This window comes from Ipomoea nil, unplaced genomic scaffold (assembly GCF_001879475.1).
Source record: "Ipomoea nil cultivar Tokyo-kokei standard unplaced genomic scaffold, Asagao_1.1 scaffold1562, whole genome shotgun sequence".
NCBI classification, from domain to species: Eukaryota; Viridiplantae; Streptophyta; class Magnoliopsida; order Solanales; family Convolvulaceae; genus Ipomoea; species Ipomoea nil.
Genome location: NW_017617990.1, coordinates 608,494 through 679,082, shown reverse-complemented (window position 1 = coordinate 679,082; position 70,589 = coordinate 608,494). Strand labels below are relative to the sequence as shown.

Here is a 70,589-nt window from a genome sequence, read left to right as displayed (position 1 = left end):
GTCTATTGTGCAATGTAACAGTGTCACCATTGAGTTGTGGCACAAACGTTTGGGGCATTTCCCCTTTAATAAAATTCACCTCCTTTGTGATGTTCCTAATTCTCAATCGAAAATGGATCCTTGTGATGTATGCCACTATGCTAAGCAAAAATGCCTCCCATTTCCCTTGAGCAGCGCATCATCAAAAGCTAGTTTTGATCTAATCCACGTTGACATTTGGGGGCCCTTTCTAGTGAAATCTATGGGAGGGGAGAGGTATTTCTTAACCATAGTAGATGATTATTCAAGATACACTTGGATTCATCTCATGATAAACAAGTCTGAAACACGAGAAAAATTGAAGAATTTCCACAAGCAGATACATACTCACCATGGCCTAGCTATTAAAACCCTTCGTAGTGATAACGGCATGGAGTTCAACATGGTAGATTTCTTTGCTGAAAATGGCATCATTCATCAAAAGTCATGTGTCCATACACCACAACAAAACGCGGTGGTTGAACGCAAACACCAACATGTCATGAGTGTGGCAAGAGCTCTCCGATTTCAAGCCAAACTACCACTTGAATTCTGGGGACTATGTGTGATGTATGCTACGTTCATCATCAACCGGCTTCCTTCTTCGGTAACTGATTGGCTTAGTCCCTATCAAAAACTCTATGGAGAGAAACCTACCCTTGGGAACATTAAGGTATTTGGATGCTTATGTTACGCAGCCACATTGCCTAATTCGAGACACAAGATGGCTTCACACAACAGACGGTGTGTTTTTGTTGGTATACCTGCACATGTCAAAGGATATTTGGTGCATGACATGCAGGACAACTCAACATTTATATCTAGGGACGCAATCTTCTATGAAGACTACTTTCCCTTAGCTGAACAGAGTGAGATGGCAGAAATTAAGCAAACATTCAAGCCATCCTTGCCAAATGTGTCCATTGATGATATTGCAGAGTTCAGACCCCCAGATTGCCATGTCAATCATGAGCTTTCTCTTGGGCTTAATATAAACACTCGTGACAACAGCAACTCGAGTCCAGCACACCATTCAGGAAGCAACACGAATGTGGACAGCAGTTCTTATGGCAGCCCCCCAAACATCTACAATGAGCCATCACTACATGAAGCCAATGATGAAGCTAGTGAGGCAGTAGAACCAATAACATCTCCTGATCCTTCAGTTCAGCCAAGGAGATCAAATAGACCACGAAACTTTCCAACAAAATTGCATGACTACTACTGTGATGCAACAGTGGCTACCAAGACATCACCCCACTCCATGTCCAAGGTAATATCCTATGATAATCTCTCATCTTCGCATAAGATATTCTCCATGGAAATCTCATATGTTAAAGAGCCAAGAACTTATGGTCAAGCAGTTGTTCATGACTGCTGGAAAAAGGCCATGAATGAGGAGATCGCAGCCCTCCAAAACAACAACACATGGGAGCTAACAGAATTGCCACAAGGAAAGACACCGATTGGATGTAAATGGATATTCAAGACTAAGCTTAATGTGGATGGCACAATAGAGATACATAAATCCAGATTAGTAGCGAAAGGCTACACCCAACAGTTTGGTGTGGACTACATCGAGACGTTTCCACCAGTGGCTAGGTTGACCACCATCCGCACCTTCATAGCAGTGGCAGTATCTAAGGCTTGGAACATACATCAAATGGATGTTAACAACGCGTTCCTACATGGTGATCTTAATGAAGAAGTATATATGGTTCTACCACCCGGATTTCAAAGCGAAAAGCCAAATCAAGTTTGCAGGTTATTAAGATCTTTATACGGTCTTAAACAAGCTAGCCGCCAATGGAATGAGAAGCTCACTGCTGCACTCATCAAGATTGGCTTTCATCAGTCTAAATCCGAGCCTTCATTGTTCACAAAAGGAGCTCATGATGACTTTGTTGCTCTATTAATATATGTTGATGATATAATTGTTGCCAGTGCCAGCATATCAGCCATCAATTCGGTCAAGCAATTTCTGGACAGCAAATTTAAAATCAAAGATCTAGGACCCCTTGGCTATTTTTTGGGGATTGAAGCATGCAGATCAAGTGATGGACTAAACCTCTGCCAGCGTAAATATGCGCTGGACATTCTGGAAGATGCAGGTTCCTAGATTGTAAGCCGGCAAGCACTCCCATGGCTCAAGGATCAAAACTCTCACATGGTGATGGAATTCCATTAGCTGATCCTAGTTGCTACAGAAGATTGGTTGGTAGAATGCTCTATCTCACAGCCACTCGACCCGATATTGCCTATTCCGTTCAACAATTAAGCCAATATGTCGATTCCCCTACAGAAAATCACTTATTGGCTGCACACCGAGTGCTACGATACATTAAAATCTCCCCAGGGCAAGGATTGTTCTATCCAGCTAACACACAACTCAATTTAAAAGTCTTCTCTGACTCGGACTGGGCAGCATGCAACGAAACAAGAAGGTCCTTTACTGGATATTGTGTATTTCTGGGAGAGGCACTGATTTCATGGAAAGCTAAGAAGTAGGGATGTAAACGAATCAAATAATTTGAATTCGATTCGTGATTCGAATTCGAATCCGAATTCGAATACTTATACTGATTCGAATATTATTCGAATCCGAATACAAATATGAAAATATTCGATTCGAATAATATTCGAATATATTCGAATATATAATTTTATATAATATATAATATTTTATATATTTTATATTAGATTATTAGTACTAAAACTAAAGCAAAACCCTAGCTGTCTAACGCTTATCCCTCCAACTCCAAAAACCGTGGCTACGAGTCCCTACAACTCTCTTCGGCGGAACAACGGAGAAGAACGGAGAACGCCTGCAGTCCTGAACTCCAATCTCCAGATCTGTGAAGGTTCCGCACCAGAGAAGCTCCAACGCCTCCACTCTTGATCTCTGTGACGGTTTCAGCAGCGATGGACGGCAAGGACACGGTTCCAGCAACGTAGGGCAGCAAGGGCGGTGCTTCTCTGTTTCCTCCGGCGTAGGACGACAACTTATGACGACAGCACAACACTCTTCCTTCTGTTTTCTCCGGCAACTTCTCTGGTGCGAGGTGTCCGCGGTGCTTCTTCTCCGGCGCAGTAACCAGTAAGTATAAATGTTAGTTATTTGTTATTTTTTTTATTTGTATACATGTTATTTTTTTCAACCATTTTTTTTGACAAAGAAAGTTAAACTGAACAGCTTGGTTCTGTCTCTCCGAACAACATTGACAGTGAAAGTTATACAGTACATGCACTTGTTTTTTGTTTAATGCTTACTTATCCAATACAGTAATATGAAGTTGTAAAGGAATCTCCTTTCTTACAAATGATTTGGGGGAGTATACAGTATATACACTTGTTTTTTGGGTTCCCAGTGCCACGTAGATTATTCCGTAGTATTAAGAGTAATATCCATATAATTAGGCCTATTCATTTAAATCCATGTTCCATTGGATTATGATGCATTTAGTAATTGTGAATTGAATTTGAAAATTATTTAATTTATATTATTGTAGTACTCAAAAAGTGATTATTGAATTTGTGGGCAGATTTATTTAGGTAGTAGATTATTCTTTGTGACTATGAAATCTTCAAATCTAAATGAGCCATCACAAGGAAATGAGCAAACACAAGCACAAAGAAATGAGCAAGCACAAGGAAATGAGCAAATTCAAGCACAAAGAAATGAGCAAGCACAAGGAAATGAGCAAACACAAGCACAAGGAAATGAGCAAAAGCAAACACAAGGACATGAGGTTAGAGAATATGAGGTGGATGAGGTAATTATCTAAATTTTCATAGTTTTTCTCAATATATGGTCTTAGAATAAGTAATTGAATAGCTATCATTTTTATTGCCCTTGTACTTGTAGTTGGAATTTGTTTCCTTGTCTAAACTTTAGTGAATGCTTCTAAACTTTTTCAGGAAATCAATTATGTTGATTTTAATGAAGTTAATGATGGAGGGGATAATGTACACGACTTGGATGTTAATGTGGGGGTTAATGATGATGGTGTACAAAATGAAAATATAGATGTTGGAGATGAAAAAGGTGATGATGAGAAAGAATGTGAAAAGAATGATGATCAAGACCAATTTCAAAGGAAGAAAAGAAAGAGGGTATCAAAAGTCTACGTTGATTTTAATGAAGTTACTGCAAAGGATGGAAGTATAAAGCTACAATGTATACATTGTAAAACACTCCTTTCTAAGTCAGCGTCTTCTACAACAACTCATCTTTGGAACCATTTGAATAGGTGTACACAAAAGAAGCTTCATTCAAAAAATCAAAAAACCTTGCAATTCCAGAATGCAAAATCCAAGTTTGAGACACCTCTTTTGTCATATGGTAAATATGATCATATGAAGCAAAGAGAAGCTATTGCTCATTGGATTCTGTTGCACGAGCAACCGTTAAATGTTGTGGAAAATTATGGATTTACTTTTATGTTCAAAGCTAATCTTCCACAATTTGAGAAACTCTCTCGTGCCATGGCAAGGAATGATGTTATTACTGTTTATGAAATAGAGAAGAAAAAGTTACAATTACTGTTAAGAACCATCAATAAGATATCATTGACCACTGATATTTGGAAGTCTAAGGTGCAAAAGATTTCATATATGTGTGTCACGGGACACTTTGTTGATTCAAATTGGCAACTTCAAAAGCGTGTACTTAGTTTCATGCATCTTCCTCCTCCACATACTGGTAATGTTGTTCACTTGTTTGTAAATATATCTATATATTAATTAATTAATTATTACTAATTATTTCTTGACTTTAATCATATTATTGTCATATTTCAGGTGTTGATATCATTGATGGGGTTATGAAGTCCACAAAAGATTAGGGGATAGAGCATAAAATCTTCACTATTTCCGTGGACAATGCTTCAAACAATGGTGTTGCAATTAGAATTGCCAAACAAACTTTCTCCAGGAGTCATAAGTTACCTTTGGGTGGTAAGCTATTTCATGTGAGGTGCACTGCTCATATATTGAATCTTGTTGTTCAAGATGGTATTTCTACGATTAAAACCATTGTTGAAGATGTTAGGAATAGTGTGCGATTTATTAATCAGTCCGAGTCTAGGTTGTTGAAGTTCTCTGAAATTGTGCATCATTTGGGAATTTCAGTGAAAAAGTTAATTCTTGATTGTGTTACTCGTTGGAATTCTACATATGAAATGTTAGTTGTAGCCATTAAAGTTAAGGATGCATTTCCAATATTTGCACAAGGAGAGCCTTCATATAAATGTTGTCCTAGCTTGGAAGATTGGACTAGAATACAGGATGTTCTTAGCATCTTAGAGCCGTTTTATGAAGCTACTCACGTGATCTCTAGAACTAACTACCCCACTTTTAATGTTTTTCTTGGTGTTGTTTGGAGGGTCAAGCATGTCTTAAATGAAAATGAGTTTCATCATGAATAGCTGATTAGAAATATGATTGAAAAGATGAAGACAAAATTTGACAAATATTGGGGTGATTGCAATCTTTTGATGGCTATTGGAGCAATACTTGATCCTAGGTACAAAATGAGGTTGGTTAATTTTGCTTTCAACCAGATATATAATGCAAATGATGCACGTATAAATGTGACGAAGGTCAAGGATGCATTATATGACTTGTTCTATGAATATGTTCAAATTGATAACATGAAAATTCGAAAAGGTAGTTCTTCTGTGACACATGTGGGGAGTTTGTCTGTTGCTTCTACATGCTCTACTTCTAAAGGAAAAGTAGTCATTTCTGGTTTGTCTTTGTATGATAAATATTTGGACAGTGTTGAAGATGAAACTCCAAACAAATCAGAGTTAGACATTTACTTGGAGGAAGGGGTTTATAGGTGTCAAGATGGTGAAGTAACTTCTGGATTTGATGCTTTATCTTGGTGGAAATCTCATGAATTGAAGTTCAATATTTTGTCTAAATTAGCACGTGATGTTTTAGCTATTCCAGTTAGCACCGTGGCATCAAAAGCCACATTTAGTGCAGGTACCCAAGTTTTAGATCCTTATCGTGCTAAACTATCTTCTGATATGGTGCAAGTTTTGATTTGTGGAGCAGATTGGGTTCGTCAACTTCATGGGATCGATAAGCCTATTATGACATATGTAAGTTCTACTTTAATAATTTAGTATATTTTATTGATTGAATGATAATAATATTATCTTTATTTTCATTTTTTGTAGGAGGAAGAAGAACCAATTGATGTCATATTGCGAACATGATGATTTGATAATAGTTGAAGTGTAATTTGTTATTGTAGTACTTAATTTATGGATTTTATTGACCTTTTTTTTTTTTGGATTCAAGTTAAGCTTAATGCAAACTTAAATTTTTATTTTAGTACTTAATTTATGAATTTGATGATTGATTTTTTGTTGTTATTTTCATGTGATTCTTGATTAGTATATTAATATTAAATTTTATGCTATTTAAATATCAATTTTTAATACATTTTATCTTAATTTATTTGAATAATTTGTAAAAAATTAAGTTTGACTTTTCGAATTCGAATATTCGAGTCGAATCGAATATATTCGAATAAACTGGCCGAATCGAATACGAATCAAATTTGAGATTCGAATATTAAACGAATACGAATACGAATATTCGAATATATAGTCGAATTCGAATCGAATAGTGAGATATTTGACTCGATTCGATTCGTTTACACCCCTACTAAGAAGCAGCTAACAGTTTCAAGATCTTCATCTGAGGCCGAATATAGAGCCTTGGCAGCTACAGCTTGTGAAGTACAATGGCTGGCTTACCTCCTGCATGATCTGGGCATCACCCTTCACAAACCAGCCACATTATTTTGTGATAGTAAATCCGCAATTGCTATTGCCTAGAACCACGTTTTTCACGAGTGCACCAAACATATCAACATCGACTGCCATGTTGTTCGAGAAAAATTGAATCAAGGGCTCATCAAGCTACTGCCAATTTCGTCTGCAAACCAGGTGGCAGATGGATTTACTAAACCTCTGGCCATCCCTTTATTCAGGCAGTTTGTATCTAAACTAGGGATACAAGACATGTATGCCCCAGCTTACGGGGGGTATTAGACAACACAAAGTGAAATCAAGAAGGGCTCAATCGTCTATTGCCATCACTATCTGTTATAACGATTTTTGGCGTCTTTTTGGTTGTTGTATATTAGCTGCTCTGTATTGACCTGAGAGTCAGTTACTTCATTCATCTTCTGTATTCACCTTTCCCTCTCAATGCAAAGTTTCTGTTTCATCACATAGCTCAACATCCATCAGAAGTTTGCATGGAGCAGTGACATGTATTGTACATGTGGATTTAATGCATGTTCTTCCAATGCATGTTATGCAATCTGTTTTTTTCTTCACACAAAATCATGGGTTATTAGATTATGCCAAGATGATTAGTGAGATGCGAAAATGATTTATATGCAGTCTGTGTTCATGATTCATTTGGAACGAGAAGATATGTTCTCTCCACGGTGGGGTGTGTGGCTTTAGTGCATCAAAGGCCGAAAGAGATGGATTATCAAAGCAGATACAAGTTACAAGATGACATCGGTACAATACTCTTTTATTTGTCTCGGCCTCGGCATGAATGCAAGTTTTATTTTGTTTACTGGTTAAGTTCCGGTTTATGTCTAGAAGATATGCATGAGATTCTTTTGAGTTTTGCATAGCCTGCTACAAGGATATGTTTATGCATGTGTATTAATATTTTTATTTTGAGATTTTGTCTCAGTTGCATGCATAGTATACAAGATACATATATAATATGTTGGATCTTGAGATGCAAATTTGGTGATATTAATTTATCTGTTGCCTTCTGTATGGTTACAGAGTTGTGGAATTATTTTATAATGTCATGCATCGAGTTATTGATTATTTTAGCACACAGATAATTTTATCCTTGTGAAAGTTTGAAATATTATGTTATATATATTTCTGATTAAGGCAGGAAGCCTTTGAAATATTTGTTATATTTCTGATAAAGGCAGAAAGCCCCGGAAATATTATGTTATATTTCTTATAAAGGCATGCAGAAACTTTTATGCATGAAGTATGCATAATGAAATTCATAAAAATTTATGAATGTATTTAACACACAGTTTCGCATATTGAGAATGTGTTAAAATTGTGAAAGCCAACAAGTTTACTGGTTTGTCTAATATGGTAATTAGCCGTGAAAAGAATTTTAAATTTAAATCATGGATTATGATTTAAGTTGATATGATTCTTCAGTTTAGAAGAAACATGAAAAGTCAAAAGCTTAAAATCAAAATGGTTTAATCTCCAAAGTTGATGTTCTCTGGATGGAGGAAGTTTATTCTCCAAAGTTGATGATGTCTCAAATGGAGGAGGTTGAATTTTTATTTTAAGGAGTCCTCACTGCTAATAAGTTCAACATGATGATTGAAATTCTTGGTTATAGAATTTGCAAAAAATAAATATTTATTGACTAGGAACCTATAAAGGGGGTTCCGGTATAATCAATTGAATATTTTATTCACCAGTTCATTAATAGAATATTAAAATTCTATCTATCATCATGTTCGGGTGGCTAAGTGGATGGGATTAAAAGAAATTTTGATATATTTGAATAAAATCATTAATTATTGTTTAGTATATTTAATAGAAATTTCCATCCGGAAAAGATATTCTAATGCCAGTTGAATGTCTAATCATGAAACATGTTCCTCAATTAGTAGATGAATATTTCTGCTTGGAGGAGGTGTTGTTTTATGGGTTTCTAAGAGCAAAGTTGCCTTTTCAACTAAGGCATCTGAATTTCTTACGTTTGCTTTGACATGCAAGAAGTTGATTGGCTGAGGAATTTAATTATTTAGATTCCAGTTTGGCCAAAACCGATGTCACCAGTTTAGTACATTATGATAGCGCTACTACACTGGCCATATCATATAAACAAGTGTTTATAATGGCAAGTGAAGGCACATGGGCTTGAGACTTAGCTATGTGGGAAATTCTAGGTAATAGTGTTGGAGCACTGGACTTGGTACAGTCCCGGTTTTAACGGATCCGTTTGCAAAAGTCTTTGCAGGGACATGGTTCTAAAGAAATCGAAAAGCCTTATTATTTAATTGCAAGTGAAAGAAAGCTCAACTCACGTCTAAGTTATTACGTTAGACCTTGAGTTCAATGTAGATGAGTACTTCATTTGTGATTGCAAGCATCAAAAGTTTATATTAAAAATTGTATCCCAAGAAAAAGTGATGTTTGGTTCTGCATTGTTGTAGGGATGAGTTTTTATTCTTAAGTCTTAACTGATCTTTTGAAAAAATGCAAGGTGCAGTGCATGATATAAAAGATTAGCCTCTGTGAGCATGAAGTGTGGCCGCTTCAAACAAGTTTGGGCTTTACTTGGTACATGCTCATTAATGGATACGGACACATAGCCATAATAGTGTCAAGTTACAGTGAGTTGTAATGATCGTAAAACTTGTGTGTTATATCTACGTTTCTTCAAAGAGACTGCGTGATTCAAGGTTCGTCCATCACTACAATCCAAATTAATGTAACGCATATAACACTATGTGAAAGTTCAATCTCTAAGACACTTTCATTTATGCATGAGTTTTGGATTTATCTTGGTACAGTATTAATTTTTATTATATAAATGGAGGAGGAATGTTGGAAATTTATATAGTAACCGCAGATTAATGTTTTCAGATGGACTACCATGAAAGCTTAAATGATATTTGGAGTTGTAGAGTTATAAATATTATTTTAGTTTGGTAGAAAGTTAATTGAATACAGCAGGTGAAGAATGAGTTTGCCGGAAGGGCTTTGACGGAGGCTTTGTCTATTTTTCAATATTGGAAATTGTTTCAATTGGAGCTTTGTCCATTTTTCAATATTGGAATATGTTTCAATTGGAGCTTTGTCCATTTTTCAATATCGGAATATGTTTCAGTTGGAGCTTTGTCTATTCACCAATATTGGAAATTGTTTCAGTTGGAGCTTTGTCTATTCACCAATATTGAAAATTGTTTCAGTTGGAGAATGAATATACAGCTCGTGAGCTTTCAAACTTTTCAAACTTATGTGCAAAATTGTGCTAGCAATTATAATATATAAATATATTATTCTTGCACAGTTATTTGCATGCGGTTAGTAACCTTACAAAGGTTCATAATTACGTATATATTCATGTTGAACATGATTTATGTAATTTAATATTTTCTCCTATGATAAATTATATCATTTAAGATATATTTTTGAAAGTTGGAATTTTAAATTACTGGTAACTTCCATGTAACCTCTCCTAACCGTCAAAATATTTTATATAAATGTTTGGAGAGACATATGAAAAACAGAAAAATTAACAGGCAATTTGAGAGGCAATCATCTTGCAGGAAACTGAGATATTTCACAGTCTTACAATTCTACAGGAAATTCTCAAACAAAGCAACTTGAGAATTTCATTCATCTTCTTGTATTCCATAAGATTAAATATCGAACCTTGTTGCTTTTATAGGGAGAGATTTAAAACTTGAATATATCAAATAATCCCGTTTTTGTTCCATATTGTCTTATGCATTTGTGTTGTATCTCAAATGTATTACAGAATACAAGCACTTTTTCCAAGAAACACTTCTACTATCCAACACATGCAATCATTTTTTTTTTAACAATTAGATAGATTTTTTAGGTGTTTAGTAATGATTATTTATTTATAATTAGAAATAAGTAAATAGAGATTTCTAACAATTTAATATATTTTGCATCAAGATGGGTGTATTTAGGAAAACAAGAAATTTCATTCACCCTCACATTTAACACTAATCTAACAATAAATTAAACTAACGAAAGGACCATATTTGGTAAACATTACTAATTAGAGGACTAATTTACATGAAATTAAAAGTTGTGTGACAAAATTGAGAAATAGCATTATATAGTTGAACAATCATCATTTTGGAAAAATTAGAAAGCGAAACATGGAACACTGTAATTAAGTACGAAACTATGGGGTTAATTAGTTTCCTTTTTCCTTTTTCTAAAAAAAATATATGTATGTAATTGTTTTCTGACATAAGCAGGCCAGGTACATTAGTTTGTTTGGCAAGACAAAGAGGTAGGAATGGAGGTGGGGAAAATTTTTAGAATCTATACCAAAATTTCTGAGCTGGAGAGCTTCAAATTAAAACTAAAGGGTGTATGTATTTACATCAAGATGCTATATATCGATGAGGTATGATGCAGTCTGCAGCAGCATAGCATAGCATAGCATGGGTCCTAATTAAGGAACGCGCAAATTTCGGTGATCATCCACCACACTATTGGCACTGCTTACATGCCTAAGAGAAGGCCGGTGGTGTCCACTTGTTGTTCTTTTAGTGCTGCTGCTTCTCAGTTCATTGCTGATTGCACTGGGTGTGAAGCAGTGGCGCACATGAAGCTCATGTGTTCTTGATTCCATGGACCGACTGCCTTCCACATTGATCAACAGAATCACTTCTTTATCTCTCGTGTCTTCAGACCACCAGCTTTGTGGAATTCCATCAACAAATTCTTCCGAGGTATGGTATTCATCATGCCGCACTACGACTTCTATGGATTGTTCAGGTTTGATCATGCCAACTGCTGGTGTAACCTGATCACCAATCCAATCCAATCCAATCATGTAAACCTACGTAAAACTACTATAAAACTATTACAACATCCTATCCATCTTACCTCAAGCCACCGAGGAAAACCCAGGGACCCTCTCGACCGATAATCTAATTGCTTCTCGTCCTCCAATGTAGATTGCCCTTTGCATATTATCTCATAGAAAGCTTTATCTTTTCCACTTCTGTTGCTTATTTTTAGATTGTAAGATTCTTGGTTCTGAAGAACTATCTTGTCAGTGTTATAACTTATATCTGGAACAAAATGCAGTTCCTGCAGTGCTTCCCTGATTTTATCATTGTACTGAAAAATTTTCCCAAACTCTTGTCTCCTTGTGGATCTATTAACGTGGGCAATCTCAACGTTTAACTTGCATCGAACTGGTTTATGATCACTTTCTATCACGTCCATAATAGCCTCATACCTGCATGTCATCAAAATAGTTTGTAATTGTAATGTCACGGATCCGAAGCCTAGAATGAAGCAGTACGTCAAGAAGCGAAGCTTACTGTAAAATGGAAGCAACTACAGGGCACTCTAAACTGCATATCGTTGATGGAGATGCTCGATTATCTCGATAAAGTACTCTGTCACACCAGGCTGGGATTCGTTTCTTCTCACCCGAATCATATCCTTAAAGTTTAAAGACGGAGGAATGTTATTAATGTTATATGCTGAGGAGAAACGTAACTCATGCATTCAGCTCATCGGAATAATATATATATATATAAATAATCAAAACATTGAATTCAAATGATACCTCCAAGCCCTGGCTTCCCCCTTTCAAACTTGTATGTTGGAGGAAATCTGATGATTGCTTCGCGCAGTCCTTGAAAAACTTTACCACCTTTCATTTCTTCTCTCAGTTGATCCTTTTCTCGAAGCCAATCAAAGCATCTTTGTGAGACAAAGTCCCTTGCTTCATCATAAGATATCCCAAAAAGACGATAATTAAAATCACCACAAAGAGCGACCAGATCAGCTTCAGCGAGGTCAGGCTTTCCCTCATCAGGATTAACTGCTGCAGCCTGTTATTTAATTAACAACCACTTCACTTCAGTTGAAAAGTTTTTCAGTAATTAATAAATTGATTGATGAAACTATTGCTAGAAAGAGAATCTCCATACATTTGGACCACGGAGCATTTGAGCAGCAGATGAGACAGGAGCTGTGAAAGGGGATCCACGGCAAGCCACAAGAATAAAGTAACCAAAATAAATATGCTGAGTACACAAGAAAGCAAAACAAGAGTAGATATGGCAGCATACCAACAGCATTGGTGTTAGAAGACCGACTGAAACTCATTGTTCGAAATATATGATCAAAATCAGCATTTCGGCGATTCACTGCTTCCAGATGTGCTGCAAAGTGACAGTTCGCAAAGCACATTATGCGATCAAAAACTCTCAACCTCAAACCTACACCGCCCTGCATGATAATTGCATGATGATAACTAGCTGTGATGATTGTAGCTAAAATTTATATTAACGATAAGGAATCTAGAATAACAGTTGTATTAGTACTTAAAGCAGCACAAACCATAGAAATTAGGATGAAAAAATGGAAATATAAAAGCCAACATTTAGAAAACCAGTAAAATTTATTCCAATGTTCTGCTTTCTCAAGGGCAAAAATTAGTATAGAAATATCTATTGCTTCTATTTATGTGTATAGTATCTAAATCCACATTTCAGTGTTTTGATCCTTCAACCCCTGGTTTCTCCAATAAAATTCAGTACCTAGATTGTTGGACAATTTATACATTTGGTCAATGTCCCCCCCAAAAGAAAAGGAAATACTAATACAGCCTTAACATTCTCCAGAAAGACAATAAGCTCCAACTTCATGGTGTCATCTGTTAATGTCTTGACAAAATTTACCTTATTACCAATTGCACGGCCCAAACCACATGCGACTGCAGCAACATCAAGGTCCCCTACATGTGTCCTTAGTGTCTTTCTTACCCTGAATAAGAACATTAAGCCAACAATAAGATTTTGGAGTTTTACAGAATGCAGATGCGCATAGGAGGGAGTATCATAGGATAGTAATGTAATATCTGAATAAAATGTGGTGTAATACTATTAAAGGAGCTATTGGTGACTCTTACCAGATAGTTATAAGTAAGGCAGCCAATTGCCTTGCGCCAACGCGTTCAAAAGTTGATCCTTCATCCAAAGCCTTTCCTATAGCATCCTGCCACCATTGTCCAAGAGAACTTCCTTCGAGTCCTACCTACAATTGACATGAAGGGATTAGAAAACTTTTCACACACACAGACTAAGAGAACAAAATAAGATAATACTATCCCGTGCCTGCCATGATAGAGTTTCACTGCAATTATATGCATACTCTAGTAATTTTGTCGCATTTCCTAGATTACTATACTGACATTATTGCATCAGTAAGAAGAAAAACATATCCTGCTGTCAGAGAATTTTTAGTCCAGGAAAATTTTTAAGTAAAAAAATGAATTAAAGCAGCATAAGTTCCCTCCACCCTATGTCCCACCCTAATAATAAAAGCACAAGAAGAAAAAAAATCATGGGACCAATTCATCCTTTTCTAAATTGGTGAGTAATAAGATCTTACAGTTTCTTTTGCAGCAGACATGGCAAGGAATCCTGCACCCATTTCCACTTCTTGCAACCCAACAACTACAATCGCAACATCTGACACTGTAGAACCCAGCCATGACATAAGTGCTTCTTGAGATGCCTTTCCTTGACCAACATTCCATGTTCCAATTAAAATTCTGATATGTTCAAGTGTAGTATACGTGTCTTCTTTTTCTGCCAATGCTGGTCGTACAATACTATCAGTGGGTCCTGGGGAGGCAATGCTCCACCCCCGTATCCCACCATGGTTAGCCAAGCTAAAGACATAGCCATTCCCAACTGCCATCTTCATAACAGGGCCATTGTGAGCAATCCAACCTGCAAGCACATTTCCTTCAAGGTCCAGCACCTGGACCATCCCACTAACATAGCCAACCCAGATTCGCGATCCATGAGTGCAAAAGCATAGAGCAGCACAAGGATGATGATGAAAATCTTGCACTCGATTTCCATTTCCATCCCACTGCACAAGTAAGCCACCAGAACTTCCAGCCCAAATCATTCCATCAGAAGCAAGAACCAGTGTTTCGGTTTTCTTAGCATCTTCGTTAAATGCCCCTGCCCCCTTAGTTGCAACTCGACGAACAGCATCTGCTGCTCCCATTAAAGCATTGCGTGACCGCTGCAAAAAGGTTGACTTTTCTTTCTTAGTTTTAGATACAAACTTAACATTCATCTCATCTTCAACTGCTTGGTCTTGCGCTGATGGAATTTCAACTCGGTTCTCAACCTGACCGTCTATATTATATACTTTCACAAGTTCTCTGGTACGAGCATCCCTGAAATTCACCAACTATCAGGATAATCAGGGCTTGCAAGAAATAACACACATCTCTTGGCAATGACAAAAGCAAATGTACAGCCTTTTTACATAAATAAATAAAAAAAATCATTATAGAACTGGAATAACATATACAATCGAAACTGTTTCAGCCATAATGCATTAGTCTCTTTAGAAACGAAAAATTGATAGTCCAAATATCACAGGATCTGAACACAAACAAAGTTCTTTAAATAAAGGCATACCACAATGAGAAGGACAGAGATGTAGCAGCCCAAACTTTAGATCTAGCATGATCAGATAGCATGCACTTAATCTCAGAGGATGGAATATTGCAGACACCATTTACAGTAACTTGGCTCTTAAGATCAATGTTTGACCTCTCCACTAGTAAGGAAGCCATATGTCTTTCTTCTGGAGAAAGAGTGAGTGATTTTTCGATCACTTCCCATGGCCAAACCTTTATGAATCCACCCTCAGAACCAGACCATATATCACCTGGACCAAATATCCATGAAATGAAATGAATAACATTAATTAATTGGATTTACTGTCTGAACAGCAAAACTTCAAAAATTAAAACATACAGTAATAATTTATCATCGACCAACACAATGATTACCGTATGAAGAAATCACCATGGCAAGAACTGCACCACGATGAGCCTGCCAAGAAAGGCCTTCCTTGAAAGGAGCATCATCATAACCCTGGTCCATCTTCCAAGACCTAATCCTGCCATCCTTGTGCCCACTCAATACCGACCTACTGCCCTGATCAACCAGTAAACATAGTGTGGGAGATGTATTCGCAGATTCATAAAATGGTGAAGCGTCCTCGTCCCCTCTCTTAGCTCTTCCCCCAATCCCCAGTCCCGGCTCATACGCATCTGAAAACTTCCACACTCTTACCCCGCATTCCAACCCTGCCCATAGCTGTGTCTCTGTGCAAGTGATCGTTCTCATAAATCTCCCCACCTGAAAGTCAAAATGGCATGCAGTATGTAAAAACAACACAGCATCGATCCTAGCTAGCTAATTTCAAGCCAGATTTGAAATGAAAAAGCTAATAATTGTAGTAAATTAATATTGGCATTTGAATCGGCTGTTTTATATTGTAAATTGTAAATTGTAAATTGTAATTTGTAATTTGAAATTTGAAATAAAAATAAGGGAACATTATATTGTAGGGTAGGTACCTGCGTTTCCCTAAGAGGGTGAGGCCTTAGCTCAAGGCAAGGCGGACGGCCGGGGTGTACGGCGGCACGTGAGGGGACTTTAAAAATACCGGTACCACCAGCCCCGACGAACTCGGGCATCGATTGCTGGTAGGGCAACTCATCGGAATCTTCGGAGGGAATGCTATCGAGACGCTGTCTGAGGGCGTGGAATTCGTAGCGGTCGCTGCCGCCGATGGTGGTGTTGCTGATGGAATAAGGATAAAAGTCATCTTCGGAGGAGGAGTTATCGTAGGCGACGTAGGCGGCGCTGCCAATCTTTTGTGGAATGCGGTCGTCGTCGAGGCTGTGCTTGCGGAACTGGTGGTGCCGCTTGTGGTGCGTGCCGGTGTTGGTCCGCAACTGTTGGCTGTAGGAATAGGCCTTACGGTGCGGCGGCGAATTGGAGAGCCCCGCCAGGGCGCTCCGATCGTCGTCTTCAAGTCTTCCGTCCATCTCTCAAATCGGCGATTTCCTTTCTTTCTCCAATTCCCTGGAAAGCATAGCTATTAGCTTAATTTGTTAATATAATTACGACGTTACGTTATCTTCAAAGTTTTTGCAAAGTGGAAAAAAGTAGGAATCAACTATTGAACGAGTAGAAGAGAGGGAGAAAGCAAGAGAGAGAAAGAAGTGGAAAGCTTCAATGATCGGAAAATGTGTGCGGAGGAGAGATTGGCGGAGTGGGGGTGGTAGGCATGCATGGGTGGCGCCAAGCATGCTGCTATTTACGGACCATTTTATCTTTTATCTTTTATGGGCAAAAGTATCTACTTTTTTTTTTCTATTTTTTTCTATCATTCCAATTACTCAATTAGAATACTAACTGCTAATTGCCAACCACCAATCGTTATGCTGTGCATCCGTATGCATCATGCATGGTGCATATGGATGCCAAAACGCGCGTCTTCCCTTTAAAAAAAAAATCAAGTTCAATTCCCAGCAACAATATTATATTGTTCATTCATTCTCTGAAATTTTAGTTCCTAGATTATGGAATTATAGTTCATTGATTATGGAATTATATTTCATCGATTATGGAATTGTAGTTCATCGATTCTGAAATTTTAGTTTATAGATTATGGAATTTTAGTTCATTCATTCTGGAATTTTTAGCTCATAGATTAGATTATGGAATTATAGTTCATCGATTACGGAATTTTAGTTCATATGTTGTTGCTGGGAATCGAACCTGATTTTTTTTTTAAGGGGAGACGCGCGTTTTATTAAAACGACGTCGTTTTTGCATCCGTATGCACCATGCATGGTGATTGCAACAGCATAATTTGCCGCCAACACATTCTAATCTAATTATCCTTCTAAATAAAAAGTTACAGGTTCGAATCCTATTGAGCAAACGAAAGTAAATACACCTTAGGTGTGCACTCTTTAGATAGTGATTGCAATTTTTATCTATTACAAAAAAAAAAAAAAAAATTATAAAAAAATTGAGAATTTTATGAAAATTGAGAAATTGTGAGTAATTTTTAGAAAAATTTTTAACTCTAAAATGTTTTCATAAGTGGAGATTTGGCCTCAAATTAAATAATCGGACTCTTCTTGATGCCAAGTAGCTCTTTTCTCCTTTAGATGACTTCACATAACCGCATAATAAATTACTTCTCGCGCGGACACACACACACACACACACACACACACATATATATATGTGTGTGTGTGTGTGTGTTTGTGTAAATTTTGGTTCCTGTGAGAACATGTCTTCCCGTCCGGTCAATGCGGCATACACCATTAGGTATGCATAAATGCACCATATAGTGTTCGAGAATACACCAGAATGAAATACCAAAAAATGCACCACACAAAAAAAAAAAAAAAAAAAAAAAAAAAGAAAAAAAGAAAATACACCCCACATAATAGTGTGTTTTCAAACACTGTGTAGTGCATTTATGCATACCTAATGGTGTATGCCGCCCTGACCGCACGGGAAGACCTGTTCTCACATGAACCTGACCATATATATATATATATATATATATATATATATATATATATATATATATATATATATATATATATATATATATATATATAAAAGTTTAACTCTAAAACTTTTTGTAATTATTATTTTAAAAATAACGTTGTTACTTAACGATTTGGTGGCATCATTTGATGTATTCCAATTTTCAGGGTTGTTTTATTCATTTTCATGGCTTATTTAATTGTTTATTTAATAATTTGATTACTTTATGGTGCTAAACTACTAAAGTACTAATTTACTTCCTGTATTCAAAAAAAAAAAAAAGTACTAATTTACTTCATTTTGTGTATTAGTATAATGCTCAACTGCTCATAATTACAACTAAAGAACAAATGATACTATGAATACACTTCCGCAGCAGCATGAGCATGTTTCCACTTGTTGACTAATAATCTGCAGTTAACATTTTTACAATACAGAAAGAGCCTGTTTCTCATCTTTTTACTATATATATGAGAAACCATGCACAAATAGCTACAGGCCTAATATCAACCAGGAAAATTACACCCGTTTCTCATCTTTTTACTTCAAGAATGAATGATATAATTTTTTGTATTCTCTTTCAACTTCAAATACAAAAGAAACATTGCATAAGTTTAAGATAATAATTTAAATGCAATAGGGGCACAATCAAAGAGAAAAGAAAAGATGTTACTGCTCCTTGTGCTTAAGCTTCTTAATTCCTATTGATGGAATAATCATGGAGCCGGAGCGGAGCAACGCGATACAAACCGGGTCGGACCCCGGAGCAGACGAACCACCCCGGGGTCGGCCCAGCAGGGGGTCGGCGTGGGCCGACCCCCCGAGCTCGGCCTCGGCCCCCATGGGCTCGGCCGAGCCCATGCTCGGCCCATTGGCCGAGCTCCGTGCTCGGCCAAGGGCCGGGTCCTCGCGTGGAGCGAGTCCCGCGGCGCGGACCGCGGCTCCTCCCGCGGGCCCGGGGCCCGTAGCGGCCGGGGGTATATAAACACCCCCCGGTGTCCTAATCAGGCATCTCATACTTTTTCCTACAGCATTTATCTTGTTATTACACGTCTCGAACCTCTGTAATAGCATTTTATATCCAATTAATACAATATTTACCGTTTTATTATCCGTTCATCGTATTCAACGTATATTCTGGTTGTATAATCCGGACCCCCGGGTTCATATAATCCATCATTGGTGCTCTTGTTGAGAGCGGCTGTACAAGCTTAAGCGCTCTCCCTATTATCCTTCATTGACAGCAATGACAAGATCCGGGTCGAACACCCACAACTCGCAGGGCTCGCGCAACCCACGCGACCTCGCCCTCGTCAACCGCCCCAACGGGATCGTGGCAAGCCGACAGACCATGTCCGTGGGGGCCGGGGAGGACCTCCGGGATCAGATCAACGGGAGTCGGCAGGGGGCCGTGGGGGACCTTCGGAGTCGTCTCACCAACAATCGCCCTCTCGGCGGGGCAGCGCCACCCGCACCACCTCAGGTCCCGACCTCCCAACAAGATGCCGTCATACTAGAGCAGGCGGCGAACGCGCTCATCCGCGTCGCGGCAGGGCTGCGCCGGGGAGACCCAGCGCCCCCACCTTCGCCCCCTCCGAGGGTGCGTAGTGGCCCCAGCACTCAGGCGCCCCGCAAACCCCCAGCGCCGGCTGAGGAGGAAGTCAATTCACCACGACCTTCTGGGAGGCGCGACGGGGCGGAAGCCACCCGAGGCTGACACGAGCAGCGAGAGAAAAAGCGAACTCGGCCGGCGCGTACCACCTCCGCGCTCGGGCGGTTGGGCCCACGTGTACCGGCGCGAGACCGCCTGGGGCCGGGGCCGGCCACACACGTCAGGCAGGAGGAGTCATCGTGCTCGCGGAGATCCCGGAGCCACGAACCCCGTGTCCCGAGGCAGCAGGAGCCGGCCCCACCCGTGGAACGCTCGGGGGAAACCAGAGGCCAACCCCTGAGCACCCAGCGCGAAGAGATGGAACAGTTGCGTCGATAGATCCGCGAGTTACAGCGTAAGATGGAGGCGCGCGACGAGTCCCCGGAGCCCCGGGACGCCCTGGCCACACCCTTTACGGAGGCCATCATGGCCGAGCCTTTACCCCGAGACTTCCGATTCCCGACCATCAAACCCTACACGGGGGCGACGGACCCGCGGGACCACCTCAACAGGTACAAGGCGGTCATGATGATGACAGGCATAAATGACGCTATCATGTGTCGCGGTTTTTGCACGACTCTGGATGGGCAAGCCCAGGACTGGTTCGGGTCCCTCCCGGGGGACTCCATTCCCACTTTTGCGGTCCTGACCAAGAAGTTCATGTCGCACTTCGCGGGCAGCGTACAACGGCGAAAGCAGTTCGCCGACCTATGTTACCTGAAGCAAGACAAGTCGGAATCTTTGGCGCAGTACCTGAGTAAGTGGAAGAAAGAAGCTATGGGGGTAACAAATTTTGATGAAAGGTCCGCCATCCCGTTTTCACTAACAACCTCAGGTCGAGTCCTTTCCACAGCGACCTTGTTCGGAATGAGCCGAAGACGTACACAGAACTGATGGACCGTGCTGCGCGGTACGCCAATGCGGAGGCAGCAGAGAAGAGGAAGAGGGAGGAGGAGGAAGGTCGTGGACAAGGCGACAGGGCATCTCACCCTCAAGAGGATCGCCGCCCTCCCCGGTCGCGACGTGACCGGGGTCCCCGTCTAGCCCCGCTACGACACCTGACCCCGTTGACACAGCCTGTTAGCGTCATCCTGGACCATGCCGAGGACATGGGCATCGTGTCATTCCCCGAGGAATGCTTAAATGTCTCCCCCAAAGCCGACCCGAAGAAGTATTGCCGCTTCCATCGGCAACGTGGACATGACACCGACGAAAGTATGGTCCTCAAGAGGCAGATTGAGGAACTCATTCAACGGGGATACCTGGGGCAATACGTGAAGAGATCCGGGCAGGACCACGCAAAAGGCCCTGACAACACCCGAAAGAAGAAGGAGGGCGGCGGGCCCTCTACTTCCGCCCCGCGCAAGAGGGAGCTCGACCACCTCACGGAGGACGAGGAGACCGAGCCAGACAGCCCACCGAAGAAGAAGGTCATCCATGTCATCTTCGGCGGCCCGGAGGGAGGAGACACACCCGCCGAGAAGAAGAAGTGGGCGCGGAGCCTGTACGTTGGGGAGGTCGTCATAGCACCCCATGAGAAGAGGACACGCAGGGAGCGCATAACGTTCACTGACGACGACCTCCCGGACGGACCCTTACCCCACCGGGACGCAGTGGTAATCAGCTTGGACCTTAATGACACCATTGTCCACCGGGTACTGGTAGATACGGGGAGCTCCGTGAATGTCATGTATTATGACACCTTCACGCAACTCGGGTTATCCAGGAAGCAGCTTTCCCAGGTTCGGACCCCACTATCCGGCTTTACCGGAGACTCCATTGAAATAGAGGGGTCCGTCACCCTTAAAGCGCAGATCGGCACCCCGCCGCACGTCAAGACATGGGATGTAGAGTTCGTGGTGGTGAAGATTAGCTGCGCCCACAACATCATCCTTGGCAGACCTGCCTTGGAGGACCTCAGGTGCGTCATCTCTATGGAGCGCCTTTGTCTCAAATTCCCTACTCCCACCGGAGTGGGCATCGCGAGGGGGGACCAGAAGATTAGCCGGAGTTGCTACTTGAAGGCCTGCCGTCAAATGACGAGGAAGGATCTCCAGGTACACACAGTAACCGAGAGGGCACTCAGGGAAGAAGAGAAGCGGCCCCGCGCTGAACCCATGGTGGAGACGGAAGAGGTCATCCTGGACCTCAGACGACCTGATAGGATGGTGAAGGTGGGCACAGGCCTCCCGGCCGACCTCCGAGGTCAGATTGTCGAGGTTATCCGCAGCTATAAAGACGTGTTCGCTTGGGGTCCAGAAGACATGCCGGGCCTCAGCCGGGAAGTCATCACACATAAACTGGCGGTGGACCCCAAAGCCAAGCCTGTCCAACAAAGGAAGCGCTACCTCACCGCTAATAGACGGGTGTTCGTGAAGAAGGAGGTCGACACCCTCCTTGAGATCGGGCACATTAGGGAGGTCACGTACCCAGCATGGCTCGCGAACGTAGTCCTCGCACCCAAACCGCCTACGTGGAGGATGTCTGTGGACTACACGGACCTCAACAAGGCATGCCCCATGGACCCCTTTCCACTACCCAACATAGACCAGCTGGTGGACGAAACAACGGGATGCGCGCTCATGAGCTTCCTGGACGCCTTCCGAGGGTACCACCAAATTTTCATGCACGAGGATGACTAAGAAAAGACGGCGTTCACCACCCCCGAAGGGGTCTTTTGCTATCGGGTCATGGCGTTCGGGCTCAAAAATTCGGGAGCCACGTACACGAGGATGGTGGCCAAGGTGTTCAAGAAGGTCCTCGGCCGGAAATTGGGGAGAGGAAAGGGAGAAATTTTTTTCAGCTTTTGGGGGCTTTTGTGTGTGTGAGGAGTGTGGGGAATGCTACTTTATATAGGGGAGGGAGGGGGAAAAAGGGGGGGGGGGGGGGGGGGGGAAGAGGAGACATTTTATGGGAAAAGGGGGGAAATTTTGGGGGAGAGGGAAAGGTGAGGTGTTGGGAATGTGAGGAAGTTTGGAGGAATGGATGGGGTATTTAAAGGGGAAGTGGAAGGGTTGTGGTAGGGTGAGGACTCTTAACTGATGAGGATTTACACAAGCTTGAATTCCAGCCCAGTTAGAAGTCCTATCGCGCTAAGAATTCTACAAAAAGAAGGGGTGAATTTTTGGGACATAATTCAGGGCCCCGTAATTATTTAATTTATTTTTACTCTCTCGCGCTGACGACTCCTCGCAGCCCCGAGAGTGGGGGACTGACGAATAATCACGGAGCCGGAGCGGAGCAACGCGATACAAACCGGGTCGGACCCCGGAGCAGGACGAACCACCCCGGGGTCGGCCCAGCAGGGGTCGGCGTGGGCCGACCCCCCGAGCTCGGCCGAGCCCCATGGGCTCGGCCACGTGGGCTCGGCCGAGCCCCGTGCTCGGCCAAGGGCCGGGTCCTCGCGTGGAGCGAGTCCCGCGGCGCGGACCGCGGCTCCTCCCGCGGGCCCGGGGCCCGTAGCGGCCGGGGGTATATAAACACCCCCCGGTGTCCTAATCAGGCATCTCATACTTTTTCCTACAGCATTTGTCTTGTTATTACACGTCCCGAACCTCTGTAATAGCATTTTATATCCAATTAATACAATATTTACCGTTTTATTATCCGTTCATCGTATTCAACATATATTCGGGTTGTATAATCCGGACCCCCGGGTTCATATAATCCATCACCTATATTCATTCTCAAGCACCTCCTTTGTTGTTCATCTATATTTCTTCCATCATTTCAATCCCTTGTCCTTCACCACCAACATTATGGCCCTCACTCCCAATTTGCTCATCATCATCAATATCTTCATCATCATTTGGAAAAGGATCTTCATCCCCGGCATGATCGACATCATTACTACCATTCACCCATTCATTTTCCCATTGAAACTCTTCAAGATCAATGGATTAAAGTTGTTCCCTTCTTCACATTGCTTTTGAAACCAATTAGCATTCTTCCGATTATACGCTCACAACCGACATATGAACAACAAAGGGAAATAATGCGCATTGCGAGTGATTGGAGCTCGAAATGAAGGCCTCCAAAAGCATTCCACCAATCAACTAAAATATAAATAATTATAATACTTTGTTTATAAAAAGTTGACATTATTTAAACTGCTTTAATTTAAATAACACTTACGAGGATTTTTTGTTTTAAGTTGTCTGACGGTTTGCATCCCAAAGTTTCCTTGCAATCCATCATATTCATCAACTTGGTTACTTATTTTGATTCGTGCATCTCTATCTGGAACTATCTTTTTAAGCACATCATTAAATAATATTCATTGCTTGTGAGCACTTGCAACATCACTTACTTTCAAATCAAAATATTTAGAAGGATTTAAAAACAATGATGCCCCATATAACTTCACTTCCATTTGATCTTGCCAGCGCTCCTCCACAATATCCATCAACTTTGACAACAATATTGGTTGGTTTGCAAATGATTTATTCAATTTTTTCTTAGCAGTCGCCATTGCCATGGAAACCTCAGCCATAGTTGACGTCTCACCACCATTAACGATCCTCAATACAACAAGAATCGGTTGAGATGCTTTTATGCAATCCTCCACCCCACTCCAAAAGCTAGTAGAAAGCACAGAGTCACATACCCTTTCTCCAGCTTGTGTGTTTGACAATTTAGAGCCACTCCAATGTTCACTAATAAACAAAGTTTGCAAAGCTTTTTTCTGTTTGTACAAACTTTGCAAAGTAAGGATGGATGTGACAAATCTAGTAACTCCGAGTCTCACAAGATCTTTCCCACCTGTCAACTCTCTCATAGCATTCAGAATCCGCCCATGCCTATAGATGAAGGTAGTGATACACATAGCACTTTCAATCTTTTGCTTGAAGTCTATCAACCTTCCAATGTCTTCCAACATAAGGTCCAAGCAATTTGCCGTGCAGGGAGTCAAAAAGAGCGTAGGTATTCTCTCCTCCAATAATCTACCCGCCGCTTTGTAATTAGCACCATTATCTGTCACAACTTGAACAACATTCTCCTTCCCGATTTCTTCAATTTTTGTCTCAAGCAACCTAGCTAACATTTTTGCATCATGGGACTCGCTTGATGCATCAATAGACTCCAAGAAAAAAGTCCCCTCAGAACTATTGACAAAGAAATTGATCAAGTGTCTATTCATTTTATCAGTCCATCCATCTAACATCAACGTGCACCCATATTGCTTCTAAGCACGCTTATGTTTTTCTTTCAACATGTCAATCTCCTTTTTTGCTTTCTCTAGGAGTGTGACCCGCAGCTCATGATAGCTAGGAGGTTTCAACCCAAGTCCTATTTGTCCAATGGACTCAATCATGACCTCAAAACTCCTTGAATTTGCAACATTGAATGGAATGCCGCATTAGTAGAAAAAATAAGCAACATGCATTGCAGCTCTCTCTTTCTCTTCTTTACTTTTTGTACAAGTTTCAAGGGTTCTTTGATAACTATCCTTTCTATGTCTTTCTTCCACAACTTCTTCTGGGGTTTTCCTAAGCATTGCGGCGACCGACATGTTATGTTTCATTGCTTTTGATGCCGGTTGTGCAAACTGCTTCCTTTTGTTACTTGCCCCGGAACTTGGATGAGTAGAGTCATGGGATGAGTCATCACTAACGATGTTTCCTTCTTCCTCTTTGTCATCATCACCATGGTTGTTGTCATTGTAGTAAAACATTGTTAACTGCAAGGGGAAGCTGGAAAGAGTTTAATAGTTTATAGAAACTCGTTTGTAAAAAAGTGCAATTAATTCTATGTGTTATTAAAATTTTATGAAAAGGCTAATCAAACCTCCAACAGTTCAAAAGGCACAAAAGATTCCTAAAATCACTTCATTAACTTGTATACCTGTGCAATTTCAACCTTAAAAACAATTCAATCCATTTCTAAGATTGAGAGATAATGGTTTCCTATCTAAGACCGGATAACAAGTTTCTAATAGGGTTGATTGGGCAACTGAAGTGTGTGTAGCTAGACTACAGAACGCACAACCCAATTATTCCCAAAATTTGACCATTGATACTGAAATACTTCATGATGATAATACACTCAAATCTCAAGGGTTTTGTTTGTTTGTTCAGTAACTCAATACAACTGTCAGATTTGAACTTTTTAATGTTAGGAATATAGCGGAATAATGCGGAAGCAAAGAATCGAAAATTGAGAATTATAGAGAAGTTAAATAATATAAATAGGGAAAATATACATAAATGAAGAAAGTTATATAGATGACTAAATGAAAGAATAAATGAATATATATATATATATATATATATATATATATATATATATATATATATATATATATATATATATATATATATATATATATATATATATATATATATATATATATAAAAATCTCTAAAAGAGAATATAAAGGAAATTATATATATATATAAATGCGTGAGAAGATATAAATAGGGAATAGATGAATTCAAGTATAAATGAATTGATGTAATGATGAGTACATTGAAAACAAGGAACCTAAAGCTCTATTTATACATTGAAAATTGCGAGAGCTGCGGCATGAGCGACGAAGTCGGAGACGACGTGAAGACATGCAACAAGGTGATGCGTGGTCTTAATGAATGTGTGCCACACAATATTATGGAATTGAGCCACAAAAATTATTATCCTAACAATCTCCACCTTGGATCAAATCCACTGTGGGAATTAACAACTGGAACAGTCGACTGAACTCAAGCACTGCTTGAACTTATCAATAGGAAAAGCTTCAGAATAACAGGATGGATCACCATCAACTTCCTATGCGACTGAAAGAGCATAAGCAATCAAATTGGTTTCATCGTCACTACCGTACCTAGCAGGTTTTTTAATTGTCCTCCTACGACGATCCATGGCAATGGAATACTCTCGTTGTGGCTCGACGAGAGGTGCGGTGCTAGTAGATGCATCATCTTTAGTATTACCATTAGTGGTAGTAATACTGTCAATAGGCCTGAATTCAAACTCCACCTTCTCACCAGTACTCTGCGTCTCACCTGTACTGGGAACTATTCAAGAAGAAAGTAGTGCATTTTCATCAAAAGTGATATCTCGACTCAGAATGATTTTCTGATAATCAGGAGACCATAGACGATACCCTTTTGACTCAGAGGCATAACCAAGGAAAATGCATTTGATAGCTCTCGGGTTTAATTTACTCGTACTGGAATGAGCATAAGCAGGACATCCAAAAACTCTTAAGATAGAGTAGTCAACAGGATTACCTGACCAAACTTCTTCTGGAATTTTGAAATCAAGAGATGAATGTGGAGATCTATTTACCAAATAGCAAGAAGTAGAAACGGCCTCGGCCAAAAAATCATGCCGTTTCCATAACCCAGCATTAGAGAGCATACAACGAGCTCTTTCCAATAGAGTCCTGTTCAAACGTTCGGCAACACCATTCTGCTGGGGTTTACCAGGCAAGGTCTTGTGCCTGGCGATTCTATTTGCCGCACAAAAGTCATTGAAATCTGACTCACAGAACTCCAAGCCATTGTCTTTCCCGAGCTTCTTGACTATTTTACCTGTCTGAGTCTCAACAAGTATTTTCCACGTCTTGAAAATAGAAAATGCCTGATTTTTATGTTTCAGGAAATAGACCCAGACTTTACGAGAAAAGTCATCAATAATAGACATAAAATATCTACAGCCTCCCATAGACTGGAATTTAGTTGGTCCCCATAAATCAGAATGTATGTATTCCAATACATCTTTGGTACGGTGTGTAGCAGTAGAGAAACTAACCCTCTTTTGTTTCCCAAAAACACAATGCTCACAAAATTGTAATTTACCCGTACCTGAACCACCAAGGAGGCCTTTCTTGCTCAGGAGATGCATGCCTTTCTCACTCATATGCCCCAGACGCATATGCCATAATTGAGTGAGATTCGCATCAGACATCGATGAGGATACCGCTACTGAACCCGTCACAGTACTGCCATGCAAGACGTACACGCTTCCAGAACGAGAAGCTTTCATGAGAACAACAGAGCCTTTTATGACCTTCAAAACTCCACCTTCAGCTATGTACTTGTACCCCAGAGATTCCAAGGTGCCCAACGATATCAGATTGCGTTTCAAATCAGGAATATACCGAACATTGGTAAGAGTCCTGATAACGTTATCATGAGTTTTAATCTGCACACTTCCAATTCCACTAACCTTGCATTGGGTACCATTACCCATCAAGACAACTCCACCATCAACCGGTTCTAAAGAGATGAACCATCTTTGTGGGGACACATGTGGAATGTACAACCAGAGTCCAAAATCTACTCGCTTTCACTTCGTTTCTCACCGGAGCTAACAGATAACAACACATCACCATCTGAATCACTTTCAACAACACTAGCTTCATCGGACTTCTTTTCTCTCTCTTGCTTGTTTTTCAGCTTGAAGCATTTAGTCACATCATGACCATGCTTCTTGCAGTACTTACAAGATTTGTTGGACTTGGATCTAGATTTTTTATTGCTACTCTCTGTTTCAAGTGAATGACCCCTTACAGTCAAGCCTTCACCTTTGTCCTCAAACTTAATTTCAAAGTCAAACTTTTCTTTGGACAATAGGTTTGACTTAACATTGTCGAAAGTAAGGGTATCACTACTATTACCATACAGCATAATTTCTTTGAAATGCTTGTATGAATTAGGGAGAGAGACAAGCAATAAAACAGCACGATCTTCATCTTCAATTATGACATCAATATTTTCCAAGTCCAATAAAATAGAATTGAATTCATCTAAGTGAGATTTAATAGAAGTACCTTCCGTCATACGGATTGTGTACAGACGCTCCTTCAGGCGTAGCATGTTCGCCAGAGTTTTGGCCATGTAAAGTGTATCCAGCTTGGACCATAAATCTGACGCAGTCGTCTCACTTAATACCTCACGTAGAACCTCTTTAGACAGACACAAAAGAATGGTTGAACGTGCCTTGTCATCCAGATCTTCCCAATCTACATCTGTCATTGTAGCCGGTTTCTTCTTCTTCCCAGCTAGCGCTTTCTTCAAACCGTTCTGGGTTAGAACGGCTTCCATCTAAACCTTCCAGATAGAAAAGCTAATTTTCCCGTCGAACTTCTCGATATCGAACTTGGTAACAGTTGACATCTTTGAAAATAACTCTCAATTAAACCGCTTTGATACCACTTGCTAGGAATATAGCGGAATAATGCGGAAGCAAAGAATCGAAAATTGAGAATTATAGAGAAGTTAAATAATATAAATAGGGAAAATATACATAAATGAAGAAAGTTATATAGATGACTAAATGAAAGAATAAATGAATATATATATATATATATATATATATATATATATATATATATATATATATATATATATATAATCTCTAAAAGAGAATATAAAGGAAATTATATATATATAAATGCGTGAGAAGATATAAATAGGGAATAGATGAATTCAAGTATAAATGAATTGATGTAATGATGAGTACATTGAAAACAAGGAAACTAAAGCTCTATTTATACATTGAAAATTGCGAGAGCTGCGGCATGAGCGACGAAGTCGGAGACGACGTGAAGACATGCAGCAAGGTGATGCGTGGTCTTAATGAATGTGTGCCACACAATATTATGGAATTGAGCCACAAAAATTATTATCCTAACATTTAAGCAGTTTCAACCAACACTAGTGAAAGAATTAAACTGCTGAATAGCGAAATATGAAATCAATTCCAGAAATTGAGACACTCCAAAATCATATACAGCAATTGATAGACGCTAAAAACTAAGTCCATTCTACTGAACAAAAACAAAATTTCATGTATATACACGGACGTGGGCATGAGTAAGAAATTTGATACCTGTATATAGAGATATTTTCAGAGCTTTTTCTTAGTATCCTTGGACAAGTAGGGCAATCATCTACAAATGAAAATGACTATACGTTTCTGCCAACTAAATCCAAAATCTCTTACGTCCCTTTCCTCAGTGCAACTTTTTAAGTACTCCGTAATTGGAGGCAAATTATGCCCTGGACCGTGTCCATTGTGGACACGAGTCCAAAACGACGTCGTTTTTAAGAAAAATGCGTCATTTCAGTTAAAAAAAATTTTGATTTTGTTCTCGCCGTTAACGGCGTTATTCGTTTGTGCCATTATGAATGTACAGTTATGGCATTATGAATGTACAGTTATGACATTATGAATATAAGTTATAAAATTATAAATACAGAATTCTGACATTATTAACTTACAATTATGAACATATAGTGATAAAATTATGAACATAGAGCTCTAAAATTGTAAAAACGGAGCTTCGAAAATTATGATTTTACAGTTATTGAATTATGAATGTACAGTTACGGAATTATGAATGTACAGTTATGCAATTATGAATGTACAGTTATGCAATTATGAATATACAGTTATGGAATTATGAACACAGAGCTCTGACATTATGAACTTACAATATGAACATATAGTGATAAAATTATGAACATAGAGCTCTAAAATTGTGAACATAGAGCTTTGAAAATTATGAAGTTACAGTTATTGAATTATGAATGTACAGTTACTAAATTATGAATGTACAGTTATGGAAGTATGAATGTACAGTTATTGAATTATGAACATAGAGCTCTGACATTATGAACTTACAATTATGAACATATAGTAATAAAATTATGAACATATACTCCTATAACGAATCTGAAATTATAAAAGAAAAAAGAAAAAGAAAAAAAAAAAAAAAAAAAAAAAAAAAAAAAAAAAAAAAAAAAAAAAAGAGATAACAGTGCCTAACGGCTCTGTTACCCGTGTCCAGCATGCATGCTGGACACGGGTCCAGAGCATAACGATTGGTAATTGACCCCTCTCTTTGTCTGCATGTTTCGGACCCTAAATTGCGAAAGCTAAACCGCTAAACCGAAGACGTTTGGTAGGCAATTTTGAACTTTCTTCTAAATTTAAAAGGTGAGAAAATTATTCATATATTTAAATTTAAGTGTATTTTTAATTTAAAAGGATTAGATTAATCAGAATTTTTTTTGAAACACTTATAATTCTTTTACAAGATAATATTTATTTTATGAAGGATGAGAATTTAATTTCATGATATTAAGGAAAGTAAATTTTTTCTATGTTGGCGATGATTTTATCGAGGTTCACCATAAATCAGGTACATCAATTATAGAATGGAAGTAGGAAAATAATAACTTTGTTACTCCGGACGCTAGGTCCAAAATAGTATCACAAAACCGAGGTACAGGCTCAACATGGCGGCCCAAAAGACGGGCTATAGCTAAATATACTACGAATAGGAATCAAACACAGGCAGTGGGGTTGAAAGCATAAGATAAAGACCATTAGACAGTTGTGTAATCGTTATGCTATGGACCCGTGTCCAACTGCCGTTAGTGGCACCGTTCTCTTCCACTTTCTTTTTTTTTTTTTTTAATTTTAGACTACTTTGTTATAGGAGTATATGTTCATAATTTTATCACTATATGTTCATAATTGTAAGTTCATAATGTCAGAGCTCTGTGTTCATAATTGCATAACTATACATTCATAATTGCATAACTGTACATTCATAATTGCATAACTGTACATTCATAATTCCGTAACTGTACATTCATAATTTTCGAAACTCTATGTTCACAATTTTAGAGCTCTATGTTCATAATTTTATCACTATATGTTCATAATTATAAGTTCATAATGTCAGACCTCTGTGTTCATAATTCCATAACTTACATTCATAATTTCATAACTGTACATTCATAATTGCATAACTGTACATTCATAATTCCATAACTGTACATTCATAATGCTACAAACGAATAACGTCGTTAACGGCGAGACAAAATCAATTTTTTTTTAACTGGAAGGCCGCGTTTTCCCTTAAAACGACGTCGTTTTGGACTCGTGTCTATAATGCATTGTGGACACAAGTCCACAGCATAATTTGTGCTTGGTGCTCAGACATGTCCTTAACAAGAAGTCAGACACGCTATTTATAGCTTGACCCCCCACATCCTGCACTGTCTACGTGTACGTCTCCAGATTAACTCCCCTCGGTAGCTTCCACGTGCCCTACGTCTCTTATCCACGTACCACCATTACGCACACGCTACCCAACATCCTCCGCCATGCACTTCCATGCAACGCCGCAACACATCCCTACCCCTCACGCTACACCCCCCGGAAAGGGGGGCGCAAGGCGGCAAGGCCACACTGGCCGAAGCCAATAGGCTACCTAATAGCGCTACGATCGCGACGAACCAACAACAAGGGGCGCGACTCCTGCACAAGCTCGCGCTGGCCTCGTCGGGCACGCGCACACCCCACCAGCCCGAGCCCTACCATTGCTGGCGAAAACCGCCGTCGGCGACACCCTCCCCCCCCTCAGCCTCCGCTACTCTCCCCCCCCCCCCCCCCTTCATCCCAGCCCAATATCGCGAACCCACGAACCTTAAGCCCATGCCCCATATCCCCATTAGGAGGTAAGATTCATTTTTATGAATAACTAGGAATTAGGGCTGGGCACTTCGGGTTTCGGTATTGGAGCAGTTAGTTTATGATATTTATTTTGTATTATGTTGGTGGGTGAGTTTGTTTCAGGTTGTTAGAGTCTTGAGCTTTGGTCAGCACTACTCCACCTTATGTGGTGCTTGGACCTGCTATATATATCTCTGTAATCTTCCGCTGCATATCATCGAAATATATTCTGGAATTCTTTACTTCATTTGGTATCAGCTTAACCTCGGTCCAATGGCCAATCCACCTAACCCCACAGCCGATGCTACCACCACGGCAGTTGGTATCTCCAATCGCACAACCGACGTGGTGCCTCCCTCCGATCATCGGCCTACCAACGCACTTCAACAGGCGCATCATTATGTGTCCATTAAGCTGACAGCCACGAACTACTTGTTCTGGAGAGCGCAGCTAGTGCCGTTCTTGCGTGGGCAAAACCTATACGGTTTTGTAGATGGGACCAATGCCTGTCCACCGGAGTTTCTCGTAGCCTCCGCATCGTCGTCATCTCCGACAGTTAACCCGCTCCACGCCACCTGGGTTCAACAAGATCAGTCGATCTTGAGCACGCTGATCTCGTCGTTAGCTGAAGAAGTGTTGTACTTAGCTATCGGCCATTCCACCTCCAGAGGCGTGTGGGTAGCGACAGAAACAGCCCTCGGCTCCACCTCCCGTTCTCGCACATTGAGTCTTCTCACTCAATTGCAGAGCCTTCAACAGGGAGATTCTTCGCCGTCTGACTACTTGGGACGTGCGCAAATCCTCGTGGAGCAATTAGCGCAAGTCGGCCGTCCAATTGGGCTTGATGAGCAGAACCTGCACATCTTCAGAGGTCTAAGACCGGAATACCGGTCATTGGTGGCGTCTCTCACCACTAAAGCTGCCCCGCTAACTATTCCAGAGGTTGCAGATCTTCTGAACACTCACCGTTATTTATTCCCCGAAGATACCGTGCCGCATGTTCAGCCTCTGCATACTTCATCTCCGCCCGTAGCCATGGTCGCGCATCAGTCTTCGTCGAACTCCAGGGGATACTCCGACGGCGGCCGTGGGGGTGGACGTAACCATCGGGGCCAGCGTGGGCGAGGCCAACGTGGGCGCGGTGGCATTCGCTGTCAGATATGCAATATCCCCGGTCACACGGCTCTCACCTGCTACAGGAGATTTGAAGACGTCGGCGGTCAACGTCCTCCCTTATCGCAGCAACAAGCTCGGGTTGCGAATCAGCCCCAAGCGCATGTGGCGTATCAACCTACTCAAAATGATCTCACCTCCGCGCCCTTTTCAAATGTCTGGCTACCGGATACTGGTGCCAATTCCCATGCAACTCCTCACGTTGATGGCTTAGGAGGTGTGGAGCCGTACACGGGAGGTGAGACGCTGCAAGTTGGCGACGATTCAGGTTTGGTCATACAAAACACTGGTTCTATTTCTCTTAATTCACAGTCCCGGTCACTGTTTCTAAACCAAATTTTGCATGTTCCACAATTACGTGCATCTCTTCTTTCTGTACAAAAATTTACCCAAGATAATGACGTCTTTTTTGAGTTTCACCCGACTTATTTTGTTGTGAAGGACCGTACCACCCAGCAAACTCTGCTTAGAGGTCCTAGCACGCAAGGGATGTACGCGTTGAATCTGTCCAAACCAGTTGCATTCCTATCAGCCAAAGCACCTCCAGAAATATGGCATGAGCACCTTGGACATCCACACTCCCGTGTTTTAAAACAAATTTTGTCTACATGTCCAGTAGTAGGGTCATTTAATTCTTTAAATAAACTATGTACCGCGTGTCAAATGGGTAAGTCTGCGCGCTTCCCGTTGTCACGAACTGAACGATCAAGTGAATCTGTCCTTCATTTAGTTTTCTCAGATATTTGGGGTCCCTCTCCCGAACCGTCAATAGATGGGCATAAATATTTTGTGCTTTTTGTTGACGATTTTTCCAGGTTTATGTGGATTTACCCCATGAAGCTTAAGTCCGATCTTTATTCCATATTTGCTAGGTTCCGTGCGCTGGTGGAAAAGCAGTTATCCACCTCGATTAAGGTTGTTCAGACAGATATGGGGGGTGAGTATCTCAAATTAGGTACGGTTTTTGCCACCGCAGGTATACAACACAGAAAATCTTGCCCACACACACACGAACAAAATGGTCGTGTGGAGCGCCGAAATCGACATGTTGTCGAAACAGGCCTTACTCTGTTAGCCCGTGGTCAAGTTCCCCAAAAATACTGGTTCTATGCGTTTGAGTCCGCTGTTCATCTTATAAATCGTATGCATAACTCCGTTTCTGATGGTACAAGTCCGTATTTTAAAATCTATAATCAACAGCCTTCCTATACAATGTTGCGTGTGTTCGGTTGTGAGTGCTTCCCCTACTTACGTCCTTACAACACTCACAAAATGGACTACCGATCCATACCATGTGTTTTCCTTGGATATCCGGATTCTGTTTGTGGATACAGGTGTTTGGATCGCACCTCGGGGCGGATATATATTGCACGCCATGTCCGTTTTAATGAAACAGTGTTCCCCTTTGCGAAGGCTATCCCGGGCGCCACAACTAACCATTCAGATACTCAACCTTGGGCATGTGCTCAAATTCAACAACAATTGCATCAGCCCTCACCTCATCACACGGGCCATGCAACCAGTGGCCAACGAGGTAACCAAGCTGTCCCAACGTCATCTTCCAAAGCAGGTGCGGCTTCGTCATCTTTTCAGCCGTCCACTTCTTCTACGACGACAACCCGCCGGCGACGTCAACCACGCTCGACAGTCCGCACACATGTTATGCGCCTGCGTACCACCACTGATGCACAACGGCGTCGACCAGTAGCCTTGGTCGCGTCAGTCGACGATGATGAGCCCAAGTGTCATTCGCAAGCCGTCCGTCTCCCACACTGGCGTGATGCCATGACAGCGGAATTTAACGCATTACTCCACAACCACACTTGGCGTCTGGTACCTCCCCGCCCTGGGATGAACATCATAGGAAGTAAGTGGGTGTTCCGCATCAAACGGAACTCTAATGGCACTATTGAACGTTACAAAGCCCGCTTGGTTGCCAAGGGCTTCAATCAAATTCCAGGCCAGGACTACATCGAGACATATAGTCCCGTGGTTAAGCCAACAACTATCTGAATCCTGCTTGCCTATGCAGTTTCCAATCAGTGGACTATGCGTCAGCTTGATATCCATAACGCATTCTTAAATGGTTATGTCACGGAGGATATCTACATGAGGCAGCCTCCCTGCTTTGTTAACTCGAACTGTCCGGAACATGTGTGTAAACTGCAACGGTCGTTGTACAGCTTAAAACAGGCCCCTCGGGCCTAGTTCACTAGACTGCACGACTACCTGGTTCAAATTGGGTTTCGCCCGCCCAAAACAGACATTTCTTTGTTTATTTTTGATTCAGGTCAAACTCGTGCCTATCTACTTGTGTATGTAGATGATATCCTCCTGATGGGAAACGATGCAGACATGATACAGGATGTCCTCTCGAAGCTCTCAAGTGTGTTTCGGATCCGTGATCTCGGCAAGCCGAGGTTCTTTTTGGGGATTGAAGCTGTCGATATGGCCGGTGGCATACTTCTTTCCCATAAAAGATATATGACCGAGCTTCTTCGGAAAGCGGGTATGGATTCATGCAAACCTTTGGCAACGCCTATTACTGTGACGAGTCAGTCCGGGCTCACGACTTTGACCATTCTAGATGATCCAACTCCGTACCGTCAGCTTGTGGGTTCGTTAATGTACCTGTTGATCACAAGGCCAGACCTTTCTTTTGCTGTCAACAGATTGTGTCAATTCATGCACACTCCGACGGACGAACATTGGGCGGCACTGAAGAGGGTGCTACGATATGTAAAAGGCACTCTTGACCTCGGACTTCGTCTCGCCCCCACGGCCACTCCGGTGATACACGCCTTCTCCGACTCGGACTGGGCAGGTTGCTCCATAGATCGACGATCATCAGGTGGATACGCAGTGTTCCTAGGCCCTAATCTACTGTCTTGGGTCTCAAGGAAGCAACGCACGGTCGCTCGATCCTCTACAGAAGCTGAGTACAAAACACTGGCCGACGTCGCTGCAGAAGTTACATGGATACAGTCGCTGCTACGTGAGCTCGGTCTATTGCCGCAAACAGTTCCCGTACTTTGGTGTGACAACTTAGGGGCTACCTACTTGTGCTCTAATCCAGTTTTTCATGCTAGGACGAAACACGTCGAAGTGGACTATCATTTTGTCCGGGACAAAGTGGCTTGTGGTGCGCTCAAGGTTAACTTTGTTTCTACACACGATCAGCTGGCTGACATCTTTACTAAGCCGTTGTCCGCTGCACGTTTTGATACGCTTCGATGCAAGCTAGGCGTCGTACCCTGTCCCCTGCCAGCTTGAGGGGGAGTATTGGAGCAGTTAGTTTATGATATTTATTTTGTATTATGTTGGTGCGTGAGTTTGTTTCAGGTTGTTAGAGTCTTGAGCTTTGGTCAGCACTACTCCACCTTATGTGGTGCTTGGACCTGCTATATATATCTCTGTAATCTTCCGCTGCATATCATCGAAATATATTCTGGAATTCTTTACTTCATTTTCGGTTCAGTTTTTTTCGGTTTCGGTTTCGGTTTTTTTATTTTAAAAAAATTAAACCATTCGGTTTAAAAAAGAGTTCGGTTTCGGTTTCGGTTTGAAAAGTTTGGTTCGGTTCGGTTTCGGTTTCGGTTCGGGGTTCGGTTCGGATTTGGTAGAAGTCCACTAAATAAATGTTTCCTTTTTTACCTGCCCGATTGTGCAGTTGGCTCACTTGGAGTGCCACTTGAAGTGTTTTGTTGATGACAATATAAAGAATCATCCATCTATATTTAATATTTGAAAAATAAAAATTATTAAAATGCTAAATGTTGAGACTTACGACTTAGAGTTGAGATATGAGGACTTGAGGAGTTAAAATTATTAATTATTATAATATGTATATATAATACTAGCATTTTGTACGAGTGATGCGTGAAAATTTATACCAACATTAAAAAATTGATAAATGCAAGTAATTACAAATTATAGTTCAAATTAAATTTCACAATTCCTTAAATTAGTAAATTTTAATCATCGTATTTGAAAACTATAAAGATGAACAAAATTGATATTTTGTTTATTAATAATGTAAACAATTTTGATATAATTTATACTTTGTTTTTATAATAAATAAATAAAATATATATAATACTAATCTAGTAACCGGTCACATATATTAGTGCATGTGCGTGCCTATATATATACACACATATATGATTTACAATTCATAGAAATTTAATTAAAATATAATCAACAATTAAACTAATTATATAATGATTTTAATAAAATGATAATTAAAGAATATGAAAAAGATATCATAGATAATTAGATATAGGTGTATGATAATAATGATAGAATTATGAAAGTTTTAGAATTAAATAATAACGCTGTTACAACGGTATAAGGGTATTTTAGTCTAACAATAATGTAGTAGGGATAATTTTGTCTATTACAATTGAAGTTTACAACATTTAATAAAATAATATATACCTTTATTAAAATACAAATGTAAATATTAACACAAATGTGCCTTTAGCTTAATGGGTAAAGCTCTTGATTTCAAACTTGGTGGTTAAGGGTTTAAACTTCACTTAAGACGTCTAAGTATATTGTATATATTTATTATATAAAAAATAAGAGTTAATACCCAAAATCGTCCTCGACTATAGTGGTTTTTCTCAATTTCGTCCTAAACGACTTTGGTGGCCTAATATCGTCCCAGACTTTTGTGTTTCGCTCAATTTAGTCCCAGATTTTTGTGTTTTTGCTCAATTTAATCCCTCATTTGTTATTCTGTCCATTTGGTGTTAAATAAATAGACAATTCAGTAATTTTAATATTGGCATCTCTTTACTCATAGACATGTGAACTGTGAAATCCTTTTTTTTTTTTTTTTTTTTACGAATTACTCCTAAAACTGCGTATATAAAATTTGATTTGCAGGTCCGGGAGTAATTCTGGGTGTAATTCGTACAAGAAAGAGGAATTTCGCACTTCACAAGCTGAAAGTAAAGAGACATCAATATTGACATTACTGAATTGTCCCTTAATTTAACACCAATTTGATGGAATAACAAATGGATGACTAAATTGAGCGAAACACAAAAGTCTGGGACGATATTAGGTCACCAAAGTCGTTTAGGACGAAATTGAGAAAAACCACTATAGTCGAGGACGATTTTGGATATTAACTCTAAAAAATAATAATAATAATAATAAACCGATCGGGTTACCCAAACCGAGTACCGATCGGTACTTCGGTTTGGGTTCGGATAAACCGAACCGAAATGCCCAACCCTACTAGGAATCTATCAAATTTATTCAATTACTTCTTAGAAAAAAAAAAAAAAAACTTTGCAATTTTATTCAATTACTTATTTATTTGTTTTAGTGTCAAGTGAAGAGTCTCTTATAAAGAGAAGAAATTTGTCTCTCCAAACATTTCTAAAGATCACAACCCTATTTATTAAAAAAAAATTGTTCTTTCTCAACACTTTTTTTACACACACACATATATATATATATATATATATATATATATATATATATATATATATATATTATTTTGTATTTTGAATATTTTCGTTGTAGACTGAAACTTTGTTATATTCTTTATTAATTTACAAGTGATTTATTAAAACCCTCAAATATTTATTATGTTTTTTTAAAAAAAAATATTTGTATATAACAAGGATATATTACAAATTTAAAAATTTTCATAAAAAAACTTAAGCTAACTAAACATCTTAACTAATTTTATAAGTAATTTAACAAGATGTGTTAATTAATTTCTCACAAAATTAATCCTATCATATGTATTTCTTGAAAATATTTTCCCAAAAATTTAATCTTTCTAAATTCATTTGCCCTTGTTCAGAAGTAATTTTTCTTTTCTTTTTTTGGAGTTGCATGATTTGTGGCTCCAGTATCCGAAATCCAAATATAAGAATTTGACGAGGTTTTAGCAACTAAACCATTCTGAAACACCAAATTAGCCTGAGAACTCGGAGCCCTGAATATCGCCGAAAACAGTTGACTCCCATGTGACCGAAACTTTTACAAATTTGACACGGATCATTATAGCGCCAAAAACAATTGGCTCCCGTGTGACCAAAACGTTTACAAATTTGACATGGATCATCATAGCGCCAAAAACAATTGACTCCCGTGTGACCAAAACGTTTACAAATTTGATACGGATCATCATAGCGCCAAAAACAATTGACTCCCGTGTGACCAAAACATTTACAAATTTGACACGGATCATCATAGCGCCAAAAACAATTGACTCCTGTGTGGCCGAAACCTTTACAGATTTGACACGGATCATCGAAGCCACGTTGCTGACCTCCACGGTAATTAAGGTTGTCACCGCAGCGCTGCATCTTCTTGATTTTATGAATCACAAAACCCTCGAAGCCACGTTGCTGACCTCCACGGTAATTAAGGTTGCCACCGCAGCGCTGCATCTTCTTGATTTTATGAATCACAAAACCCTCGAAGCCACGTTGCTGACCTCCACGGTAATTAAGGTTGCCACCGCAGCGCTGCATCTTCTTGATTTTATGAATCACAAAACCCTAGCTAACTGATACCAGATGAGAACTGATTGTATTATATTTTCTGAACTTCATTACAATGAGATCAGATGATGTGAATATATACAATAGAGAGTCACACTGTGATAAGGATAAGAAGTAGAGAGTCACAGTGACAAGGAGATACATAGAATCCTAATACATACAACATCCGCTTCTTGCTTTCTTGAATCTTGAGTAGTGTAAAATTTGATTTGAGCAATGTGTTAAAAATGTTATTATTCCCTAAGTTGATTAGTTCCTTAATTGATTTGATAGGTAATACTCCGTACATCATTTGCTCCCTCAATTATTAAGTTCTCACCACTTCAATCTCATCGAATTAGGACCATTTTTAACCAGAGTTGAAAATGAAATTAAACAAGTTCGAAAGTCAAAACCAAATTGGTGAAATCCTAATAGTAGAGGGACTATATTAGATATTAACTCTTGATTTTATTTGATAAATTGGCAGAATAGATTTTTTTTTGAAAAAATTGGCAGCATATATATAAGAAGGTGCAAAAGCATTGTGAGGTTTTATATTAACAAAGACAAGGTCAAATAAACCCACTTTTAACATTTTTGCTAATGCAACAGCGGCAATTAAACCACATCATAGATTCATAGTTACAAAAATCTTTTCTACAAGAGACAAAAAGTTAGACATAATATAGTGACAGCAAGCCTATAGTGAAACATATAATTATACAAAATTTGACATCTTCTTGAGTTGTATTAGGTATTTTCAATAGCAAGACATGAGATGTTGTTACTCTACTGCCTGGTGAGATCATCTGTATACCCTGAAGCCTTCCCACTCCTACCTATCAAAAATGGTTCAGAGATGTTACTCTCACAATGAATGTCAAGACCATGGAAGGACCGAGCTGCGAAAAAATCTGCCCCCGATTTTGTTGTTCCCGTCATCACTGAACGACTCTCATTGTCACGAACTTGTAGCGCCTTCTCTGTAATACTCACCAATGCAGAAACCCCATCCTCCACTTCATCCACCTCTGCTAAATCATTGTTAAGTCACTGTCAAAAAATGTGACAAGAATATGCCAAGAGAAAATGCACATATACCAGTTCAATGGTTCATACACACAAAAAGACAATAAGCACATTCTTTTCTGGAAGTTCATTCACCTATGTTTCGTATGGTAGCAGCCAGCTATGAAGGAAAATGATTTTGTATAGTTGATTATAGTAGAAACACGTAAAATACTTTCTTCTTGCATATAATCACATTGCAGAAAGAAACATATATATCTAAAACAACCCAATCCATGCAACAAAAGTATTTGATTTGAAACCAATTTGCCAAACTCTACCCATCTAGTCAAAATTCAAAGTGTACATTGTACATCTGTACTATGGTTGTCTATACCTTCACTAGTTCCCAAAATGCAAAAGTGACTATAGAAGAAGAAATCAAGAGAATCAGAGAAAATAACCTTTCTGATCAAAATCTTCCACATATCCACCGTGAAGGAAAGAAAATCGTGCTTCCTCTGATTGCTCGTTTACTTCCACCGGAGTAGAACCAAGCAAATCGCGAAACTCAGTCATATATGCTCCTGTCCATTGACTTCCTCTGGGATATTATCAACATAGCAAGAAATAACAAATCTTTAGACAATATACATATATAACAAAAATAACATTTCTAGAAGGGCATCTTGTACAACTTTGGCCACAGTAAAAGCAATATCACAGCCATGCATGCATTTGAGATCATACCGGTTGAAAGCAAGCATCGCTTCGAAGGGAGTGATAATGGGAGCTAAGAACTCTTTACTATCCAATAGAGTTGTTTGTGCGCAAGAAACATAAATGAAAACATCACACTGCAGAAATGTAAGAAGGGGTTTAGCATTCTCTTCACTATTTGAGAAGTCAAAAAATATATCAAACATGTAAAGTCACTTGCCTCGGGAAAGTTGGCAAGTTTGGCAGGATTTGGTCTACCCATAACAAACGTATAAGCTTTCTTCCCAGCCTTTGTGATCAACTCTTTCATTTGATGAATCATGTGGAGATAACCAGCTGCACCAACAATGGTGTGGGTTGGGATTGGGGAGCAAGAGGGAGTTAGCATTACACTTATAGCATGATAATATCTTCTTCAATGTATCAGCACAAAACCATTCTAACTAAGCATGATTATGCATTATTGAGAACTCTAAGAAGTAAAAGAAGTAATGCCATGCAACTGTGCAAGAACCTACCAACTCCAAGAGTTCCCACCAAGATCCCAACTATACTAGCATCCTTTGCTTTTTCAACTAGAAAATACCTGTAGACGCATATTTATCAAAGAACATAAGACAAAGAAAAAGACACCAACTAAATTTTTAGACTACATATAGTATCTAGCCATTTAACAGAAAAGCGAATACAATACCTACGCTTAAGTATCCTGTTCTGAGAAGAGAAGTCATTTACCAAACAATCTTTAGTTGCATCATATCTGACTGGGAGTAAAGCAAAAGATGTGAACACATTAATGACTAATATTTATAGAACAAATCCAAGGTCAACTTTTGTGAAAAGGAAAGTGTATTAGTGCTACAGTGGAATCATATTAAGTCCGCGATAGATTGTAGTGGCATGCAAAACTTCAGTAAAAGCAACAAAGTTTATCTTATCAGAACCAACAAGCAGTGAAATGCTAAAGCAATATAAATGACATATACAAAAAGCTATTGCAAATTTCTTTCCTCGCCCAAAAAACAAAAGAGCTAAACAATCTTATTACTGAAAACACACAATCTAAGAATTCGAGGCTATTAAAATTTATGCTGATTCATGTATATAGTTTGTAGCTTTATCCCAAACCACAATCTTCTTGCACTAATGTCACATATAAGTATATTTATTTTGGAAAAAATTATAAATCTAAACAATGGAGGTGGCTAATATACATCAGAGCCCTACCAGTTACCACAGAAGAATTTATCCGTGCATTTCACAAGAAAAAGAAGACAAATGAATGTGATGGAGAAAAACCAATTAATCATGAGAAGAAGATCTAGTAAACAATAGTAGAAATGTTGACAACAAACAAAGAGCACTACCTAATTCACAACTGTTGAACGTCAATAACACATTTGCAAAAGCTGAATTTTCTGAACCAATATAGAAAAGCAAATAATCTTCCATTTTATGTCCCTTGGTTAAGCTCCAAGACAACCCTCCTATAGCATATGTTGCATCCATTTCCTTAGAATGGCTTTCATTACCAGTTCCACAGTCACCAGCTTCTTGCTTCCCATTCGCATATCTAAAATCTTCTGATGGACTAGTAACAGAATTTATAACATCAGCATAACAAAATTCCAATTTAGATGAGGGGCTATTCAATCTTGATGATTCTTTGATTGCCACTTCTTTGATTTCTGGTATCGCATGTGCATATTCAAGTCCATAAAGAACCTACATTAAACATCACATATCCATAAGATTGTCATTTGCTTCGCCAACTCATCCATTCCTTTATGATTGATTGTGTTTGTTTATGCTTCTTTATGGATATAAGCAAAAAAGAGTTACCAGATGGCTACCACCATCACCCTGAATTCAAGACACTCACTGGAAAGCATAAATACAACAATCGAACTTTGAAAAATGTAGCAATATCAGGACCAATTTGAAACACCACAAAAGAAATTTACATATAAATATAGAGAAGTATGTTTTGCATCACATAGCTATTGACAAATTTTAATGTTATGACTAGTTTGAGTAAATATGGGGGCACTGTACTGTAGTCAGCATAGAACAAAAGTGACTTATATTTCCCTACCTAGAAATATCGCAATCTCAACTCAGGAAAAGAAAATAAAGAAAATGCATAAGCTTTACCAAAACTGGCTTTTCATTCTTCGATGTGTGACCACATAGTTTCTCTACACAACTTGGAACATTAATTGAAGCTTTTCCAAAAACAAAGAATGCAGGAAGTGTTGATGTCCTGAAACACAAGAAGCACCAGCTTTTAGAAAATTTGAATCGCAACTACTGCAAGATTCTCCAAGGAAAACAAAAAGTGAGAACAAATTGTCTACTAACGGACTAAGGCATGTGTGACCGTAATGGATAACACAGTCTGCATTTGCATGAGCTGCTCCAACCTCGTCAACGCAACAATTTCCATAAGTTGTATCAGCCATTACGTACAATTTGACTTCCTTTGTGTCTCTGTTTAACTCTCCAAGAGCTCGAATCCTCTTTTGTAGAGCCGCTACTATTTTTGTTGAATGCTTCAATAGCTCATCAGGGAACTGAGGTTCAAAGTTAATATACTTGTATATATATAATAGAGAATATTTGAAATTATGAAGAAACTGGACTTAGAATCTAAAGAGAAAATGGCCATTATTACCTGGAGGGCTACTCTTCTGAAGCCTTTAAGGCAGATAAATTCTGCCACGCGGGCAGTATCATAAATTGAATCAAAATCCATGGGCAGAAGAGCTGGTGGAAGTGGCAGATGAAAAGCAAATGGGGTTACAGAGAAAGAAGACACAGCCAATTAGAGGTCTGCATTCAGCAGGTTTGGTCCATAACAGACTGGAAATTTCAAATGTACAATAAAGATTCAATCTTCCCTGCCCTGAACCCGGGGTTCAAGGGGAATATTTTCTCACCCCGGCAAAAAAATCCATTGGGGACGGGGATTCAATTTAAATACGGACATTCCCACATTTTAACCGACCACCAAAATTCCCATTATATAATCTCAATCACAAGCTACAAAACACACTGATATAACAGGCAATATAAGACAACCGATCACTGATACAACTATACAAGCTACATAACAAATCAACACATATATGCTAATACAAGACACTGGTACATCTAAAAATAATTAGGAGAAAACAAATACATCTACGTTAAAAATTATACAATACAGCAATACTCAATACCTCTGACACTGATGATGTCTGGTCGTCTGGGCGTCTGACTTCTTCAGCGCTGATTCCGTCGACGTCTGCAGTCTGCTCTGCTTCCGCTACGCCTGGTCTAGTCTTGTCGCCGCGACGAAGAAGCGGACGTTTGGTCCTATCGTAGTGACGGCGCTGCTGAGGAGTAGTGATGTGGCTGTTGCCGTGTGGCGCCGTCGAGGAGTGCAGCGAAGAGGCGGAAGAGCGAACAGTGGTTTAGCAGGATTTATTCACTTTTATATCTTTGGTAAATGTCTTTATTGATCAAGCTTCACAATGCTCAAATAAGTAACCTTGACAAAATCCTCTACTCCATTTAAGTTAAAAACCCTTCAAAATTGCCCCACACCTTGTTAAAATTGGCATAAATAGGCAAATTTTAATAATAGTTGGAAAAATGAGAAAGTTTGAAAACTTATATAACCCATATAACCACTTAACAATTATTGATTATAGTACAGTCTCAACGTCCAATTAAAAAGCATAATATAATTTCCTCCAGTTACTATGATAATATAATTTACCATATTATCTAAAGTATTGTTTTTTGTATTTGAGCATCTTTCCAAAGGATATCATCATCTAGAAAATGAAAATGATTCGATTATGGATTGCATAAAAATTTGTTAGGGAGAACAGCCAACATCAAGAAAAAGAAGAATGTTGTTGAAGTCTATTTCATTGAAATGCTTCATCAAAATTTATTTCAAACTATAGAGAAGACTAACGATGGCATGATGAAGGGCTTTCAAGTACACAACATTTTACAAGAAGTTATTCTTTCAAAGTCAGAAGAGCAAAACTTTACAGTCATTGTCATTAGGTAAAACACAAACTTTACAATCATTGTCATTGAGTAAAATACATAACCTTTCAACAAGTTTCGACGCCTAGAATCCATAAGTTTGATAACCACATTCTGAAGTGCACATTTAAGGCGTGCTGAACTAGAGGAAATTTCAGAGAAGGGTTTTAATTTGTTTCAATTGAAGTACTTGAGTTTGATAAGAACAAGTTGAGATGCGTTTCTAATTAAATTTATAGAACGTTTTCAAAATTTAGAGATACTTGATTTGAAGCACATTGATGTGATTAAGGTGGATTAATCCTTGGATTAGTGCACGCATCTTTAATGCTCAATTTAAGATTGGAGAATTGCTATCTTTACAATTTACAATTAGTTGTATTTTATACATACAAGCAAATGATACTTTTGGCATCAAAACAGTGTATGAGATAGGAAAGTTAACAAAACTATGAAGACTAGGAGTTATAGAGTTGAGACAAGAAAATGACAAATAACTATCTTTGTACCTAGAAAAGTTGACAAATCTTTATATAACGGTCAAAATATCTTCATTTAGAATACGTAGCACTACCCTATATTGTACAATTACATCTCAAACTTGAGAAACAAAGTCCATATAAATTGTAAGGTAAATTAGACTTCTCATAAGCACAAACCAATTCTAATGCAGCTTTGAGCCTTTGCTAGAGAGATAGAACATAGCCATCCAGGATGACTAGGGGGTTCATGCTCTGGACACTACCCACTTCCATCAATTTGCCCATTGGAGATAAGGTGTGCCATGTATTGCTGTCACATACAAAATGCAGAAGCTCAAGTATAGCATATACAAATCTATCAACACTTAATACATGCCTACACAAAGATTTATGTCAGGGTTGTTTGGTAAATGGCTATTAGCTGATAACATTAGCTGAATGTAGAAAAGTGTTTGATAACTTAGTTATTAGCTGTTGGCTGATTACTACAAATGACTTTCTCAAAAAGCTGATCGAAAAAGCTACTTTGAGCAACTTTTTGAATTTTAGCATTTTGGAGCAATAAGTTGTTAGAGCATCAATATCAGTATGGGATCATTCACGGTTTTTAATGAGCTTACCAAGAAAGAGAATAAACAAAGAGCAAGCAAAATGAAAAAAGAAAAAAAAAATGGGGAAAAAGCTGAAGCAACTGAAGCAGGAGAAAGAAAAAAGGGAAAAAAAGGGGAAAAGGCTTTTCTCTCACATGGTGGCCCCACAATTAACTTGAACTTGCAGGAGAAATAACTCCTCTATAAATTCTTCCCCACACTTGTTAAAAACATCTTTGTTTTATTTGTCTGCAAAAACTCAATAATATCCACAAGTGTGGATGCTCTTACAAAGAACTAATTAATCAAACACTCATATAGATTGTTTAACCAAGTCAAACAGCTAATAGTGGTCAAATAAGCCAAAATTGGTTGATAGGCTAACTATTTTACCAAACAGGGCCGTTGTATACAAAGCAAAGATTTATGTCATATTCAAAACAAAGATTCATGAGTTTCAATAGTATAATCTGTGTATGGATGTACTTAAAAAAAAAAAAAGTTATACAAGAATGATATCATTCTCACCGCGTGATATGCATATGGTGATTTCCCTTGGCGTTCAAAATGTTTGGCCATGATGCTCCATTCAATTGGCCCCCACTCTTCCTCTTCAAAACAATTGGCTAGTGCAACTTTGTATAACTGGAGCACAATAATGTATGCAGAAACTAATCAGATAAAGCAATTCATATAGTATGCTCTTGGCACAAGCTTGATTTAGTGATTTATATCTCGAACATGTTATCTGTTCATTTGGATACAACTTAAACAATCTACCATGTTCAATTAACTCATTTCTCATAGCTTATAACTTAAAGACCGAGTATTTGGCATGCTATATTCGGGCTGCAAGCTGATAAATTGTGCACTATAGAGACACTAAATAGTTTGCACCAACCTTTGATTGGTCAGTGAGGAGCTCGGTGCCAGCTGGGTAAGACGCATATAATTGGTCAGCTCTGGAGTAACCAGCTCGAGTGCTGCAATTGCCAAATCAACAATACATCTTAAAGTTTAATGTCAATCAGAAAATGCTCTAAAGTTTAATTTTTATCAGTATATCATAGTACCTCATACATAATTAGCTAGATTATGTAAATGCTTGGAAATGCATATATTCAACACAAAAACCAAAGATACTCCAGCAAATATGCAAAAACAGATGAGAATTGCAGTTTTTTTTCACTCTACAAAAGGGCGAGAAGAAACAAATGGATCGAGACTCACGTATTGTTGGTGTACATATAAGTAAGGAGCGCAGTAAAGCAATAGAATCCAGTGTAGGACACTACTCTCCTAAACTTCTGGATCTTCAGGATCTCTAGCCATCCTTCAAGCAACCACATTAGTTTTGCTCACACAACCGAAGCATGCACACCTGAGAAACACACGCAAGAAAGAAGGGATTATTCTACATTATTATTAGTTCATATTACAATTCTCAAAAACATACAATGCTGAACTATAATGATGCTTTATAGATTTAAATCATGATTAATTGCTCCCAGAAGGGTATGTGGTTTCATGAAAATTCAAATTCAAGGGAATTAAACATCCTATCATCTTCCTGTGTGTCGAATATGATATTTGATTGCAAAATACTGCTTATTATAAAAAAAAAATTATGTAAAAATTGAAAATTTTGAGATCGGTTGTGTTAGAATTTAGATTAAATCGAACAAGTTTTGATTACAGTACCTATAATGGTTCACGAGGCGCAAATCGATATTGATTAGAGGAGAGATTGAAAGGAAGGCAGTTAATAACAAATAACTGACCTGGATGGATTTCTGGTGTTTTCGCGTTTGCTGACTGAGAGGCGGCGGAGCGCAAAGCCTTAGGTGTGAAGAGTGAGTGAAATGTTGGTTTAATCCTTTGATTCGCAGCAATTCGCCAAACGTCTTCTACTTTTCTATTGGGTTTCGATGAAATACAGGCGGACTGGGCTTCAGAGCTTTGGTATCTATGACTCTGAGTCTCTGACCCATTACCATTTACGAAATTACTTTAAGCTCCCTTTAATTTATGAAAACTACATTATCCCCCTACCTCTGTCACTGAGCTGAAATCTGACGCAACAAGACCGCACTTCTATGCGCATCAATTTTGAGGAAGAATCTATGTAATCTGGTTGCTTTTGTGGAGACGAAAGAGAGAGAGAGAGAGAGAATACTTGAAAAACAGAGAAGAAGAAGAATGGGAGGAGGAGTAAAGGGAATTGTGTTAGACGCCTCGGCATTGTTGGCCGCCGCCGTCGACGGCGATGGAAATGGATCATCGGCTTCTCTTCGTCCCGGAGCTGAATATCTGCTCCGCAAGCTTCGATACTCCAAAATCCCCACTGTGTAGCATCTTTACATTTCTTAATTTCAATTTTCTGCATCATCTTTTACTCTAGCTAGCTGGATATAAAGATCATTTCAATAATTCTTAGCTAGCTGAAAATGTGAGCTTTGCCTTATCCATGCAAATCACCCTAGCTCTTACATTAGTTCGTGGATTTTACGAGATTACTCTAACTGCCCAAGGAAACATTTAACTGATAACAGTGAGCATTTTTGGTGAGGGCTAAGCAATTGTGGGATAACTAGGAAAATGTAAAAATCTATGACTCAAGTCTTCACGAATGAACTTGAGGCCTTTGTACTGCAATTTCAAAGCTTTTAATTTAGTTTCTATTGCTTTACTTATCAGACTATATAAAGTCCTAAGAAATATTACCAGCAGCTCTTAAGTCAAAAGCCAAACAAGATCTGAACATTGTCACTATATGCTAATTACATTTGATTTATGATCTTCATATGGTTGTTACTTTTACTGACTTACTTCTGGATAGCTCGTTCTGCTCCATGACTAATCTATTTGATTTTCCAATCTATGCAGGGAATATCTTATGCAGAAAGCCTTTCTGCACTTGAGGTAATAATAGTCCATGTCATCTTTACATTGCATAGTCTGCTTTCCAGTTGGGATTTTTTTTTTTTTTTTTTTGGGTGTGTAATGCTTTCTAAAGAAGTGTACCTTAAAGTTCTAGCCATAACTCCTCGATTATTCTTTATATAAAAACATAATAACATTTGAGGAAATAGAATACCAAACAGGTTTCTGTTGAAAAAGTGAGATAAAAAGGTTTATGTTTTCTTGTATTCAACGTCTACTGGCAAATTGAGAAACCTCTTAGTGGATGTGGCATACTTGCCTCTTACACTGAACCAAAAAATTTCATCCTTTATCAAGACTTGGTTTGAATGTCTATTAGATTTCTGAAGTTTCAAACTAGTTCACCCTATAAGTGGAATATAGGTGTATTGAGAAGTGATATCTTTTCATCTGTTATTCCTAAAACTTATATTTGATTGCTACAGGTGAACCTTCTTCAAGATAAAGCAAAACTATTTTCCTTCAATTGTTTCGTCTTGAAGTCTTCAACAACTGATGACTTAGTGCAAGAAACTTCTCTGGCGTGGGGTGACAATGAAGGGAGCTTTATGTACATCATTTCTGATTATAAAAAGGAGCCCTTTCTCAGCCTCAATAATACTAATTGGGTTACTGTCATGCTACGTGAGTTTTACTACTAAGCTTCAAAGTTAGGGCAGATTGGCAGATGAAGATAAAAATAAACACTTGTGTGATTACTCTCAGACATTATTATTCTTATGTTTCAGTATTCTTAAATTTCTAAAGTAACAAGTTGTCACATTTGGTTGGAAGATTTTTCTTATAATGCCTGGAATTCATATGGACGAGTTTTGTCTTATTTATACACTACTATTCTTTTTTATAACATACGGAGTATTGCATTATAACATTAAGATTTTTAATTTTTTTTCTTCTTTTGCAGGATCTCCTGGACAAGAATCAGATAATGGTGTGTAGTTTTAACTTTGGCATTTAATATCCTTCAACAAATATTGTAGATATTTCTTCATCATGTGGTTTTGGTATGTGTTATTTGCAACAGTGTCATGCTTGAGATTAGTTGAGAATATTGTTGACTTCTTTTCTTAATCAGTAGAAGATTCATTATCTTCTAAATTAAGTTCTGCATTTGTATCAGATGTCAAATGTGCTACTAGAAGTGAAATTCCAAGCACAGTTTTCATTAACAAACTTGAAGAGGTGCCCTTTACCATCTGCCTTTTTAATAAAAAGGTATTGGGAGTATTTAGTTGCAAAGAAGAAAAATTATCGTGAACTTACATGAATAAAATGATCTTGAGATTATGAGTTATGGCATGCTGATAGTTCAAGCAAACTTTTCCCTTATGATCTCTACTAAATGTTCAATTCAAACATTCCTAGCATATGAAATTCAGTTACCTTCTAGTTGATCTTTTTCATTTCAAAAAGAAATGAACTGGTGTTGCATGTGGTATATCTAGTGATTCTCCATTTTTTTCTGTTACTTTGAGCTAGTAGGCTTATAAATACAATCATCATCATCATTGGAAGATATTTTCTATTCATCATACCAAGCATACAACAACCTCATATATGCATGGAAGGATTTACAGCTGGCTTATAACTAACGGCAATAGATGAGAACAAGGCTCAAGGGATTGGAAGACTAAAGGATTCCTAGGAACTCTAAACATTCAGATTAGGAATTCTAACCATATTAGTTCTCAACAATTTTTATTATTATTTTACTTTGTAAGAGAAGCCCTTACTAGATGTCATGTTTTCTGTTTGTTTGACAATTTTTTCTACTTCTATGTTAATGAAGAGGGTTGATTTAATTAAAGTTGAGTGTAATGTTTTTCAAGGTAATAAGTCACTAGTTTGGGAATTGCTGCATCTATTAGTATTTGCCTGGCACTGAAATTACATCTATATTAAATTACCTCTAGATTTTATTGCTAATGGAAGATAGTTCAAGGCTTCTCCATACTAAAATTGGTTGTCTTTTATGTCATTGTACGGGCAGGCAATAGGAAAGGAAGTTTTGGTAGTTGGTTATTTGATGAAGCCTTCCCGTGAAGAAGATTTTTCCAAGGTTAGCCCTCTCAATAACGTATGTGTTGTCAAAATTGTGAAGTTGAACTCTACAAAAGGGTGGTCACCAGGCATATGTAATTTATACTTTGTTCTGACTTCTGGTGTTCCTTTATATTAGTACTGTGCACCAATTTCACATCTGTATTACTTCATTTTATAAGAGTTTGTGAACAATTTATTGGATGATTCACTTACTGTATTTGGAATATGTTATTGTACTTCCCTGATCCTGAATTCAACAATAGCTGCTTATATTTCCTCTCATCTTTTGCAGAGAGGTGCATTCCCCTTGACACCTACACAGAATGGGTTGGTTTTTGTGCCCCTTAATTATGAGCTCCCCATATCATCTCAGATAGAAAACATTGATGGAGTTCTTCATAAAGCAACTGATGAGATTATAGCAGCAGAAATGAGCAGTTCTTCTGATTTTGCAAATGGAGTAGTGTTCACAAAGGGCATGCAAGAATTGCAAAGGTAACTTTGTACTTTAAGCTAGTTGTCACCAGCAGCTTAAGTTGGCATCAAGGCTTCTACCCCTTCCATGCAATAACTACAGCTTAGTAGTTCACTAGTGTCTCTAAAGTAATGTTTTTTTTTTGAAAAGTGAATCTAATTTAAATTGCAGGAGTAGCATCAGAGATTCAGAGTTGAGTTTATAAAGAGCCCAATAGATTGTGCTGTGTTTTATAACTTGGTACTGATCCAATTAATTGTGATTCTATCATCTCAAGATGGAGCTCACCTTCCTCTTTGTAGTTTTATGTACAAGAATGATTAATCTAACATCAGATAGTTAATGAATTGAAGACATGTTTATATCACATTGTTTTTTTTTTCTTCCACTTTTTTAATATTCTACGGAGTACTTTACAAGTTGGGGAATAGTGGAATACACAACCTGGTCCTAGGATCTCCTTTTCTCATCATGTAGTCAAAAACTGATTTACCCTCCCCTTCTCAAGCCCTTTAGCACTGAATTGCCTATGTTGTCGTCACATTCTTCTCCTTCCATACTGTCTAGTTCTCAACAAAATCCAGATACCAACTATCTTGAAAAGTTTTACAAATGTTATTGTCTGCAGTGTTCTGATTATCTAGTCAAATGGTTTGGTGTTAATGTTTTATAGATTTCATCAATTCAATGATTTCCTTGCAGGTGTACTGAATGCCATCCTAACTGCAGTGTGATTGATCCATTTAATAACATCCACCCAATTCTGGATCGGCTGAAAATCCAGCAACTTCTTTATGGCTTGGAAAACCTTAATTCAGAAGGCCACCCTAAAATCAGGGGTCCCCATTTTCTCAAGGTCCTTTTCGTCAATGGTATCCATGAAAAGAAAACATCAAATTTATAATATTGACACAAGACTTGTATGACTTTAATTCAACTTGTTAATTGGCAATTCATGTGTCATTTCAAGAATTAAATTAAACTTGCCCGCATGGGCAACTCAACTGGTCACAGAGGTGAAATTTGTCACAAGAATTAAATTAAACTTGTTAATTGACCATTTACGTGTCATTTAAGAATTAAAGTATGATGTTTTTACTTCACATGAAGTATCTATTTGTAAAATCACAGGCGTAGCCAAAGCTTCTTTACTTTATTATGAATCTGATTGCATTTATGGCTCTCTATACAGCTCAATAGCTTTGGTGAGTCCCAACTGGAAAAGAGATTAGCAGATGCTAAGCTGTGCCTTCCAACTATTGTTAAACCTCAGGTTGCTTGTGGCGTAGCAGATGCTCACAGTATGGTAATTTCCACTTACCATTTGAAGGCAGAATAAATTATGTATACATTTTTATAGCCTCCTTCCTTTTTTGGCTGCGTGGAGGAGTACTGCTATCATCCTTTTCTGGGCCTATGAAGAAAGTTTAGCCAAATTTTATTTTTTCAATAGCACATTCACTTTCCTTTGAATCCTTTCTTCCATTTTCTAATTTTGCAGGCCATTGTCTTTAAAGTGGATGACTTCAAAGACCTCAATGTTCCTCTTCCAGCTGTTGTGCAGGTGTGTTTGATGGGAACTTTAACTGATGCCTCTTGAATTATTATTATAGCAGTGATATTCGATACATCAGTTGTTTGTTTATTTCATCTGCTGATTAATGCCTAGTCTATGATCCCTCATTCCTCTCATCATTTATTTTATGCATGTTATTTGCAACTATTATGAATGGAATTTGCGTAGCCCCCCAACTAGAATGTGATCAAGGTGTAGTTGAGTTGTAAATGTGATTCAGAACTGTTTTGAGACACTTGGTGTAACAAATACTAATTAGGTTAGCAATAATGGTAATAACCTTCAATGGAACTTGTACTATTGTACACTGTGATGGGTCATGGGTGTTTACTAGGCAATGCAATTTATGATTGGGGTAAAAAGATTTGGGTTTCAGTAACTTTCAACATTCTAGCACATTTAAACAATTGGTTTCTGCTGACTACATGGCTCTGATATCTGGACTATGAATATCAATATGAATGGCATTGCAGGAATATGTGGATCATTCATCTACTTTGTATAAATTCTATGTCTTGGGGAAGAAGGTTTTCTATGCAGTTAAGAAGTCTACACCTAATGCAGACACCTTGATTAAATTATCCGATGGAAATGGGTTCAAGCCATTGCTGTTTGACAGGCAAGTTAGCATGCTACACTACCCTTTTCTTTGCTTTTTTCCCATGTCTTGAAAGCTGTTCAATGTTTATACCTCCTAATAAGAAATATTATTTACAGCTGGTAGTAACTGCTCTTGCAGCTTAAAATCTCTGCCGATTGATAAAGAGAATGCACATTCTGGAGATACAAGTAATAAGGGCATTGATCTTCAACTTGTGACTGATGCCGCAAATTGGCTCAAGAGAACATTAGACCTCACCATCTTAGGCTTCGACGTTGTGGTGAGTACCATTATTCTTTTTAGAGTCTTCAGTTTATACATTGTGGAACCTGTCAGACTATTTCAAAGATATACGGATTGGCACTTCAAGGATATGACTTGTTGCCTTAGGAGGAGTGGCATAGTGCCTTCTATTTCACTTTCATATATGATATGGGGGCCAGCAGGCATTCTTGGTAGAAAGTGGGAGGGGAGGAGGTCATAACTAACAAAGTGATGCCTGGGATAATAAAAGAGTTGCTGAAATAAAATCAGGAATTGCTACTATTATTACTTCTGTGTCAATCTACTATTGCTTTGAGCCGTGTTTGACATACAAAAACATGAATTATGCCATTCTGTGTTCAAATAACTTGTAGTACATGTCCAGCTTTTCATTAGTGATCCGTTGGTAATTTCTTTTCATGGAATATCAGATCCAGGAAGGCACTGGTGACCATGTCGTTGTGGATGTAAACTACCTGCCATCATTCAAAGAAGTTCCCGATGACATCGCCATACCTGCATTTTGGGAAGCAATAAGGGATAAGCTGGATCTGAGCTCAACTTCAGCTTCATAGTTTTCAAACACACATTTTGTTTCTATGAAACCTAGCTGGCTAAATATCTAATGATTGCAAAATATGCCATTTTGTTGTCATATGGGCACAGTTTCTATGTTTATCTGCTGTCATTTTGTTGTACAATCTCAACTCTACTCTGTAAAACATGTATGAAACTTGTTCAAGACAGTTTGTTGTTTCATTTACTTTCCAAACCAAGTGTCCTTGATTGTCTGTGGGGGGAGTGGGGCTTGCAAGATTCAGTTTGCATTTACAGCTAAAATTTTAGGGATTTTATAATTTTGTTAGTGTCGTGTATTGAAGGGTTCATTGTGTAGAGGAGAAATCAGACCAAAAATATGATCAGAAGATATGCCTGCCTTTATTCTCACTCCATTCTCAGTTTCAAACATAAGCAACACCCTCTCAAGCCTCCTCCACAGTTCCAACCCCAAACCTAGATGCTTGCTTCTACCAAATCATGCATCTTATTGGTCCCCATTTGCTAAAGCATGTGCTTAATGTTTATTCTTAGGGTTTAGGGTTTAAAAAAGTTATATAGTTTGATCAATGCCGATGCCGATCATACCCGACATTATCTTGCTATACCATATATGATTGTACCGGGTATTACTGGTTGGTTTCTAACCGTATCTAGTACAACCATGTATAATTTACATGATAATATCAGGTATGTCCGCACAGGCAGCTTAGTTGGTACTCATGTGATAGATCGAGAGTGAGAACTTAGGATAAAACTTTGACAATTGCAGTATGAAAGTTTCACTCAATATGGTGGACTCCTTGTGGGCACCAGACACTGGTCTTCCCACTTAAAAGATTGCTGAGTCACCGTGATTTATCCCATTACACCAATTAATCTAAGATACTTGACTTAAATAAGTTAAAATGTGTTGCATAATCTATAGTTTACCAAGGTGGCTAAGCAGTTTTGTGAAGGAGAGAGCTTAAGCAGGTGAGAGGGAGGATTGTCTCATTTTGAAGTTAGATCTACAACTGTTGTTTTTAAGTTTTAACCATACAGTAAAGATTGTTTTCTACTTTCCTCCTACACATCTAAAGAGACAAAATGGACAACTTTTATTCTTGTAGCTGATATAGTACAGAAAAAAAGTATAATAAAGAAACTTGGAATCAAAGTTAAACAGTATTTGATGAGATGAGAGCAGGGAGTTATGCAACAGTAGACAGTCATGAAGCAGAAGAAACCTCAATATTCCTTTCTAAGATTAAGGTTTCCCCCTCTTAAATTCCCCTACGAAATGCAATTAGAGGGAGGATGAATGAAGCATTCCTAGAATGTCTCTTCCAAATTTTCTGAATTTCAACATTAAGTCCCCTCTTTACTGTCCCAAACCCTCTGCATCATTCAACCTTCATCCTGCTCCTTCAAACTTGTTTCTTTCGAGTTCCAAACACTTCGAATGCCCCTCTTCTCTCTTCCCTCCACCAAACCAGGTCTATAGTCTATACTTTTTCTGAAACTTTAATGTTTTATACATTTCAATTCCTAGCAGTTTCTGAAACTTTAATGTTTTATTGGCAGAGTGTTGCAGCCATTGTGTTTGGAGATGGATCCCACTCGCAGCTGTATCCCCTCACGAAGCGGAGATCAGAAGCTGCGCTGCCCATCGCAGGGAATTACAGGCTCGTCGACGCTGTTGTGAGCAACTGCATTAACAGTAACATAACCAAGATATATGCACTCACACAATTTAACTCCACTTCTTTGAATTCCCACCTTTCGAGAGCTTATTCTAGTGCGCGGTTTGGGAAAGATGGCGGCTTTGTTGAAGTCGTTGCAGCTTACCAGAGCCCCGAAGGCAAGGGCTGGTTTCAGGTCCTAACATTTTTTTTTTCTAGCATTACACACATATATATGAATTATGATCATTGAACTTTAAACCATCCATATATGATATGTGTAGGGAAGTGCTGATGCTATAAGAAGATGTTTGTGGATACTAGAAGAGTATCCGTTTTTCGAGCTTCTGGTTCTTCCTGGCTACCATCTTTACAAAATGGATTACCAGAAAGTGATTGAGGTTCACAGAAACAACAATGCTGATATCACAGTTGCTGTCTCTAGTAATCCTAGCAGGCAATGGCATGATGATGAAGAAGATTCATCAGGGGGGTTTGGATTTTTCCATGTAAATATGGAAAACAAAGTCACAAGCTTTAACGAGAAACCAGAAACCCCTGTGAAGATCAATGGTATAGGTAACGATAGGTTCTTCCCGAGCATGGGAATCTATGTGGTTAGCAGAGATGCAATGATAAAGCTGCTCACACAACATTTCCTTTTGGCTAATGACTTAAGAAGTGAGATCATACCAGGTGCAATTTCCTTGGAAATGAAGGCAAGTCTTACTTACTTTACTGCAAAATGCAAATCCTCATCAGATCATCAACTTTGTGTTTAATTAATTTGGCATTTTGAACAAAATCAATCTTGTGTTTAATTTCTTTTGCAGGTTTATGCATATAAATTTGATGGATATTGGGAAGACATGAGGAACATTGAAGCATACTACCGATCGAATATGGAGAGCACAAAGAAAACCAACAATGCATACAAGTAAGCATATATATATATATATAATCCAAGTTAAGTTCATCATCACTTTATTTTCACACAACACCTCTCTCATCTTGAATCTTTTGGTAGCAGCTTCTACGACAGAGATTCTCCGCTTTACACTTTACCCCGCCATCTCCCTCCCAGCCTCATAACAGATGCTGTCATCACCGACTCTGCCATTGGCGATGGTTGCATTCTCAATGTAAGCAAAACTTACATTTTCAACCAAGGAAATGCGTTCGTGAGTTTATACTTAACTACTGTACAAGTGCAGAGGTGCAGGATTAAAGACACAGTGGTTGGCATGAGGACAAGGGTGGGAGAAGGGGCAGTGATCGAGGATTCGGTTGTTTTGGGTTCAGACAACTATGAGGTAACATATATAAACGCCATTAAACTTTAGTCGTCTGTAATAGTTAATATATAGATATATATATATGCATGCAACAGAGCATTTCGAGAGAAGAGGAGGCTATTCGCACCCCTATTGGAATCGGAGAAGGCTCCCACATAAAGAAAGCCATAATCGATAAGAATGCAAGGATTGGCAAAAATGTTAAGGTACATTAAGATGAAGATAGATGAGTAGTTATGAAGACTGGAGAATTGAATAATGAGTTTTTGTTTGTTTGTTGCAGATATTGAATAGGGACAATGTGCAGGAAGGAAACAATGAAGCAGCTGGGTACATTGTTAGCAGAGGGATAGTTGTGATCCTGAGGAGTGCAGTAATCCCAGATGGGAGCATTGTGTGAGTGACAGACACGAACATCCAATAAAACAAAACTCAGGATTGATTATTGTTCCTTGTTGTTGGGATCAACTCACGAAAACCGCAAATATAATGAAGCTGCCAATATGCTGTACAGTCATGCCCAAATTTTGGCAGAGATGCTACCTTCTCTTCAAGCTAAGGATGATGAGATCAACATTCAACAGACATTTCATGCACCAAGATCCCAGTTTGTCTGGGAAAAACAAAAAACAGTAGGGAGTTAAGGTTTAATGTTCTGCCTTCAATTCTTTTATTTGAGTACAATGTCAAATTCTGAAAACAAAGCACATTTGAGTAACATTAGCTGCCAACACTCAACAATGGCTGCCTGCATGAATAAAAACACTAAGGCCCTGTTTGGTAAAAAATTGGCCTATAGGCCAATTTTGACTTATTTGACCACTATTAATTGTTTGATTTAGTTAAAATATCGATAGAAATGTTTGGTTAATTAGCTTTTTGCAACTCCAAAAGGCTAAAATTCAAAAAGTTACTCCAAGCAACTTTTTCAATTAGCTTTTTGAGAAAAGAAATTATGTCAAACTGCTATCAGCTAACAGCTAATTTACCAAACACTTTTCTACAATCATCTAATGTATCAACTATTTATACCCTTTAATTAACACAATCAGCTAACAACAAACAGCTATCAGCTAACAGCCATTTTACCAAACATGGCCTAAATCTAAGATAACCAAATTCAACAATTCTCAGAATAAACAAATTTAACTCGGAACAATTAGTTCCTGTGAATTGAAACACAGTTACTGGGTACAAAGAAAATACAAGTAAGTTGTTTGCATTGACAACTCAGTTGGTACTCAAATCATAGATTGTAGTTAAAGATAATGATGGAACTAGGGATGTCAATTTCATATCAGCCCCGCATGGGTTGGGTTTTTTGGGTGATAGTGGGTAGTGAATTTGGAGTGAGTCTTAAAAAGTAAACCCGCGAGGAGTCGTGCTGAATTTGAGTTTTATGTACAAAACCCGTCTAAAACTCCAACCGACCCACCATATATATATATATATATATATATATATATATATATATATATATATATATATATAATAATAATAATAATGAGAATTAAATTTTAGAAAAATAATCTCAACCAAGGAACGGCAAAGAAAATCTAAATCGTGTATACTATGGTAGTATGGTACTACCCGCTCTCCTTAAAAATATAATTCTATTCTAATATTTTAAAATTGTGCAATACAATTCGTATTATAATCTATACTATATATAAAAACAGAATTCTGAACTTTAACATCGCTCCCAATTCTTAAAAAATATCTCTTCCTAATAAAATATATTGTTTTCTACTTTCTCATTCGTACTATAATTCTGGGTTAAAATTATATTCTAATATTATAAAATTGTGTAATACAATTCGTATTATAATCTATACTATATATAAAAATAAAATTTCTAACTTTAACTTCCCGCCCAATTCCTAAAAAATCGCGCCGCTGGCCGCGGCAAGGAAGGCCGGAATCAGCCTCCTCCACGGCCGCCTAGCTAGTTGAACCGGCGATTAATTTTTTTTTTTTTTTTTTTTTTTTTTTTTTTACGTTGTAAAGTGTCAAAAGTTCGGCAAGGCATAACTTTTGACTCAGTTGTCCATTTTGGACAAATTTTTTTTTGAAATCGCATATTTTTTCGAGACCTATCTACCGCAAACAGCCGTAGACGGTTTGGCCCACCAATTTCTCAAAAAAAAATGCTTCATTAAATAGTTTCTAAGAAAAAACTCTGAGAACCTTATGTTTTATTAATGAATTTTTAAAAATTTTAATTAAAAAATTGTCTCGTGCATTATTTAATAATCTCTCTTAAATAATTATGGTATATTATTGAATAATTAATGATGATAATAGAAATCCTAGAAGAATATAGGATAGAAGAATATTTACTTATTCTTATATTATTATTGTGACTCACGGAATACAATACAAGTATATTTAATTATGGTTATATATATATATATATATATATATATATATATATATATATATATATATATATATATATATATATATATATATATATATATATATATATATATATATATATATATATATATAAAAGGAGCCGCGGTGATGTTGTTTTAAATGTTGCTTCCAGTGAAATGGCTTCTTTGCTCTTGCTGGGAGGCAAGACAGCGCATTCCAGATTTTCTATACCACTCCCTTTGAACGAAGATTTCACGTGCAAACAATGCATTGACCTTGCTGAGCTTATAATAATGAGTAAATTGATAATATGTGATGAAGCATTGATGACACACAAACACTGTTTTGAGGCTTTGGATAAAATCATGAGGGATCTATTGAGGTTCGTCATACCGGGTAGTGTTGAAAAGACTTTTGGTGGATAGACAATAGTTTTGGGCGGCAATTTTAGACATATCCTACCTGTTATTCCAAAAACAGCAAGACCAGTAGTTGTCGGAGGAACTATTAATTCTTCATACTTGTGGACAAATTCCAAGGTATTAAGGTTCACAAATAACTTGAAACTACAGACCTTAGTTTCAGAGGAAGATAGACAGAAGGTTGATTGGTTTTCAAAATGGATTGCAGACATCGAATATGGGATTGCAAGGGTTGTAAACGGCAGTTCATTTGAGATCGATATTCTGGCATGATTTTTATTAAAGTGTGGACACGATCCCATTGCAACTATAGTGGAAAGCACCTTCCCAAGCTCGAGATATGACATGGCTGATGAGTCACAGCTAGAAGGCCGAGCGATCCTCTCGCCGACTTTAGATGTCGTTGATCAAACTAATCAGTACATATGCGACATGAATACAGCAGAAGGACAAACATATTTAATTTGTAACTCTTTGTGTAAGAAAGAATCAGACAATGAAAATCTATCAGAAGTACATACTCCTGAATTCTTAAATAGTTTGAGATTGTCGGGTCTTCCTAATCATTCATCATTCATTGACATTAAAGGTCGGTGCATCTGTTATGTTATTGCGGAACATAGTCCACTCTCTTGGTATTTGTAATGGGACGCGGCTCATCATCACAAGATTTGCAGATCACATTTGCCTAATTTATAAAAATATTAAACAATGATATATAAAATCTCTAAAGTTACAGCACCGCATGCGTACATCTACACATTAGCTATTAATTTGAGCAATTATCAAGTAGTGATAGCATCAACAAACATAAATGATCCAAACCATATCTTCAATTGCACTATATAATATTTGATGTTATAAATTAAATAATTGTATAACGACACAAATATTCTTAATATATTATAACAAATTCATTCTGTGCAACGCACGGATGAAATACTAGTATATATAAAATAATAAGGAATAAGGGTCAAATAGGCCATTGAACTACACATGAAACTACAATTAGACCATCCAACTTAAAAAAACTACAATTAGGTCCCTGAACAGGACAAAATCATACAATTAAACTAAAAGTGACTTGTTTGACCTGATATACGCTGATGTGGCAGTCATCAAATTTTAAAAATATATATTTATATATTTTTTGAATGGAAAATATATTTTTATATCTTTTAATAATTTTAAATTAAAAAAAAAAAACTCCCAAACCTCCGTCGTTGACTGCATTTCCCACCAGCCACAACCGCCGCATTTCGCCGCCAACGCTACTATGTATAATCCTTTGTTATCTAAACTGTTCAAACCAGCTCTCAGGGCGCTTCCCGGTGAACTCAACTCAACCCCAACCGTAATCCAAACTACAAACCCATGTCTATGGCGGCGGGTGGGTGTGGGGAGTGTCTACTAAAACCCACGTCTGATCAAGCCCACGTTGTAAGTGAATCCACCATCACATGTGATCTTCTGTGTAGAAAACTTGATTGTATAAGCACAATTTTTCTTTTACCCAAAGGCCAATTAATTTAATAATCAGGATGAAATGTTATTTCGCACAACTATACTCCTCAAGCATTATAAATCTCAATTAACAGAGTTAAGAAAAAATCAAAATCAGTAGAGGAGCCTACTGCTGCAAGCTATTTATTAACTCCCAATTTTTTTGAAAAAAAATAATCCCAAACCCCCCTTCGTACAATGTGGGCTTGATCAGACGCTCCCCATCCCCACCCGCTGTCGTCGCACCACTAACATGGATTTGATTGCCCGGTCAAATCGCAACCAGGGACACTTTGTTGGCTATTAGATGAGGCTAACATGGGTTTAATGTCAGGTCTTACAGTTTTGTACTACGGCTGTGGTTGAGTTGTGTTCGCAGGGAAGCGACGAGAGAGCCTTTTCGCACATTTTAGATAACAAAGGATTATACATGGCAGCGTTGGCGGCTTAATGCGGTGGTGGATGTGGCGGTTGTGGGCGGTGGGAAATGCAGTCAATGACGGGGTTTGGAGTCTTTAAAAAAAAAAAATAAGGGTCAAATAGGCCATTGAACCGCACACAATAATACAATTAGGCCATTGAACTAAAAAAAACAACAATTAAGTCCCTTAACCAACTCATTTCAAACAATTTGTCCAATTTACAGATTTTTCCCTTTCTAACAGGTCACCCAATTTAAAATATTTTTTAAAAATAATTTTTTAAAAATTAATTAAAATAAACTAAATTTATTTATATAAAAAAAAAAAAAAAACTTCGTCTTCATGGCCGGAGACGAAAGTCCCTTCTTCGTCTCTGGCCGGAGACGAAGATACCTTCGTCTTGATGGCCGGAGACGAAGAGTCTCATCGTCTCCATGGCCGGAGACGAAGAGTCTCTTCGTCACCGGCCATGGAGACGAAGGTATCTTCGTCTTCGGCCAGAGACGAAGAAGGGACCTTCGTCTCCGGCCAGAGACGAAGAAGGGATCTTCGTCACCGGCGGAGACGAAGTTAGTTTTTTTTTTTTTTTTTTTTTTTTTAATAGTTTATTTTAATTAATTTTTTTAAAATATATTTTTAATTGAGTGACCTGTTAGAAAGGGGAAAACCTGTAAATTGGACAAATTGTTTGAAATGAGTTAGTTTAGGGACTTAATTGTTGCTTTTTTGAGTTCAATGGCCTAATTGAATTATTGTGTGCAGTTCGATGGTCTATTTTACCCTTATTCCAAAAAAAAAAAATTAAAATTAGTAAAAGATATTAAAAATATATTTTAAAATGTTGGTAACTGCCACATCAGCAGATATCAGGTCAAACAGGTCACTTTTGATTTAATTGTATGATTTTACCTTGTTCAGGGACCTAATTGTAGATTTTTTGAGTTGGATGACCCAATTGCAATTTCTGTGTAGTTCAGTGGCCTATTTGACTCTTATTCCAAATAATAATAATAATCTCTCTCTATATATATATATATATATATATATATATATATATATATATATATATATATATATATATATATATATATATATATATATATATAAAAGTAAAATCCTCCTATTTCATTTTTCCGCCCAATCTTTTGTAGTCAAATTAATTAAATATTTTATATTTTATTGGTCAAATACTTAATAAAACTTATTTGGTAAGTAAATGAAAAATGGAAATTTAGTAATATCAATATTATGAATTAATTAGGAATAAGATTAATTAAGAATATTAATATAATGAATTGATTAGGAATATCAATATAATAAATTGATTAGCGCAATACCTTAAATAAATAAATACACTTTCTTTTTGAAAATTTTTACAAATTTATAATTCTCATGTTTTTCACCTATAAATACAATGAGTTGATGACTACAAAAATTATAAGTCTTCATTTTATATTGCATCCATTTTTTCCACTAGGTCTTCAGTATCATCATCATCATCATCATCATCATCATCATCCAAACAAAACGATATACAAAATAAAATTAAATTTAAAAAAAAAAAGAAAAAAAAAAGAAGAAAACAAAAAGGAGCCACGGGCTCCTCTTTGTAAATGATGTTGGATCATTTTGATCTCACATTGAAAATGTTTGAAAAATGAGCTCTTGAGCTCCTCTGTATAAGAGGAGCAATGTTCTTCTTACAAATATAATTGTTTGTCCATCAATGTGGACAAGTATTGAGAAGTCCAAAGGCAAATATTTTATTTTTGAGTACTATTGACATGTCAAATTATGCTGTGGAATCGTCTTCACCTAGCAAGGTAGACACGATTCTAAAATTGCTCATAATTATGAATATATAGTTCAAAAATTATGAATATATAGTTCTAAAATTATGAACATAGTGTTGTGAACATAATTATGAATATATAGTTATGTAATTATGAATATAGAGATTCAATAATTGTGAATATGAAGTTTAAAAATTATGAATATATAACTTTATAATTATGAACATATAGTTTAGTAATTATGAACATAGAGTTTTGTAGTTGTGAATATATAGTTCAATAATTATGAATATGAAGTTCAAAGATTATGAATATTTAGCTTTATAATTATGAACATATAGTTCAGTAATTATGAACATAAAATTGTGTCCACATTGCAAAGTGGACACAGTTCCACAGCATAACTATTCGATTCACCGTTGGTAGGGAATATCCCGACCGACATAGCTTTACCCCGACCGAGGTGCCTTCGTCCTTTTCTCTTTGTCTTTGCAGGTAACAGGTAGGGCTTCATGTGAAGAACCCGGTCGGGGTCCGACCGGGAGTTGCCCGAACAATAGTGTCGACCACCGAGCGGTAGCCCTTTGGCGAGAGAGCTGACAAAGGACACGTGGCGGCTCTTTACGGCGACAGATAGGGCACCCGAGAGGATGACACGTGGTGGCTACGTGGAGAGCATGCCGAACGACCGGATTTGTGTCTCCGGCGCAGCGGCTATAAATACCCACAGTAGCTACAATGTAGGGGACTTTTGGACGATCGTTAGGTTGTTGTTAGAGAATCCCGACCGCAGTCAGTCGGTACTCAGAGCAACCAAGTAGATTGTACTTAGGGCCTTTACCGTGATCAATAAAGACATTTATCTGCTTTAATTGGTCTCGTGTTTGTTTAAATATTGCTTACGTAGTAATTAGCAGTATCATTTTGGTGCCATCTGTGGGGACCCGTGCAAGAAAGCAGCGTCTTGACGAGCACCCGGTCTCTTTGCAACAATGTATCCGTGGGCATACAACAACTTCGCTGACGACCAGGCGGATGCAGCGAGCTCATCCGATCACCACGCCACCCAACAGCAAGGTCAGACGGTGGATTTGAATCTTAATCTCTCACCACCGCATCCATCCAACACATACCCGGCCGCCCAACAGCCGGTGAACTACATACAACCGGGATTCCAGACACCCGGTCACCAATACCCACCACAGCCGATGATTTATCCCGGCCAGTATCCATACCCGGTCCCACCTCAACCGTACGGGTATTGACCAGGCCAACCGATGTATTACACGCCCCCGGTTGGCTATCCACCATTCACACCTGCGTACACGGCTCCAGCCGCCGCCCCTCCAGTATACCCGGCCGCTCATGTAGAGCCGCAGCATCAGCCCACTTCCCGGGCTCGAAGCTCGGCTCGTTCACGGTTGGGGTCGGGGGGTGCTGATGCGATGGAGGCACCACGGCAGGCCCAGCAAGCACAGGAGGTTCCTGCTCGAGCGGAGGACCCTGAAGAAGTTACCCGAGCGGTAGCTTTCGATCGTCTTCGACCAGAGCTGCGACAACGTTTGGGACCCCAAGACCCAAACCGCCAGCCGGAAGACGTGCCGATGCAGGAAGCCAGCCAGGAGGCTTCGTCCGGGCATAGCGGGTCGAGATCTCACCGACGGCGACGTGCTCGGGATACAGCCCAAGCCGCCCAAGCCGCCGAGCTCAACGAGACCCGAGGATTGCTCTATAACCTCCTAGCGGAATTCGCACAATTCAGAAACGCGCACCCTGCAACGCCCCCGATCGACCAATCAACTCTTCTTAGGACGCCTTTCACGGCCGAGGTAATGGCTCAGCCCTACCCGCTTGATTTGAAGGTTTCCGAAGAGAAAAGTTACGATGGTCGGACGGACCCTGAGGTCCATGTTAATGATTTCTACGGCAATATGATGCTGAAGGGAGTATCAGACGCCGTGATGTGTAGGGCTTTTTATTCCACGCTTACCGGCCGAGCGGCGGAATGGTTCCGAACGTTGCAGCCGGGCTCGATCGATAAATTTGATGCCTTGGCGATCAAGTTCTTGAGTAAATTCATCACCTCCAAAGTGGTGAAGAAGCCCTATATGTACTTGGAGAAGGCCAAGCAGCTTGAAGGGGAGAGCTTGACCGACTTCCTCATCAAATGGAAGGCGGCGGTCGGGGAGGTCGAGCCCATGGATGATGCGACCGCCACCCACATGCTTCACATCTCTCTCCGGGCGGGATATTTATATCAAGATTTCATCCTACACCCCCGGCCACTTATGAGGAGGCCCTTCGAAGGGTCACAGATTATGCCAACGCCGGCGAGGCGAATGCCGTAAAGCGCTCGCAGGAGGTCGGGTCTTCGTCCCGTAAACCGGCCGGCCGGGCGGAACATCGGTCGGGTGATGATCATCCCCGATCCCGCACCAGGCCTGGTGAGTTTACGGCCTTGAACCGATCCGCAGTGGAGGCCATGCAGTACGCTCAGTCCTGCAATCTCATCAAACTCCCCCATCCCGATCGAGACGGCCCTGACAAGAGTAAGCATTGCGCTTACCATCGATGTGCCGGGCATGACACTGAGGAGTGTACCCACTTGCGCCAACTGTTGGAGGATTTGCTCAATCTTGGGAAGTTGGACAAGTGTGTGGGGAAGAGAGAGGACAACAAAAGGAATACCGACCGGAGAGATCACCTGCGTTCCCATCACCGCTCCGATCGCTCTGATCGTGATGGACGCTCCGATCGGTCAGGTCAGGACCGAAGAGACGATCGCAGGGACGATCGTCGTGATGACCGACGGGACCCTGACCCTCCGTCTAGCAGCCGACCAGCAGGAAAGCCAACCATCCACGTCATTTTCGGTGGATTGGAAGACGCTTCCCGACCGCGGAGTAATTGCCCGGTCGCTATAGTGGATTCCCGGGAGACCGGGAAAAGGCAGAAGATGGAACCCATAACCTTCACCCTCGAAGATCAACCCAGCAGCAGTGACCACGGTATGGAGGCGCTCGTGGTCACGATTGATGTCCAAGGGACGGATATCCAGAGGGTTATGGTGGACACTGGCAGCAGTGTGAACGTCCTTTATTTGGACGTGTTCGAAAAACTTGGACTTGACAGGAAGGAGCTGACTCCGGTCGGTGTACCACTGTCGGGTTTTACCGGGGCTCTTGTCTACCCCGAAGGAAAGATAACGCTCCCGGTCGAGATCGGCACAGCCCCAAAGTCGATCAAGACGGAGCTAGAGTTCGTTGTGGTCAACCTCCATTGCGTCCACAACATTATCTTGGGCCGACCCGCCATTATGAAGATCGGTGGGATAATTTCTATGCCTCACCTGTGCATGAAATTCCCTACCCCCAATGGGGTCGGCATAGTCCGCGGCGACGTTCAATCCGCCCGGAAGTGTTACACCCGAGCGGTCAACAGACGCGACTCCGGTCCGTCTTCCCGGGTGAACACCATAGCCAAAGAAGAGGCTAAAGACCGGAAGGAACAACCCGAGCCTTCCGAGGAAATAGAAGAAGTTCCCCTAGTCGAGGACCGACCGGATAGGAAGATTAAGATTGGCCGGGCCCTCACCCCCGAGCTCCGAGCGGAAATCTTAGCCATACTCCGGGAGTATGCTGACATCTTTGCATGGGGGCCCGAAGACATGCCCGGGATTGATCGATCGGTAATTTGTCACAAGCTAGCCGTCGATCCCGCAGCAAAGCCGGTCGTGCAGAAGACCCGGCACCTTTCTTCCGATCGCCGCGAGTTTGTCAGAGAAGAAGTCAAGAAGATGGCGGCGATCGAGCACATCCGACCGGTGATCTATCCCGAGTGGGTGGCCAATATCGTCCTTGTTCCTAAGCCCCCAGCTTGGAGGATGTGCATTGACTTCACCGACCTCAATAAGGCCTGTCTGCTCGACCCGTATCCTCTACCGAGTATCCACCAGATGGTCGACGAGACGGCCGGGGCCGAGTTAATGAGTTTCATGGATGCATTCAAGGGTTATCATCAAATCATGATGCACCATGAAGATGAGAGCAAGACAGCCTTCGTGACCCCGGACGGGCTGTATTGCTACCGAGTGATGCCGTTCGGCCTCCGAAATGCGGGAGCGACCTACCAGAGAATGGTCAATATGCTCTTCGCCGATCTGCTGGGCCGAACGATGGAAGCTTACATCGATGATATGCTGGTCAAGAGTCGAGACCGATCCGACCACACTCGGGACCTTCGGGAGTGCTTCCAGATCATGAGGAAATACCAGTTGCGGCTGAACCCGACCAAGTGCACATTTGCGGTTCAGACTGGCAAGTTCCTCGGCTACATGATGACCAAGAGAGGAATTGAGCCCAACCCGGCCAAAGTGAAAGCGATTCTGGACATGCAACCACCTTCCACCGTTCGGGAAGTCCAGCAATTGACCGGTCGGTTGGCAGCCCTCAGCCGGTTCCTCTCTAAGCTAGCCGAGTGCGCTTTACCTTTCTTCAAGGTATTGCGAAAAGTTAATGGATTCGTCTGGGACGAAGAATGCCGAGCGGCTTTTGACGAGCTGAAGGAGTATCTCATGTCACCAATCGTGCTCTCAAAGCCCGAGCTTGGAGAAGAGCTAGACGTGTACCTCGCCGTCTCCGATCGTGAAGTAAGCGCAGTATTGTGCCGAACCGATCCGGAAGGGGTCCAGTGACCGGTGTACTATGTAAGCTACGCGCTACATGGTCCCGAGCTCCGGTACTCCCGGTTAGAGAAGGTCGTCTACGCCTTATACATTGCCGCGAAGAAATTGGCTCCCTATTTCCAAGGTCGAGCAATTCGCGTGTTGACCGATCAGCCGATCGGGCCAGTCCTCCGAACTGCTTCATCATCCGGTCGCCTAGTTAAGTGGGCGTTAATGCTGACCCAGTACGCGATCGAATACCGACCGAGACCAGCTATCAAAGGTCAAGCTTTGGCTGACTTCTTGGTCGAGTGCACCGCCCGGGATACCCGACCCCCCGAGGTTGCGGATCCCGAGGCTGAGTGGTGGTCGTTGGCTACTGACGGGTCGAGTAGCAAGAAAGGGGCAGGAGGAGGAGTAGTGGTCACGAGCCCGGAGGGATTCAAAGTCTATTTTGCTCTCATGTATCAGTTCCATCCGACCAATAATGAAGCCGAGTACGAAGCCTTTGTTAATGGCTTACAGTGCGCTCGGGATTTGGGGGCTGAATACATTCGAGCTCAAACAGATTCCGCGCTCGTGGTCGGGCAGGTTCTCGGAGATTATGAAGTCAATGGAGAGCGTCTACAACTATACCGAGACCTAGCCATGGAGAAGCTTGCTCAGTTCCGGGGGTATACCGTTCGGCACATACCCCGATTGGATAATGCCGACGCGGACATCTTGTCTAAGTTGGCTCAAGACGCCCCGGAACATATGTCGAAGATAGCTCAGATTTTGGTGATCCCGAGACATAGCATTCATCGCCTACCGGTCAATCCAATCCAGCCGGTAGAAGACAATTGGATCACCGATCTGAAGGAGTTCCTTGAGCACGGTCGACTTCCGGATGACCCCCAGCGTGCTCGGAAGGCCAAGCTTAGAGCCCCGAGGTTCCAAGCCTTGGACGGTCGTCTCTACAGGCGATCATACGGAGGCCCTCTTATGCGTTGCTTGACCGCATTTGAGGCCGATCTGGTCATGAAGGAATTGCATTCGGGAATATGTTCTTCACATCAAGGAGGCCGATCATTAGCCCGTCGTATCATGCTGATCGGGTACT

At 39.5% G+C, this 70,589-nt stretch overlaps 7 protein-coding genes across 10 annotated transcripts; 3 read left to right on the top strand and 4 right to left on the bottom strand.

The window, feature by feature from the left end:
* Positions 1–3,593: 3,593 nt before the first annotated feature.
* LOC109189649 (zinc finger BED domain-containing protein RICESLEEPER 2-like) lies at positions 3,594–6,363 on the top strand. The gene is made up of 5 exons (XM_019340261.1): positions 3,594–3,791; positions 3,937–4,720; positions 5,149–5,345; positions 5,445–6,128; positions 6,207–6,363. The coding sequence occupies exons 1-5, from the start codon at positions 3,594–3,596 to the stop codon at positions 6,243–6,245; spliced, it is 1,902 nt and encodes a 633-aa protein (XP_019195806.1). The 3' UTR covers positions 6,246–6,363.
* A 4,659-nt stretch (positions 6,364–11,022) lies between these two features.
* LOC109189633 (type I inositol polyphosphate 5-phosphatase 12-like) lies at positions 11,023–16,936 on the bottom strand. Its single transcript, XM_019340248.1, has 12 exons — positions 16,237–16,936; positions 15,664–16,015; positions 15,287–15,539; positions 14,235–15,039; positions 13,753–13,877; positions 13,523–13,607; positions 12,911–13,070; positions 12,770–12,810; positions 12,403–12,670; positions 12,152–12,275; positions 11,709–12,066; positions 11,023–11,625 (listed from the first exon to the last, which is right to left on the bottom strand). The coding sequence occupies exons 1-12, from the start codon at positions 16,708–16,710 to the stop codon at positions 11,272–11,274; spliced, it is 3,399 nt and encodes a 1,132-aa protein (XP_019195793.1). The 5' UTR covers positions 16,711–16,936; the 3' UTR covers positions 11,023–11,271.
* Positions 16,937–23,834: 6,898 nt separating this feature from the next.
* On the bottom strand, positions 23,835–29,747 carry LOC109189760. Its single transcript, XM_019340378.1, has 3 exons — positions 29,721–29,747; positions 24,021–25,579; positions 23,835–23,941 (listed from the first exon to the last, which is right to left on the bottom strand). Exon 2 carries the CDS (start codon positions 25,048–25,050, stop codon positions 24,163–24,165), a length of 888 nt encoding a protein of 295 aa, XP_019195923.1. The 5' UTR covers positions 25,051–25,579; positions 29,721–29,747; the 3' UTR covers positions 23,835–23,941; positions 24,021–24,162.
* Positions 29,748–40,587: 10,840 nt separating this feature from the next.
* Positions 40,588–45,287, bottom strand: LOC109189759 (diphthamide biosynthesis protein 2). Of its 2 annotated transcripts, none has more exons than XM_019340375.1 (11): positions 44,992–45,287; positions 44,445–44,536; positions 44,132–44,343; positions 43,925–44,033; positions 43,138–43,495; positions 42,465–42,534; positions 42,289–42,356; positions 41,991–42,106; positions 41,801–41,907; positions 41,515–41,654; positions 40,588–41,073 (listed from the first exon to the last, which is right to left on the bottom strand). In XM_019340375.1, exons 2-11 carry the CDS (start codon positions 44,523–44,525, stop codon positions 40,832–40,834), a joined length of 1,503 nt encoding a protein of 500 aa, XP_019195920.1. In that variant the 5' UTR covers positions 44,526–44,536; positions 44,992–45,287; the 3' UTR covers positions 40,588–40,831. The 2 variants fall into 2 exon arrangements, with proteins under 2 accessions (XP_019195920.1, XP_019195922.1); XM_019340377.1 differs by having other exon boundaries at positions 44,445–44,632; positions 44,992–45,285.
* A 1,000-nt stretch (positions 45,288–46,287) lies between these two features.
* Positions 46,288–48,766, bottom strand: LOC109189761. Its single transcript, XM_019340379.1, has 5 exons — positions 48,668–48,766; positions 48,117–48,267; positions 47,788–47,869; positions 47,415–47,531; positions 46,288–46,606 (listed from the first exon to the last, which is right to left on the bottom strand). The coding sequence occupies exons 2-5, from the start codon at positions 48,233–48,235 to the stop codon at positions 46,556–46,558; spliced, it is 369 nt and encodes a 122-aa protein (XP_019195924.1). The 5' UTR covers positions 48,236–48,267; positions 48,668–48,766; the 3' UTR covers positions 46,288–46,555.
* A 93-nt stretch (positions 48,767–48,859) lies between these two features.
* LOC109189758 (inositol 1,3,4-trisphosphate 5/6-kinase 4) lies at positions 48,860–55,560 on the top strand. 2 transcript variants are annotated; one of them, XM_019340373.1, is made up of 13 exons: positions 48,860–49,232; positions 49,773–49,808; positions 50,255–50,453; positions 50,734–50,760; positions 50,950–51,044; positions 51,820–51,888; positions 52,165–52,367; positions 53,050–53,203; positions 53,540–53,653; positions 53,849–53,911; positions 54,397–54,542; positions 54,663–54,804; positions 55,220–55,560. In XM_019340373.1, exons 1-13 carry the CDS (start codon positions 49,086–49,088, stop codon positions 55,361–55,363), a joined length of 1,539 nt encoding a protein of 512 aa, XP_019195918.1. In that variant the 5' UTR covers positions 48,860–49,085; the 3' UTR covers positions 55,364–55,560. The 2 variants fall into 2 exon arrangements, with proteins under 2 accessions (XP_019195918.1, XP_019195919.1); XM_019340374.1 differs by lacking the exon at positions 55,220–55,560 and having other exon boundaries at positions 54,641–54,725.
* A 1,009-nt stretch (positions 55,561–56,569) lies between these two features.
* LOC109189636 (inactive glucose-1-phosphate adenylyltransferase small subunit 2, chloroplastic-like) lies at positions 56,570–59,043 on the top strand. Of its 2 annotated transcripts, none has more exons than XM_019340253.1 (8): positions 56,570–56,824; positions 56,913–57,206; positions 57,295–57,729; positions 57,844–57,947; positions 58,041–58,152; positions 58,225–58,323; positions 58,401–58,511; positions 58,589–59,043. In XM_019340253.1, the coding sequence occupies exons 1-8, from the start codon at positions 56,666–56,668 to the stop codon at positions 58,703–58,705; spliced, it is 1,431 nt and encodes a 476-aa protein (XP_019195798.1). In that variant the 5' UTR covers positions 56,570–56,665; the 3' UTR covers positions 58,706–59,043. The 2 variants fall into 2 exon arrangements, with proteins under 2 accessions (XP_019195798.1, XP_019195797.1); XM_019340252.1 differs by having other exon boundaries at positions 58,038–58,152.
* The last annotated feature ends 11,546 nt before the right edge of the window (positions 59,044–70,589 follow it).

Bases quoted from the DNA above. Each gene is read 5' to 3' on its own strand.
- LOC109189649 (XM_019340261.1), top strand. From the start codon at position 3,594: ATGAAATCTTCAAATCTAAATGAGCCATCACAAGGAAATGAGCAAACA. The intron at 4,721-5,148 runs GTAATGTTGTTC...TGGGAATTTCAG, and splicing joins TCTTCCTCCTCCACATACTG to TGAAAAAGTTAATTCTTGAT. The intron at 6,129-6,206 runs GTAAGTTCTACT...CATTTTTTGTAG, and splicing joins ATAAGCCTATTATGACATAT to GAGGAAGAAGAACCAATTGA.
- LOC109189636 (XM_019340252.1), top strand. From the start codon at position 56,666: ATGTCTCTTCCAAATTTTCTGAATTTCAACATTAAGTCCCCTCTTTAC. The intron at 57,207-57,294 runs GTCCTAACATTT...TGATATGTGTAG, and splicing joins AAGGCAAGGGCTGGTTTCAG to GGAAGTGCTGATGCTATAAG. The intron at 57,730-57,843 runs GCAAGTCTTACT...TTTCTTTTGCAG, and splicing joins CAATTTCCTTGGAAATGAAG to GTTTATGCATATAAATTTGA.
- LOC109189633 (XM_019340248.1), bottom strand. From the start codon at position 16,710: ATGGACGGAAGACTTGAAGACGACGATCGGAGCGCCCTGGCGGGGCTC. The intron at 13,878-14,234 runs GTAAGATCTTAT...TGTCAATTGTAG, and splicing joins TGTCTGCTGCAAAAGAAACT to GTAGGACTCGAAGGAAGTTC. The intron at 12,276-12,402 runs GTATCATTTGAA...TTAAACTTTAAG, and splicing joins GGGGAAGCCAGGGCTTGGAG to GATATGATTCGGGTGAGAAG.
- LOC109189758 (XM_019340373.1), top strand. From the start codon at position 49,086: ATGGGAGGAGGAGTAAAGGGAATTGTGTTAGACGCCTCGGCATTGTTG. The intron at 52,368-53,049 runs GTAACTTTGTAC...ATTTCCTTGCAG, and splicing joins GGCATGCAAGAATTGCAAAG to GTGTACTGAATGCCATCCTA. The intron at 53,654-53,848 runs GTAATTTCCACT...CTAATTTTGCAG, and splicing joins TAGCAGATGCTCACAGTATG to GCCATTGTCTTTAAAGTGGA.
- LOC109189761 (XM_019340379.1), bottom strand. From the start codon at position 48,235: ATGTGGTTGCTTGAAGGATGGCTAGAGATCCTGAAGATCCAGAAGTTT. The intron at 47,870-48,116 runs GTGAGTCTCGAT...TGGCAATTGCAG, and splicing joins TATATGTACACCAACAATAC to CACTCGAGCTGGTTACTCCA. The intron at 46,607-47,414 runs GTGAGAATGATA...TGTATGTGACAG, and splicing joins CACCATATGCATATCACGCG to CAATACATGGCACACCTTAT.
- LOC109189760 (XM_019340378.1), bottom strand. From the start codon at position 25,050: ATGTTAGATGGATGGACTGATAAAATGAATAGACACTTGATCAATTTC.
- LOC109189759 (XM_019340375.1), bottom strand. From the start codon at position 44,525: ATGGATTTTGATTCAATTTATGATACTGCCCGCGTGGCAGAATTTATC. The intron at 44,344-44,444 runs GTAATAATGGCC...TTTGAACCTCAG, and splicing joins TCAGAAGAGTAGCCCTCCAG to TTCCCTGATGAGCTATTGAA. The intron at 44,034-44,131 runs GTTAGTAGACAA...CTTGTGTTTCAG, and splicing joins GGTCACACATGCCTTAGTCC to GACATCAACACTTCCTGCAT.